Source organism: Oncorhynchus kisutch, linkage group LG17 (genome assembly GCF_002021735.2).
Source record: "Oncorhynchus kisutch isolate 150728-3 linkage group LG17, Okis_V2, whole genome shotgun sequence".
Classification (NCBI taxonomy): domain Eukaryota; kingdom Metazoa; phylum Chordata; class Actinopteri; order Salmoniformes; family Salmonidae; genus Oncorhynchus; species Oncorhynchus kisutch.
In genome coordinates, this window is record NC_034190.2 from 16047773 (window position 1) to 16108720 (window position 60948).

At 44.1% G+C, this 60948-nt stretch overlaps 4 protein-coding genes across 7 annotated transcripts in view; 3 read left to right on the forward strand and 1 right to left on the reverse strand.

The window, feature by feature from the left end:
• Positions 1-13325, forward strand: part of tinagl1 (tubulointerstitial nephritis antigen-like 1) — a 64050-nt gene extending 50725 nt beyond the window's left edge. Inside the window, exons 10-12 of one of the 2 annotated variants that reach the window (XM_031795203.1) lie at positions 2768-2891; positions 9972-10017; positions 10296-13325. In XM_031795203.1, coding sequence (XP_031651063.1) covers positions 2768-2891; positions 9972-10017; positions 10296-10463 — 338 coding nt within the window. In that variant the 3' untranslated portion in view covers positions 10464-13325. The remainder of the gene's footprint in view (positions 1-2767; positions 2892-9971; positions 10018-10295) is intronic. The other variant, XM_031795204.1, reaches the window with a different exon arrangement.
• A 12106-nt stretch (positions 13326-25431) lies between these two features.
• On the reverse strand, positions 25432-37251 carry LOC109907413 (lens fiber membrane intrinsic protein-like). Of its 2 annotated transcripts, XM_031794941.1 has the most exons (6): positions 37109-37251; positions 27989-28040; positions 27247-27461; positions 26599-26748; positions 26275-26409; positions 25432-25973 (listed from the first exon to the last, which is right to left on the reverse strand). In XM_031794941.1, the coding sequence occupies exons 3-6, from the start codon at positions 27419-27421 to the stop codon at positions 25909-25911; spliced, it is 525 nt and encodes a 174-aa protein (XP_031650801.1). In that variant the 5' UTR covers positions 27422-27461; positions 27989-28040; positions 37109-37251; the 3' UTR covers positions 25432-25908. The 2 variants fall into 2 exon arrangements, with proteins under 2 accessions (XP_031650801.1, XP_020360946.1); XM_020505357.2 differs by lacking the exon at positions 27989-28040.
• A 1792-nt stretch (positions 37252-39043) lies between these two features.
• LOC109907238 (ubiquilin-4) lies at positions 39044-51070 on the forward strand. Its single transcript, XM_020505095.2, has 11 exons — positions 39044-39258; positions 40497-40648; positions 42419-42573; positions 42704-42966; positions 43315-43473; positions 43763-43979; positions 44208-44347; positions 45846-45929; positions 46088-46203; positions 48722-48935; positions 49450-51070. The coding sequence occupies exons 1-11, from the start codon at positions 39115-39117 to the stop codon at positions 49600-49602; spliced, it is 1797 nt and encodes a 598-aa protein (XP_020360684.1). The 5' UTR covers positions 39044-39114; the 3' UTR covers positions 49603-51070.
• A 682-nt stretch (positions 51071-51752) lies between these two features.
• Positions 51753-55406, forward strand: LOC109908472 (ras-related protein Rab-25-like). 2 transcript variants are annotated; one of them, XM_020507123.2, is made up of 6 exons: positions 51753-51868; positions 52019-52117; positions 52907-53102; positions 53354-53547; positions 54056-54136; positions 54296-55406. In XM_020507123.2, the coding sequence occupies exons 2-6, from the start codon at positions 52084-52086 to the stop codon at positions 54421-54423; spliced, it is 633 nt and encodes a 210-aa protein (XP_020362712.1). In that variant the 5' UTR covers positions 51753-51868; positions 52019-52083; the 3' UTR covers positions 54424-55406. The 2 variants fall into 2 exon arrangements, with proteins under 2 accessions (XP_020362712.1, XP_020362711.1); XM_020507122.2 differs by having other exon boundaries at positions 51816-52117.
• Positions 55407-60948: the final 5542 nt, after the last annotated feature.

Genomic DNA, 60948 nt, shown 5'->3' on the forward strand with positions numbered 1-60948 from the left:
TGTACGTGTGGTTGTACAGAGGTAGCCTGAGCCTGTTCCAGCCTTGATGTATTGTTGCAAACAGCAGGACTGAAACATTGGCCTGCTGACAACTTGTCCTTTCTTTTTTCCTTCAATTTCTGTTGTTGCCTTTGCCATAGAGGAGTGTGTGTTTGTTGTATTGGCAGTAAGAGAACAAGAGAACGGTAACCTAGTAAGAACAGGTAGTCCTCCAAATGTGGGAATTACTCAGCGAGAGTTCCAGATTGTTTTTCCCAGTGGGGTTTCTAGTGAGAAAGTCACAGGGAGTTCAGCTCTAATGGGTTTCCAGTGCACCAGATCAGAGAGTCCCGACACTACAATTGTACTCTGATGTTTGGGTGTGTTCTACTCAGGGGGAAATTGCAAATTGTCCTCAGAAGAAGTAAGGATATTATTTCCCCAGGTTCGCGTCCTTGCCCCACCATTCGCTACAATATGGCTGAACATTCAGCATAGAAAGATTTTTCCTGATGTTTAAGGCCTGGTTTCCCGATCGCGATGGAACGCCGGCTTACGACACATCGTCCCTTCAACGTCTGGAGATTTATATCACACGTTTCCCAAGACACCACGCAGAGAGAAAGTTCCCTAAGTGCGTTGTTGAATTTAAGCAAAATTACAGACAGTAGCCTACAATTTACAAAAGAGAACTCAATTGAACATTACATTTATTTCAACATATTTAATGATATACAGTGCATTCGGGAAGGCATGTGTCAATGCTGATAAGAGCTAAAGAAAGGCAGCGCTGCTCTCAGATCAGCTTTCTCCTTTCAAATCTTAACTTAACATTAGAATTATTCCGCAATACCGATGACAGATCAGCTCCTAGAGCAGGGTTCTCCAACCCTGTTCCTGGAGATCTACCCTCCTGTAGGTTATCACTCCAACCCCAGTCGCAACTAACCTGATTCAGCGTATCAAACAGTGTGATAGAATAGGGTTGGGGTGAAAACTGACAGGACAGTAGCTCTCCAGGAACAGGTTTGGAGAGCTACTGTCCTAGAGAGATATTATCACCTACGGCTTCAAATATTGCGGTGGCTTATTCCAATGCTTACCCTATGATAATGCACGAAGTTCATGAAATATTCCAGATTTACTGACCTTCATGTCTTAAAGTAATGAAGGAGTTTCATTTCTCTTTGCTTATTTTCAGCTGTTCTTGCCATACTATTGGCTTGGTATTTTACCAAATAGGGCTATCTTCTGTGTACAACCCCTACTTTGTCACAACACAACTGATTGGCTCAAACACATTTAGAAGGAAAGAAATTCCACACATTTACTTTTAACAAGGCACACCTGTTAATTGAAATGCATTCCAGGAGACTACCTTATGAAGTTGGTTGAGAGAATGCCAAGAGTGTGCAAAGCTGTCATTAAGGCAAAGGCTGGCTACGTTGAAGAATCTCAAATATCAAATATATTTTGATTTATTTAACACTTTTCTGGTTACTACATGATTCCATATGTGTTATTTCATAGTTTTGATGTCTTCACTATTATTCTACAATGTAGAATTGAATGAATAGGTGTTCCCAAACTTTTGACTGGTACTGTATATATATATTTTCAATCCATTTTAGAATAAGTGTCACGCCCTGACCTTAGAGATCCTTATTATTCTCTATGTTTGGTTAGGTCTGGGTGTGACTCGGGTGGGAAATTCTATGTTTTCTGTGTCTTTGTTTTTGGGCGAATGTGGTTCCTAATCAGAGTCTATCGTTGTCTCTGATTGGGGATCATACTTAGGCAGCCCTTTTCCCACCATTAGGTTGTGGGATAGCCTGTTAGTGTCTTAGCCTGTACGCTTCCGTTTTCGCTTTTGTTATTTTGTTTGAGTGTTTCTTTAATAAAATAATCATGAACACTTTCCACACTGTGCTTTGGTCTACTCTTCCTACCACCACCGAGAGCTGCTACAATAAGGCTGTAATTGGCAACTTTATATTTGAAGTAGAGCTGTGCCATATGGGAAAAAAATGCTTGTTGCAATAAATTGCCTAAAACAATGCAATAATCATAAATATAAGGATAAGTTCATAACATTAATGTGCACAACTGTTCTTTAAATGATCCTTTCAACTACTACTACTAGACTGATGGTTGTAGCCAATCACCAATATTAGCAAACTTCTTTCATTTCAAACTTCACATTTCTCTAGAATAGGCTACTTATCGTAATAAACGATATCAGCAAAATGCCTGCGATAAGTGATCGGCATGGTCGGTGTCAATCATTTTCGATTCATCGTCCCAGCTCTAATTTGTAGTCAACTTCATTGTAAAGTTATTGGCGGTCACAGAGAGACAGATAAACATCTTGATTCTATGTTTAGCAGAGATCTTCTGTGTATAATGTGGCGTAGAGAAAAACCACATCTAACGAAGTAATTAGCTGTTTGATGAGTGGTCTGAGGCAGTCCATAAATAACAAGCATTTAAAGCACAACTTTAGTAACGATGGTTTTGGGGAAAAGCTTTGAACGATTATCTTAGATGGTTTTGGGAAACCAGGCCTTGGTTACCTCTGAACTACAGTGATGCTTTCTTTACCTAATGTGGGTTAATAGTCAAGTTGATTATAGCTATGTTTTCAAACAATATTGAAGAATGAACTAAGGGCCTTTGGTTGGTCCTTTTGTAACCATCTGAGAAGCTATAGATTTGTCTGCCTGTATAAAGTGTGTTTCTGTGTTTCCAGTTCATCTAGCTTGTGTTTTTCTTCCTGTGTATCCTGCAGCCATCCTGGAGGTCCATGAGGACTTCTTCGTCTATAAGAGTGGGATCTATAAACACACAGATGTCAGCTTCACCAAACCGCCACACTACCGCAAACACAACACACACTCCGTCAGGATCACAGGGTAAGGCTGTCAATCATCTGCCGTCTGTTATAGCTTTGTGTTGTCTTCTATCCGTTGCTCTGTGATTACATTTCATTTGGCAGTCAGTATGTGGGAGGCAGTATGGGAAGAAAAGGGTGGTATTACTGTGGATGTCTTGTGTTCAGTCTTCACCTTCCTCAAATGTTATTGTAGGCTAAATGCATTCAATATATCTTATCAAATGTTCCATAATTCATATCTAAGGCAGGGATTCAATACAAGGTACAACTATACAGGTGACATTGCAGCTGACGTGTAAATTACCTTTACAGTCTGTTACAGTGCACTGTGCTATAATTCACCTTGCATTGAATTCCGGCCTAAGTCTACCAACAATAGCAAACCTCAGTGTACTTGTTTGCATTTTCCAAGTTATCAAATGATGAAAGCATCTTCATGTATACAGTCCCAGACCACATGCTACCACAGGTGTGTTATGTTCCCCAGTGTGCCAAAGAGAGTCTCCCTCCCGTTCTGTCTGTCGCTCCTTCTGTCGGAGACACACCTTGGCTCCAGTCCTCTATTTCCCAGACAAGCCCCTTAGTTACTACGGAGACCACAAAAATGCAGGCAGACACTACACACCTGGATCACCTCCCCACCCCTCTCGTCACGCCTCTGTCACCCCACCCCCACCCCTCTGTCTCCCTCTGGGAGTAGAATGAACTAGTCCCTAGACACGGATCTAAGGTCAATGTTGATGTTTGGAGGTTAATAGATTAGGTTAGGTTTTGGGGAGGATAAGCTGATCCTAGATCTGTGCCTAAGGGCAACTTCTATGAAGAGCTCACATTTCCTCCCAGACAGTATTCTCTTAATCTCCCCTCCCCCACATTTGACCCCCAACACCCCAACCCGACCAAATACTTCCATCATAGTTTAGTCTGAGTGACCAGGTATTTGTTTTCTACTGTTTGTCTGGGCTGTCTATTCTAGGCATACAACCCTTATGACTAGAATGAGGAAAGGCATGTGTTTGGAACACACTTTCCTCTTGTAAAGAGACATTTGATGTGTTTTTCTCCAGCTGGTTTTTAAATGTCAATGACATGCTATACTTTCCTATCGGAAATTATCACCATCTGAGTCTGTTAGCTACCGGTGGAATTTTTGGCGTGTGTGTGTGTGTGTGTGTGTGTGCGTGTGTGTGTGCGTGTGTGTGTGTGTGTGTGTGTGTGTGTGTGTGTGTGTGTGTGTGTGTGTGTGTGTGTGTGCGTGTGTGTGTGCGTGTGTGTGTGTGTGTGTGTGTGTGTGTGTGTGTGTGTGTGTGCGTGCGTGCGTGCGTGCGTGCGTGCGTGCGTGCGTGCGTGCGTGCGTGCGTGCGTGCGTGTGCGTGCGTGCGTGCGTGCGTGCGTGCGTGCGTGCGTGCGTGCGCGTGCGTGCGTGCGTGCGTGCGTGCGTGCGTGCGTGCGTGCGTGCGTGCGTGCGTGCGTGCGTGCGTGTGTGTGTGTACTCCAGCGTTGTGCAATGCTAAAGCCACATAATAAAAACTGGAGTTGGAGGGTTTGTTGTCTTTGGCTTGAACAATGCTGTCAGTTGAATAAAAAGGAGCTCTGAGCCGCTGAGAGCCGTCATGGAGGCAGTTTCTCTAACTCTTATCTGATCGGCCATTGATCAAGAAAAACAGAGGATGGGGATCCACTTCTTGCCCCGTCCTGCTGCCTTTGTTTGGGTCTCCATGTGATATTGTGTCATTTAACTTTTAGTAATGTGTGTATTTGTCCGTGTGTATTTCTACCTGCATTTTTGTGGTATAATTCATAGCCATGTCTGAAGACTTTATTTACCTAGTTTGTCTCTGACAACAAGTGAGTGCTCTGTTTGCTTGGTTGTTTGTGAGTATGTATTTCACATGGATGTTATAAATGCAGTAGATGATCTAGATTCGGGCAGCAGGCTGATTTTTTTCTTGAGCAGATGGTCGGGTGGGAGGAACATAATTACAAATCATTTATAGACTGCAAATTGACCACAAAAAAACCAAACATATATAATGTCTGACTAAAACAGCAGTTTCAAACCTTACTATCATTTGTATACAAATCAAAGTTTATTTGTCACGTGCACCGAATACAACAGGTTTAGATCTTCCAGTGAAATGCTTACTTACAGGCTCTAACCAATAGTGCAAAAAAGGTATTAGGTGAACAATAGGTAAGTAAAGAAATAAAACAACAGTAAAAAGACAGGCTATAGACAGTAGCGAAGCTATAAAAGTAGCGAGGCTACATACAGACACCGGTTGGTCAGGCTGATTGAGGTAGTATGTACATGTAGATATGGTTAAAATGACTATGCATATATGATGAACAGAGAGTAGCAGTAGTGTAAAAGAGGGGTTGGCGGGTGGTGGGTGGCGGGACACAATGCAGATAGCCCAGTTAGCCAATGTTCGGGAGCACTGGTTGGTCGGCCCAATTGAGGTACTATGTACATGAATGTATAGTTAAAATGACTATGCATATATGATATACAGAGAGTAGCAGCAGCGTAAAAAGAGGGGTTTGGGGGGGTTGTTGGGGGGACACACAATGCAAATAGTCCAGGTAGCCATTTGATTACCTGTTCAGGAGTCTTATGGCTTGCGGGTAAAAACTGTTGAGAAGCCTTTTTGTCCTAGACTTGGCACTCCGGTACCACTTGCCATGCGGTAGCAGAGAGAACATTCTATGACTGGGGTGGCTGGGGTCTTTGACAAATTTTAGGGCCTTCCTCTGGCACCGCCTGGTGTAGAGGTCCTGGATGGCAGGCAGCTTAGCCCCAGTGATGTACTGGGCTGTACGCAATACCCTCTGTAGTGCCTTGCGGTCAGAGGCCGAGCAGTTGCCGTACCAGGCAGTGATGCAACCAGGATGCTCTCGATGTTGCAGCTGTAGAACCTTTTGAGGATCTCAGGACCCATGCCAAATCTTTTAGTTTCCTGGGGGAATAGGCTTTGTCATAACCTCTTCACGACTGTCTTGCTGTGTTTGGACCATTCTAGTTTGTTGTTGATGTGGACACCAAGGAACTTGAAGCTCTCAACCTGCTCCACTACAGCCCTGTCGATGAGAATGGGGGCGTGCTCGGTCCTCCTTTTCCTGTAGTCCACAATCATCTCCTTAGTCTTGGTTACGTTGAGGGATAGGTTGTTATTCTGGCACCACCCGGCCAGGCCTCTGACCTCCTCCCTATAGGCTGTCTTGTTGTTGTCGGTGATCAGGCCTACCACTGTTGTCGTCTGCAAACTTAATGATGGTGTTGGAGTCGTGCCTGGCCATGCAGTCATGGATGAACAGGGAGTACAGGAGGGAACTGAGCACGCACCCCTGGGGAGCTCCAGTGTTGAGGATCAGCGTGGCAGATGTGTTGCAACCTACCCTCACCACCTGGGGGTGGCCCGTCAGGAAGTCTAGGATCCAGTTGCAGAGGGAGGTGTTTAGTCCCAGGATCCTTAGCTTAGTGATGAGCTTTGAGGGTACTATGGTGTTGAACGCTGAACCGTAGTCAATGAACAGCATTCTCACTTAAGTGTTCCTTTTTTCCAGGTGGGAAAGAGCATTGTGGAGTGCAATACAGATTGCATCATCTGTGGATCTGTTTGGGCGGTATGCAAATTGGAGTGGGTCTAGGGTGTCTGGGATAATGGTATTGATGAGAGCCATTACCAACCTTTCAAAGCACTTCATGGCTACGGATGTGAGTGCTACAGGTCTGTAGTCATTTAGGCAGGTTGCCTTTGTGTTCTTGGACACAGGGACTATGGTGGTCTGCTTGAAACATGTTGGTATTACAGACTCAATCAGGGACACCTGCCAGTTGGTCAGCACATGCCCGGAGCACACATCCTGGTAATCCGTCTGGACCCACGGCCTTGTGTATGTTGACCTGTTTAAAGGTCGTACTCATGTCGGCTACGGAGAGCGTGATCACACAGTCATCCGGAACAGCTGATGCTCTCATGCATGCCTCAGTGTTGCTCTCCTCGAAGTGAGCATAGAAATTATTTTGCTCGTCTGGTAGGCTCGTGCCACTGGGCAGCTCGCGGCTGTGCTTCCCTTTGTAGTCTGTAATAGTTTGCAAGCCCTGCCACATGAGATGAGCATCGGAGCCGGTGTAGTATGATTCAATCTTAGCCCTGTACTGACTCTTTGCCTGTTTGATGGTTCGTCGCAGGGCATAGCAGGATTTCTTGTAAAGCTTCCGAGTCCCGCACCTTGAAGCGGCAGCTCTACCCTTTAGCTTGATGCGGATGTTGCCTGTAATCCATGGCTTCTGGTTGGGGTATGTACGTACAGTCACTGTGGGGACGATGTCCTCGATGCACTTATTGATAAAGCCAGTGACTGATGTGGTGTGCTCCTCAATGCCATCGGAAGAATCCTGGAACATGTTCCAGTCTGTGACAGCAAAACCGTCCTGTAGTTTAGCATCTGCTTCATCTGACCACTTTTTTTATAGACCGAGTCACTGGTGCTTCCTACTTTAATTTTTGCTTGTAAGCAGGAATCAGGAGGATAGAGTTGTGGTCAGATTTGCCAAATGGAGGGCGAGGGAGAGCTTTGTCTCTGTGTGCGGAGTACAGGTGATCTAGAATTTCTTTCCCTCTGGTTGCACATTTAACATGTTGATAGAAGTTTCCCTGCAATCACGTGTCTTTCTATTATGCATGGGAATACATGGGAACAGAATCATTTGGAGCTGATTTCCAACAATAAAAATATATATATAAAAATAAGTAAGTTGGGGATCTCTGGTCTAGAGTCTCTGTCTATCAAGATCAATTGCTTAAATCTGATTCCCAAATGGTGCCCTATTCTCTTTATAGTGCACTACTTTCACCAAGGCCCATAGTGCTCAGCTCAAAATAAGTGCTCTGTATAGGGAACATGGTGCCATTTGGGGTGCACTCTAGCTCTGGTCTGTCCTGGAACACTGCTGGAGTATGGTCTGTGCTGTCTGGTCGGTCTGTCCTGTCTGGTCGGTCTGTCCTGTCTGGTCTGCCCTAAAACGCTGCTGTTGTCTAGTCTGAGCAGCATGCTCTACTGATGATGATGAGGATGATGGTTGAAGCTCAACTTCCCTTTGCATCCAACCTCCGCTGACACTGCGGTTCTTTCACTGGTTTGGGCTACGAATGCGAGGCTCGGTGGGTACCGAGGGTATGGATTTGGGGACGGGTTGGGGGGGAAGAAGGGGGGTCAGGACAGGGTGCGTAGAGCCTGACTGTCACAAGCTTTGATGTTTTTACAAGCAAAATCCCGCTGCAGTGCGTTCTATTAAGCCAAGGGCCTGGGAAAGTTTGTGTTTAGGGCATTGAGGTCCACTCTGGTGGAAAGGGAATTGTCTGGTGTGTTGATCCCAACTGTACTGGACAGAGAGGGGATCAGGCCCATAGAGGAGGTCAGGGGTAAGGTGGGGGAGGACTGGTATGTCCCTCATTGTCCAGGGGGAACAACGCTAACTGGGGGAGATAAGGGCTCCGTAGTGGTCCAATTCTGTCTGGCTCTCTGGCTCAGCCCGTATACACACAAGTACACACACACATACAAATGCACACATGTGCGCACACACACACGCATGCACAAATGCACACACACGCAAACGCACCCACACACACGCAGTTTGGCCTCCCAAAACCCACATCCTGCCTTGCCTGGCTATTCATCCACATCGCTCTGGCCAAACTCCACGCCCACTAACATTTCTTCTCCACCGTGAGTCTGAATTTGATCTCCTCCCCGACAACTTCTCCCATTCTAACTGTTCTGATTGGCCCTAGAAACCGATGGGTTGGGCCAGAGCCTGAACACAAGTGGTTAAAACGGCGTGGGGGACAACGTCCCTAACTTTGGTGTCAGCAGAAATGGCTTCTAGGATGGCAGTCTCAGACTGAATGTATGTAGCGATAGCGGAATTAAATCCAGTCTGAGTCGTCAGGCAACCTCCAGTCTCCATCTATTTCAGATGTGGTTGTGATGTTTGTACAGCTGTTTGTATTTGCTTTTTCAGAGCATGATGACCCTTGAACTCTTGTCCAAACCAGAGTCAAGTAATAAAACATTATTCGCCAATGTTTTGGTGGCAGGCTACCGAGTTGGCAACAACTGAAAACACCACCTCTCTTTCCCAGCATTCCTATTCCCTTATAAAATATGAGGCTCCTAGGGGCCCTAGGAACTGGTGTTCACAAACAGGATGGGAATAGAACTGGAGCAAGGGAGGGGGCAGGGAAAGTCGGTCTAAGACGCAGTGACGCTGGGTCAAGTCCGACTGGGGGCAACTGCCAGATAGGACCAGAAGCTAAGGATGATGGGAATTTATGGGCATTGGCCAGGAGAGAGAGAGAGACCTCTACAGGGGTAAGGTGTATTTATTAGAGCCTCACTCAACCTTCAGCAATGTTGTTGTTGTCTGTGAGATGACAGGCGGTGACCACTTCCTCACTGGCCATCCCTCTCCTTCCTGTTTCCTGAGCTGCGAGGGGGGAAGTGGCAGAGGGGGGAATTCTGCTGCTGAGGAATCTGAATGATGTGGGATGCAGGGTAGATTGCGTGTGTGTGTGTGTGTGTGTGTGTGTGTGTGTGTGTGTGTGTGTGTGTGTGTGTGTGTGTGTGTGTGTGTGTGTGTGTGTGTGTGTGTGTGTGTGTGTGTGTGTGTGTGTGTGTGTGTGTGTGTGTGTGTGTGTGTGTGTGTGTGTGTGTGTGTGTGTATGTGTGTGGGTAATATAATCGCTCTGGTCTTCCTTAGCCATGGTCATAAATAACATCTTGTTTTCAGGATGCTGTTAAGAGATGAAAGATGTTTTGTACTCCGCATCTCTACCTATACTTATAGCTCTTACTCAAATTGTGTCAGTTGTGTCAAAACACTCTCAGGTGTGCACATTCCTATGTGGGCGTGGGATATATTTAAAAAGCTACTTGTAAAAGGTTAAAAACAACCCAATTCACAACAGAATAATTATCAGATTATTTTTACTTCCAGTGAAAAATGAAGAAACCTCTGAAGTTCATAATAATGTATTCCCTTTAGTTTAAAACAATCATGTCAGTAATTCGTCTGTGTGTTCTGTTCCAGGTGGGGAGAAGAGAGGAACTATGATAGGACAACTAAGAAGTACTGGGTAAGTAATGTCTCCTATCACATTACTCATCACATCTTTTTCTCTTTGTTGTCTCTTATTTGTGTAAATATCTTATTATGTATCTACCACAGGAGGTTGGTGGCACCTTAATTAGGGAGGACAGGCTTGTCCTCATGTTTTTCAAGTGTTTGTTGCCATTCCATTTCCTCTGTTTCAGCCATTGTTATGAACAGTCCTCCCCTCATCAGCCTCCTGTGGTCTCTCTCTACTATATCCACATTCTAACCCATGCCACTCTTTCTAATGACTTTTCCCAGATTGCTGCCAACTCGTGGGGGAAGAACTGGGGGGAGAACGGCTACTTCCGTATCGCTCGTGGAGAGAATGAGTGTGAGATCGAGGCGTTCGTGATCGGCGTGTGGGGTAGGGTCACCATGGAAGACATGCAAAGCCACCATCACCACCAACATCGCCGACGCAAGTAGAGACAGGCACTCCAGGAACTCAGCATCCCCAGAGCCCCTTCCTTTCATCCCAAACCCTCTACCCCTTCCTACCCTGGGGGAGCAGCACAACCAGCCCCAGACCCCCTACCCTTCACCCCATACCCACTTCCCCTCAGCATCCCCAGAGCCCCTACCTTTCATCCCGAACCCTCTTCCCCGTCCTACCCTGGGGAATCAGCACAACCAGCCCCAGAGCCCCTACCCTTCACCCCAACCCACTTCCCCTTCCTACCCTCGGGGTGCAACTCAACCAGCCCCGTACTAAACTCTGGGGGAGCAACACAACCAGAACCCCGGAGTTCACACTCTGACCCTTGGAGGAACCAACTACCCCAAGAACCACTACTCTTACCCCTTACACCCATATCCCCTTACCCAACACTGTATGTATTGAAACTCCAGCCGCCCCCAACATAACTCAAGGTTTATGGCATCAAAACAAACTCACGGCCTGCAGGCTTAGAGGGGCTCCTCCATACAGCCTCCCCGGCTTCAGGACACAGCAATAATCACCTCAGGACTCACTATCCCAAAGACCACACTTCCCAGACTCCTTGGCTTTGGCCTGGGATCGACTGTTTACTTCCTGCTTCTGTTCAGAAGTCTCCATTTCCACTGCTATGATGATGAAAGGACTGGCTTGATCTGAACTCTCTCTCTCTTTTGCTCTCTCTCTCTGGAAGCCAACCCCTTACGGACAGATTGGGAAAGTGAGAACCAGAGAGATTTAATGTTAGATGACACAAGCACCAGAGAGAAACTAACAATCCACTTGTGTTACAGTTTAGTTAGTGTTATCACTGAGGACCTAACTCTTAATCATGCTAGCTATATCATTGATTAATGTATTCCTATTACTATCAGCAGATCTGCAGTTGCAGTAGCCACGCATCTCTCTACACATTCCCCAAAAAGTTTTCTAGCAGAATTTTACACTGGAAAGGGTGCTGGTCTAAGGCTTGGTGGTAGGTGGGATTGAGTTTAGTGAACTGTCCTTTTGACCAATAATTTATTTCCCCTCATTTACCAAAAAACACTGTTTTCTTTTTAGTACAATCCTGTACTATACTAAGTGTATAGTACAGGATGGATTCTCAGCAAGCTCTGGAAATGTTCAGTACCACATAACCTGTCTGGTTATGGAAGAGATGGTGTCAATCTTCCAATGATATCAAATCAACTTCAGTCTCATGACCATGACAGCTCTTGACTGATTCCAACTGCTTGAACATAATGTTTCTGTAAGAATAATTTTAGTGGGTCAACCATTTATAAATCTCCCTTAATAGACAGTATACACTCTTAGAAGTAACAGAGCCTGGAAGAACCTTTAGAACCAAAGAACCAATTATAAAAATTATTAGAGGAACCCCTGTGTAAAGGTTCACATCAGAACCTTTTTGTGATGAGTGAGGTTCAATTCTGAACCTTTTTAATAATATATTGTAGAGGTGGCAGCCTATCAGAAGATTGGAGGTGTATCTTATTGGAGGTATGGCTTTCAGATAGTTATTTTTGGCCACCCATTACAGTAAATGTCATTCCTGTTCATCATGTAAAGTTTCATCGTGCAAATTTCAATTTTCCTTGAATATTTATGCATATTACATATTCTAATATAATATTAATAATATTAACATTGCTGATGACATAAGGTCCAAAATTGGGATTTGCATAGGCTCTTGAGGAACTCGTACACCTCTGTAAGCCTCATTGAAGCTACAGAACTGTCATTGTTCAACCTTAACATGTGATGAAAATACAACAGAAAATCTGAAAGCCACACCCCTACCAAGCCACACCTCCAGTCCAGGGTTCCGACAGGAACCCTTTGCTACATTGAAACATGAAAGGTTCCTCCAAGAACCCCTCAACTAACCTAGAGTGCAAATATTGAGGAACTCCAGGGGTTCATTGAGTACCTCCAGTGTTCCTCGAGTCACCACTAATTCTAAGAGTGTACACATTCCGTTTATTAATCAGCTGGTTGACAAAAACATATCTTGGAAAAAACGAGGCATTGATTGAAATATCTGAGTTGTCATTTCTTTGAAGAAGGTAAAATGGCCACCACCATGTCATTTTCAGATGTTGCTTCAACATGGAAACGTCTTGGTTGATCAAATGCCTTAAATAAATAAGTGCTGTTTTTCGACCTCTGGTTGAAAATATCCCATGGTTTGTGTATTATAATCTTAATCTGTTTCCTTCCGTGTACACTGTGTTACTATAATGCTGAAAATATTGTTGTATTTTACTCCTATTTTCTTACTTGCTTTGAGAGATGTGGTTGTCTCACACACACTCTCCCCTCCCCTTACCAGCTGCTTTGAAGAGTGCTTGGGTGGTGCACTTACTCCTTCAGAAGGTGAACACACACACAATCAAAGTTCCTGTCTCTAGGGAGAGGAGGAGGTCGGACTCAGCTGCCAAAGTCTGTTAAATGCTGTTTCTTTACAGCCTAAATCTCACAGACGCAACATGCCACTAACACTTCAGTATTCAGCAATAGGCATGTGTAGGACTACAACAGACTCATTGTGACATTTCAAAGGTTGTGTATTTCCAAAGAAGTGTTAGGTAGGTAGTTCAATCCTCAACTGAAGCCAGTAATCACACAGGTTCTGATATACTGATATAACTTGATATAACTGCCTTATGTAATGTTGCTCTAGGTGCTCTTTTTATACTGTCTCCAATTCAGATCTATTATTTCTGTGTCTATCATGAGTTTTAATGTCTAAGTTTCCAGAGGTGCCAACTGTCCTTTTAGAGACCACATCATGTATCAGTTCACACTGTGCAGTCTCACTTCACAATAAACTGCTTGGCTTCCCAGAAGTTGTGTCTTTTTATTAACTGTGCCACCTTTCCAATATGTCTTCCAGTTTTCACATTGTTAATGTAAATCCTATACACAATTTCGTACATTTCGAGTAGGCCTCAGTTTTAAACCCCCATCACAACCGTCACCTCATGAGAAAACGATAGAGATGCAGAATAACCGACAGGTTCAGATGGACAAGCAATGTTCAATGTGGAGGAAGGGTACACTGTTAGAAATAAGGGTTCCAAAAGGATTCTTCAGCTGTCCCCATAGGAGAACCCTTTTTGTTCGAGGTAGAACCCTTTTTGGTAATCTGGAGGCGAAAGAAACGCACACCTGTTTAGGTGAGGTGCTGGCTAGCAGGGTAGAACACCTGTTTAGGTGAGGTGCTGGCTAGCAGAGTAGAACACCTGTTTAGGAGAGGTGCTGGCTAGTAGAGTAGAACACCTGTTTAGGTGAGGTGCTGGCTAGCAGAGTAGAACACCTGTTTAGGAGAGGTGCTGGCTAGCAGAGTAGAACACCTGTTTAGGAGAGGTGCTGGCTCGCGGAGTAGAACAACTGTTTAGGCAAGGTGCTGGCTAGCAGAGTAGAACACCTGTTTAGGAGAGGTGCTGGCTAGCAGAGTAGAACACCTGTTTAGGAGAGGTGCTGGCTAGCAGAGTAGAACACCTGTTTAGGTGAGGTGCTGGCTAGCAGAGTAGAACACCTGTTTAGGAGAGGTGCTGGCTAGCAGAGTAGAACACCTGTTTAGGAGAGATGCTGGCTAGCAGAGTAGAACACCTGTTTAGGAGAGGTGCTGGCTAGCAGAGGAGAACACCTGTTTAGGCAAGGTGCTGGCTAGCATAGTAGAACACCTGTTTAGGAGAGATGCTGGCTAGCAGAGTAGAACACCTGTTTAGGAGAGGTGCTGGCTAGCAGAGTAGAACACCTGTTTAGGAGAGGTGCTGGCTAGCAGAGTAGAACACCTGTTTAGGTGAGGTGCTGGCTAGCAGAGTAGAACACCTGTTTAGGAGAGGTGCTGGCTAGCGGAGTAGAACACCTGTTTAGGTGAGGTGCTGGCTAGCAGAGTAGAACACCTGTTTAGGAGAGATGCTGGCTAGCAGAGTAGAACACCTGTTTAGGAGAGGTGCTGGCTAGCAGAGTAGAACACCTGTTTAGGCGAGGTGCTGGCTAGCAGATTAGAACACCTGTTTAGGAGAGGTGCTGGCTAGCAGAGTAGAACACCTGTTTAGGTGAGGTGCTGGCTAGCAGAGTAGAACACCTGTTTAGGCAAGTTGCTGGCTAGCAGAGTAGAACACTAGGAGCTCAGATGCAATAATTGAATAACCTAATAACCAATGTTTCGACAGACAAGCTGTCTTCATCAGGGTATAATTAAGTAATAGGACCCGAGGTGTTGTGGTATATGGCCAATATACCATGGCTAAGGGCTGTTCTTAAGCACAATGCAACATGGAGTGCCTGGACAAAGCCCTTAGTGTATTGGCCATACTATATATCATTAACCCCCGAGGTCCCTTATTGCTATAAACTGGTTACCAATGTAATTATAGCAATAAAAATATTTTTCTTGTCATACACATGGTACAAGGTCTGATATACCATGGCTGTCAGCCAAAAAGCATTCAGGTCTCGAACCACCCACTTTATAATCACAAACACTGCGGGTCATTAGTTTATATAGTGGCAAAGGACACACACAGGTGTCTGTAATGATGGCCGGCTGTGGCTTGATTTCATTGGTTAATTTACAGATATAAATAGAACATATAGAAAGCATGAAGGGATAACATCTGATCATAAATGCAATTGGCTACACAATCTACACAGGCAAAATCACAATAATCACAAGAATGGCTTCAGATCAAAGTCTACGTTGAGACAGAGGGGTGGCTGGGTGGCCTAGTGGTTAGAGCGTGTGTGTGTGTGGTGTGGTGTGGTGTGTGTGTGTGTGGTGTTTGTGGTGTGTGTGTGTGTGTGTGTGTGTGTGTGTGTGTGTGTGTGTGTGTGTGTGTGTGTGTGTGTGTGTGTGTGTGTGTGTGTGTGTGTGTGTGTGTGTGTGTGTGTGTGTGTGTGTGTGTGTTCCATCCAGTAGATGCGCAATCAGAGTTTACCAATTAGTCTCTGAGAATTCTGCCCGGCGAGAATACGACCATCGGAGGGTCCAAAAACCCATTAACGATACTGTCATCGGATCTTAGAATGTGCCAATTTTTGTGAATGATTCCCTTAATTTTTCAGAGCACTTCAAAAAGTGGGTAGTAAGAACCCAATAAGGCTTCTTTTTGCGAGACTGTTCTTGAAAGAGAACATGTCTGAATTTGTTTTGGATTTTCTCAATGGCAGTAATAATCTGACCGTTTTTGTACCCACTCTCCTTGAATCTTCTTTGCGTCTCAGCCATTTGTCTGTCGAAATCTGACAGTTTTTTGCCAACTCGATCATCAAGTTTGCAGATGACACAACGGTAGTAGACTTGATCACCAACAACAACAAGACAGGCTATAGGGAGGAGGTGAGGGCAGTTGGAGTTTGGTATCAGGAAAACAACCTCTAACTCAATGTCAACAAAACAAAGGAAATGATCATGAACTTCAGGAAACAGCAGAGGGAGCACCCCCCTATTCACATCAACGGGACAGCAGTGGAGAAGGTGGAAAGTTCCTTGGCGTACACATCACGGACAAACTGAAATGGTCCACCCACACAGACAGTGTGGTGAAGAAGGCAAAACAGCGCCTCTTCAACCTCGGGAGGCTGAAGAAATTTGGCTTGTCACCTAAAACCCTCACAAACTTTTACAGATGCACAATTGAGAGCATTCTGTCGGGCTGTATCACCGCCAGATACGGCAACTGCATCGCTCACAACCACACGGCTCTCGGTTTGCACAACGCATCACCGGGGGCAAAATACCTGCCCTCCAGGATGCCTAAAGCACCCGATGTCACAGAAAGGCCAAAAAGATCATCAAGGACAACAACCACCCGAGCCACTGCCTGTTCACCCCGCTACCATCCAGAAGGCGAGGTCAGTACAGGTGCATCAAAGCTGGGACCGAGAGACTGAAAAATAGCTTCTATCTCAAGGCCATCAGACTGTTAAACAGCCATCATTAACACAGAGAGGCTGCTTTCTACATACAGACTTGAAATCATTGGCCACTAACAAATGGATCACTAGCCATTTTATTACTGCCACCTTAATAATGATGTTTACATTTCTTACATTACTCATCCCATCTCTTCTAAATCATTGTTCTCTTGTTCCTCCTGTACATCTGTACTGTATTTTATACCATCTTGCCTATGCCGCTCGGTCATTGCTCATCCATATATTTATATGTACATATTCTTATTCTATCCCTTTACTTAGATTTGTGTGTATTAGGTAGTTGTTGTGGAATTGTTAGATTACTTGTTAGATATTGCTGCACTGTCGGAAAGAGAAGCACAAGCATTTCACTACATTCGCAATAACATCTGCTTGGTCACATGTGTATGTGACCAATTTGATTTGATTTGATTGGGTCTACCTTGTACCAAAAGGGTTCTACCTGGAACAAAAAGGGTTCTTACTGGAACCAAAAGGGTTCTTTAAGGTTCAAGATAACACGTTTTTTTCTACGAGTGTAGGCTATAGGAGGCAGAGCAGACATAGCTGTGTGTTGTGTGAGCCATGCGGTCTACAGAATAACATAGCTGTGTGTTGTGTGAGCCATGCGGTCTACAGAATCACATAGCTGTGTGTTGTGTGAGCCATGCGGTCTACAGAATCACATAGCTGTGTGTTGTATGAGCGATGCTGTCTACAGAATCACATAGCTGTGTGTTGTGTGAGCCATGCAGTCTACAGAATCACATAGCTGTGTGTTGTGTGAGCCATGCGGTCTACAGAATCACATAGCTGTGTGTTGTGTGAGCCATGCGGTCTACAGAATCACATAGCTGTGTGTTGTGTGAGCCATGCGGTCTACAGAATCACATAGCTGTGTGTTGTATGAGCTATGCAGTCTACAGAATCACATAGCTGTGTGTTGTGTGAGCCATGCAGTCTACAGAATCACATAGCCATGTGTTGTGTGAGCTATGCGGTCTACAGAATCTTTACTTTAATTGCAAACGGTGCGAAAGAGGATTAGTATGACTCTGCTGGTCATCTACTGTGGGAACTTTTGAACATCTTGAAGAACGATCTGGCCTTAATGGCCATGTACTCTTATAATCTCCACCTGGCACAGCCAGAAGTACTGGTCACCCTTCAGAGTCTGGTTCCTCTCTTGGTTTCTTCCTAGGTTCCTGCCTTTCTAGGGAGTTTTTCATTGATTTTCATAGGTACGCGGAGTCAGGCACAGGACACAGGTATGGGTAATAATCTGAATTTACAAAAAATGTAAGCAATGTTCCAACAAGGAAAAATACAGAAGATCCCACCACAAACGGACCAAGCAGCGTGGTCAGGAGGACTGGACATGGGAGGACATCCTGGACGGCAAAGGATCCTTGACATGGGAAGAGATCCTGGCCGGAAGGGATCGCCTCCCATGGGAACAGGTGGAAGCAGCAAGGGAGTCACGGCAACGAAGCAAGCATGAGAGACAGCCCCCCCAAAAATTGGGGGCGGGCACATGGGGAGATTGGCGGAGTCAGGTTGTAGACCTGAGCCAACTCCCCATGCTTACCGTGGGGAGAGAATGACTGGTCAAGCACCGTGTTATCTGGTTCTGCGCACCATGCCTTCGGTGAGCAGCCACAGCCCGGTGCGCTCTCTGCAAGCTCCCCGCAGTTGCCGTGCTAGAGTGGGCATTCAGCCACTCATTCAGCCACCTCCGGTGCATCTCTTCAGCCCAGGTTATCCTGCACCAGCTCTACGCACGGTATCCCCAGTTCGCCAGGACAACCCAGTGCGGCCTGTTCGAGCTCCCCGCACTTGCCGGGCTACGGGGGGTACCCAGCCAGGACGAGTTGTGCTAGCTCTGCGCTCCAGACCTCCGGTGCGCCTCCATGGTCCAGTATAGTCCTGCGCTGGCTATACGCACTATGCCTCCAGTGCGCCGTCATAGCCCACTGCGTCCGGTGCCAGCTCTCCACACTCACCGGGCTAGAGTGGGTATCCAGCCAAGACGTGTTGTGGCAGCTCCACTCACTAGGCTGCCAGTACGTCTCCTCAGTCCGGTGAGACCTGTTCCAGAGACGATCCCCAGTCCGGAGCCTCCAGCGACGGTCCTCAGTCCCGAACCTCCAGCGACGGTCCCCAGTCCGGAGCCTCCGGCGATGCGCGGTGGTCTGGTTCCTCCGACGATGGTCTGCGACCTTCCTCCAGTGAAGGTCCATGCACCAGGGCCACCACCAAAGCGGAGGGATCTGAGGGCGGAGGGGGGTCTACGTCCCGCACCGGAGCCGCTGCCGTGAAGTGATGCCCACCCGGACCCTCCCCTTTAGAGTCAGGTTTTGCGGCCGGAGTCCGCACCCTTGGGATACTGTCACACCCTGGCCATAGAGGCTTTTATTCTCTATTTTGGTTAGGCCAGGGTGTGACTAGGGTGGGCATTCTAGTTTCTTTATCTCTATGTTTTCTATTTCTTTGTTTTTTGCCGAGTGTGGTTCCCAATCAGAGGCGGCTGTTTATCGTTGCTTCTGATTGGGGATCACATATAAGTTGTCACATATAAGTTGTCATTCTCCTTTTGGTGTTTGTGGGATCTTGTTTTTTGTTAGCTCTGTGAAGCCTGCAGAACGTGGTGTTCGTTATTCTTTTGTTGTTTTGTGTTCTGAGTAAATAAAGAATCATGAACACTTACCACGCTGCGCTTTGGTCTCCTTCCAATGACGGACGTTATATAGCCACTGTGCTTCTACAGTACATCTGCATTGCTTGCTGTTTGGGGTTTAGGCTGGGTTTCGGTGTAAGCACTTTGTGAAAACTGCTGATGTAAAAATGGCTTTATAAATACATTTGATTTAATTAAGGGAGGATGATGCGGCCAGGGTTGGGGTGAGGTGCATCATGGGTTCACGAGGCATGACAGTGGGGAAAGAATGGATGACAGAAGGGAGGTGGAAGTGGAGGTGGAGGTTGGGACTGGGGAGAGTCAATGACAGTGGGGAAAGAATGGATGACAGAAGGGAGGTGGAAGTGGAGGTGGTGGTTGGGACTGGGGGGAGTCAATGACAGGTTGTTGTGCATTCATTTCTTCTTTCCACTTGACTAAATATTGATGAGTTGAGTTGGGAGGTGTTCCACATTATGCATTTATTCTAGATTTTACAATACCGTTATAAGCTACCATAACTGTTCATAGATATAACCTATCAGTTTTTTATATATTTTTTAATTTAACCTTCATTTAACTAGGCAAGTCAGTTAAGCACAAATTCTTATTTACAATGATGGCCTACACCGGCAAACCCGGAACACGCTGGGCCAATTGTACGCCACCCTATGGGACTTCCAATCACGGCCGGTTGTGATACAGCCTGGAATTGAACCAGGGTGTCTGTAGTGATGCCTCTAGCACTGAGATACAGTGCCTTAGACTGCTGTGCCACTCGGGAGCAAGTCAAATCAGTTTATCCTTTAAAATAATGTTATAGTACTCTCCCGTTAGTCTATAAGATACAGCCCCTAACCACTGAAAACACTAGGGCTGTGTCCCAAATGGCACCATATTCCCTATAGTGCACTACCTTGACCATTAGGCCTACTGTATGAGGTTATTGTCAAACTGTTGGCTAACCAGATGGATCCATTTTCCCATGCAGTCATCCAGACAGCTGTGTCCTTATAGGGATAAACCAGTGATAGACAGATAAGCCTGTCTGGATCAATGGGATGAGAGGAGCAGGCGATTGGATCCAAGTCATGCGGAGAAAGGGGGTGGAATTTGTCCAAAGCTGGATCCAAGTCAAGACTGTTCTTTTTCAGTTTGAGTGACTCCTGAGTGCGATTCACTGGGTTCCATGTTTAGTCTGCCCAAGGTGTCAAGATCCGTCGACAGAAGATCCTTGTGGGATACTAAAATGAAAAGATGTATGTGAATAAGGGGTACAACACACTCTCCATGGACAAATAATGAGTTATGACATCTTGGTCATCAACAAGACCTTCGTCTGTCAGCCATTTTGGATGGTATTCAGCTAGTACAATTACTCTGACATTGAAGACCACTCACTCACTCACTCACTCACTCAACCAACCAAACATCTTATACTACCAGACTGTCCTTCAAAAACACCCTCAAAACATGTACAGATCCCCTGTCAGAAGTTGTGTATTCAAAGTCAATGAATCACTTCATATTCAGTGATACATATACTTTATTTATGATGCGGCAAGATGTGTAAATTATATATTTTCTGTGCAATGTTTATTATTATCTCTCTGTCTCGTGTATTGTGTGGACTAAGTTCACACCACCATAGTTTTCACTTGTGAGGCACAATAAAGTATCTTAAAACAACCATCCACGTATGACTCATTGTCTAATAGTGGAACACAATACCCAACATAATACAAATGTAACCAGCAGCAGAGTCAAAATGTAGAAAAAAAGGATATGAAATTGTTTGTTAATGTCAACTGTTGATTTCCGTTCGGAAAAAGAGTTGAAGCATTGTCTTGGCAAACGTTTTCACATTTAAAGAAATGCAAAAGAAAAAGTAACTAGTAGTGTCTGGAAATATAATTCATAAACAAGTGTAGTCAGAGAGAGAAAATGGTCAGAGGACAGCAGGCATTTAGTTTTGGGAGCTGTTGGCACTCCTCTGTTGGGACGAAGGGGGCCACACTGGGGGAGAGTGGGGTAGAGGGTGGGGGTATGGGTGGGGGCACAGAGAGGCCCATGGGACGAGTGAGGGACAAGGGTGGGATGGGGATAATTTGTATAGGACCGTGCTGTGTCAGCTCACTCCACCACCAGACAGACACAATCCAGGGACAAAAATACAGGAGGGTTATGGAACTCTTATACTTTGCGTGAGAGTCAGTTACGTTGTTTGTTTGTGTGTGTGTGTGTGTGTGTGTGTGTGTGTGTGTGTGTGTGTGTGTGTGTGTGTGTGTGTGTGTGTGTGTGTGTGTGTGTGTGTGTGTGTGTGTGTGTGTGTGTGTGTGTGTGTGTGTGTGTGTGTGTGTGTGTGTGTGTGTGTGTGTGTGTGTGTGTGTGTGTGTGTGTGTGTGTGTGTGTGTGTGTGTGTGTGTGTGTGTGTGTGTGTGTGTATTTGCATGCCTGTGTGTGTACCTGCTTGTACATGTCTCTCACAGTCTCAGGTCAGAATTGGACATTCATCCATGTTTCACAAATATCACATTTTGAAGTGTTTAAGGTTAAGTTTAGGCATTAACTCTGAATTTGTAAGGTTAGGGTTGACTTTAGGCCTTAACACCGAAGTCTTAGGCATTAACTCTGAATCGTTAAAACCTCTACGGGATAGGTGACCTCCCCCCACTGGACAGTTGAGCTAACGTGCGCTAATGTGATTAGCATGAGGTTGTAAGTAACAAGACAATTTCCCAGGACATAGCTATATCTGATATGAGCAGAAAGCTTAAATTCTTGTTAATCTAACTGCACTGTCCAATTTACAGTAGATATTACAGTGAAATAATACCATGCTATTGTTTGAGGAGAGTGCACAATTGAAAATGTATCAATAAACCAGGCAGACTTGATACAACATTTTGAACAGAAATGCAATGGTTCATTGTCTAAAACTTTGCACATACACTGCTGCCATCTAGTGGCCAAAATCTAAAATGTGCCTAAACTTGAATAATACATTGTGGTCTTTCTCTTGCATTTCAAAGATAGTGGAACAAAATAAAAACAAAAAAAATGCATGTTTTTTTCTTTGTATTGTCTTTTACCAGATCTAATGTGTTATAGTCTCCTACAGTAATTTCACATTTCCACAAACTTCAAAGTGTTTCCTTTCAAATGGAATCAAGAATATGCATATCCTACAGGCAGTTAGATTTGGGTATGTCATTTTAGGTGGAAAAAAAGAACGTTTTTTAAGGTAAGGGTTTGGGATAGGCTTAAAACAAAAATAACTTTCTATCACTGGATTCAAACTTGCAACCTTTGGAATCAGAGGCAGATGCTTACACCCATCCACAACACCCTAGCAAAACCAAAACCTATTTTTTTTTTTTTTTTTTTTACCTTTATTTTACTAGGCAAGTCAGTTAAGAACAAATTCTTATTTTCAATGACGGCCTAGGAACAGTGGGTTAACTGCCTGTTCAAGGGCAGAACGACAGATTTTGTACCTTGTCAGCTCGGGGATTTGAACTTGCAACCTTTCGGTTACTAGTCCAATGCTCTAACCACTAGGCTACACTGCCGCCCCAGGTAACAGCGCTCACTGTTGCCCGTGGTGACCGGTTTCCACATTATCTCTAGACGTCCTCAAACATGGATGGACGTCGAATACGGACTTATATTGCGGGTGACCTGGCTGCATCCATATGTGACCATGTGTATACACGCTGTCTGAACATCTGTCTATGAAGCTATAGCTTACCCTCATTTGGAGAAAGAGGATCTCTTCTTTTGAACTGAGAATAATAATTAAATAATAATAATAATTGAGAATAATAATTGCAGGTCTACACAATCAGGATTATGGACTGCTTTGACTTTCTACACAACCAGGTGTCATCGGCCCAGTCTGACTAGCCATACCTCAGACAGAGACCGACCGAGAGGCTGGTCTCTGACGGCATGTGATGCCTTTACTGCTAAAAGTTTCCTGGAGTTATGTCCAAGGTTTTTGACCTTGCAAACAATTCTTCCACTACAGACTGAGAATGTATTGATTGATCATGTATAACCTAGTGTGAAACCCAAATAAAAAACTTTTTGGTGTGCCCACAGTGGTTATATGATGATTTTCATTTACTTATTTGTAAGTACTTTAACTGAGTTGTGATGCTGCTGTATGAGGAAAGCTCATCACCATAGCCTTTCCAACATCCTCATGGTTCTCTGTGCATGCCATGCGTGTTTGGTGGGTGCGTGATTGTGTGCGTGCGTTTCATCGTTCAAGCTTGCGTGCGTGCGTGCGTGTGTGAGTGAGTGAGTGAGTTCAGCCAACAAAAAGAACAGGAATTTGATCAGTAGGTTGGCAAACAACCTTCAGACCATAATTTTTATTGATTTATTTTATTTCACTTTTATTTAACCAGGTGGCTAGTTGAGAACAAGTTCTCATTTACAACTGCGACCTGGCCAAGCTAAAGCAAAGCAGTTCGACACATACAACAACACAGAGTTACACATGGAATAAACAAACATACAGTCAATGATACAGTAGAAAAAAGTATATATACAGTGTGTGCAAATGAGGTGAGATAAGGGAGGTAAGGCGAATAATTAGGCAATGGTGGGGAATTTATTACAATATACCAATTAAATACTGGAGTGAATAGATGTGCAGAAGATGAATGTGCAAGTAGAGAATCCCAGACAAACATTCAGTCACACAAACAAATCTATGTGTAATACCGTCAAAGAGTACAGATAGCATCCACTTGTGACTCTCTAGAACAACTTGATGGTGGAGAACTATCCCCAAATGTACCCTCTGTTTGCAGACAACCTGTTTTGCTGTCACTGTTATTGGTTTTATGAAGACCTTAACACTGAGAAGGATGTTAAGCCGAAACGACAGACGATATGGTATCCATGATGCAGTAAAAAATCATTAAATAAAAGTAAGCTTTAAGCAAAATATTTTTCAGTGCGGCACCCATTACATATTTGCTTGTCCAGATTCACTGTTACTGGCATTGAATACATCTGTCCAGAACAGTACACTGTGTGGACCAAGGGGGCCAAGTAAGGATGCCAAAGGCACCAAGTAAGGAAATTTGGACAGAGGTATGCATTTGGCGACTATGTATTTACATTTCTGTCATGGTTTGTGGTTCAGGAATAGCCCAATCACCCATTACCTCAACGCTTACTGTTACATTCCCTTCCAGATGATGACAATTGCCAAATATCTCCGTCGAGGAGGAAGCTGTGATTATGGACTCAGCATTGGAAAGAACATGTTGCCACCCCACCCCGGTGGTCCAGGAATTATCCGTCACATTCTGTTCTTCCGCACATTCTAGCCCATTCTTATCTCAGTCTGTGCCCCCCCCCCCCCCCCCCCCCCCCCCCCCCCCCCGTGTTCCTTCAGTAGATCTGCTAAACAAAAAATATTCTTGAAGACGTCAACAGCCGTAAAGGACAATAGGAGTTTCCACAGGACGAGGGCTGGGGTTCGGGGGAAGCCCTTTATCACAAACAACTAAGCTGTGAAATAAAGGTGACTGGCTTCACTCAGCGTGTGGGATTCTTATCTCCTGTCAGACTGTTGACATCATGCCAGTTCATGTAGCCCTAGTGAACCCCCTGAGAAACCTTCTGGACTTTACCTTGATGTATTGTTTTCCACTTGGTTGTGCAATACTTTCATTATTACAGATTATACAACAGGTGGCTGACGTGGGTCTAATCCTGAATGCTGATTGGTTAAAACCCCATTCCAGCTGGTGCCTATTCCAGTATTACCACAGGGTAAATCTATGATGTTAAAATGTCAATTTACTATTTTCCGTCTGACTGCGCAATCCACTGTCTCATCAGCCCAGCCAAGCAATTTATAAACTTAATCTCAACTATAAAAAGCATCTTGATATGTCCTGGAGGTTTCAGGTTTTAGCTTGTGTCTGGGGCCACCTTGGGCCCACTCTTTAACTCTGCGCCTCTGGGAGAGTAAAAACATGATTCATTGTGGTAGATATAGACAAGGAAAATAATATCCACAATGTATGACAAATCTTTACCTGTTGCAAGGTGTGGTCCTCTTTCACCATCATCCGGTAGCTTTGGCTATGGGATTTCCCAGGCAACAGAAGCAACTCATCTAGCACTATGTGCAAAGCCCTGCTCATGTAAACTGGTTTAGTGCCGCCATCTTGTGGTATAACTTTGTGTGCATCACGTATAAGACGGCTATCCACACTAAAACAACCCCTAACTAAAACCTCTTCTCAGAAAGGGATGTAAAATAAGGAAAATTAGCCATTGAAAGGTGGACCTTGCATTAAGGATCAACTTAGAGGCAACAAAACATTTAGAGAGGAACTTTATTGAAAATATGAGAAATTGTAAAGTCAGCATTGCTGCCCATATTCCTTATCAAAACTACAACACATTTGCATATACAAAAAGCCTGTTGTCATCTTGCTTTTGAAAAAGGCACTACGGAGATATCATAACCCTTGCCATGTCAGCCATTTTGAAACATATTCTCCTGTTAACTGCACATAGTTAATGAAATGAGTCATATTGACTTTATAAATAAATGCATTATCATTCTCGTAAATGTTCCTTTCATGTGAATGGCAGAAAGCTGTTGAATTTTTTTTTGTAAATCAAACCTTTATTTATCCAGGAAATCCATTGGAAACATCAGGGAATGGAGGCCCATGCAGTCGCAAAGGCTTTCTGTCATATGTTGGCCTCTGGATAAACATGGTCATTCATTCAGTGTAAAATGGTCCTCTTTTTAAAAACAGTTTGTGTATCTTGCTGTGTCTTTCTCTCTAGCGTGTAGGGCCGCCCCCTCTCCTACATTCATGCATTCTGTAGGCACACATGTAAAATATCCCTGGAACACACAGAGCACGTACAGGTTAATGGACAATGGACATTGCATCAGAATCCAGCTGTAGACATACCCTCCCTTCAGCCACTACCCCTCAATCAGGTTTCATGGATCCAGATAGGCGTCAGTAATATGATGCAGCCAGGCTCCCCTAACCCATTGGAAGGCTATGGAAAAACCATCACCATATTGCTTTTAACAATCTGGTCTCTTCAGATCTGCTAACACTGGGAGACTTGAGGGTTGATTGTTTTTGGACTGGGTTGGTTGAGTACTGTGATTGATCCTGTGTGTCAGTTATTACCTGCAAAGAAGGTCATGAGCAGTGCCACCCAGCCCAATATGTAAGACCAAGAGAAACGCCAGTCACCGAAGCGCTTGCCCAGGAAGTTCACTGTCACACCCGTGTAGATGGCCATCGCCAGCAGAACAAATAAAGCTGGGAGAAGGAAGAGGGATATAAGAGGTGAAAATACTGCACAAAACTAGTGTGTGTGTGTGTGTGTGTGTGTGTGTGTGTGTGTGTGTGTGTGTGTGTGTGTGTGTGTGTGTGTGTGTGTGTGTGTGTGTGTGTGTGTGTGTGTGTGTGCGTGTGCGTGTGTGTGTGTGTGTGTGATATGAGACTCACTGGAGATGAAAAACATGATCCCTGCAGCGAAGGAGCGGTTGAACCTCTCGAAGGCGGAGAAGTGGGCAAAGGAGAGGATGCCCGCAATGATGCCCGCGAAGCACGACATCCCGGACAGGATCATTAAGGCCCGGGTGGCATTCCAGTACGCTAGAGGGCAATAGTGAAAGAGGTGTGCAGGGTGACATAACAGAGGCCTTTGTCAAATGAATCCCTTCTTCCAGCCAAGAGTGAAAATGAATGGTATTGTAGTGTCATGCCCAGACACTAGGTGGTACCCTTTTGTAACATTTCTCCTCATGTTCAAGTCAACATTTGAACATTTAGCACACTCTCTTATCCAGAGCAACTAGGTTTAAGTGCCTTGCTCACAGGCACAACAACATATTTTTCACCTAGTGGCTCAGGGATTTTAACCAGCAACCTTTTGATTACTGGCCCGACATTCTCAGCAACAGGTCTCTATCATGAAGTAAAGCAACCATTTATTACGTTTCTGCCAGTGAATGGATGCACTTAGACCTTCCCTTCCATCAGACCAAGTCAGACTGTTAACATATCTCATTTAAATCAGGTGGTCATTGCTATCCCTCTGTATATAATCTATATCCTTCCATCCCCTGACCCCTCGATGGTGTGTGGTCTCACCGATGCTGTCCGTCTGCATGTAACATTTGCCCGACATGCAGTACCTCCACAGGCCCTGGTGGGCGAAGCTGCCTGACAGGCGGTACTGCATCCAGTAGTCTGTTGCCATTGAGACCACCAGCAGGATGTTCCCCACCATGGCACAGAATAGGCCCCCGCCCATGAAGCTATGCATCCTGAGAGATGCTGCTGTGGCTGCTGTGTGGTACCTGATACTGCACGGGAAGAGGAGGGATAAACACACCTGGATTATATGACAGATGGACACTCAGTTTGCAATGGTCACCTCATAGCTCCTGATATTGGGGAGGAGATGAGGGAGTTAGACACACCTGTACTGATACTGGGGAGGAGATGAGGGAGTTAGACACACCTGTACTGATACTGGGGAGGAGATGAGGGAGATAGACACACCTGTACTGATACTGGGGAGGAGATGAGGGAGTTAGACACACCTGTACTGATACTGGGGAGGAGATGAGGGAGTTAGACACACCTGTACTGATACTGGGGAGGAGATGAGGGAGTTATACACACCTGTACTGATACTGGGGAGGAGATGAGGGAGTTAGACACACCTGTACTGATACTGGGGAGGAGATGAGGGAGTTATACACACCTGTACTGATACTGGGGAGGAGATGAGGGAGTTAGACACACCTGTACTGATACTGGGGAGGAGATGAGGGAGTTAGACACACCTGTACTGATACTGGGGAGGAGATGAGGGAGTTAGACACACCTGTACTGATACTGGGGAGGAGATGAGGGAGTTAGACACAGCTGTACTGATACTGGGGAGGAGATGAGGGAGTTAGAAACCTGTAAATCTGTATGATATGATCTTTATAGCACACACTCATTATTCCATGCTGTTGTCATGACGTTGGCCTGGGGGGTAGGTTTTTGACAGTCATAAATATCTCTTCCCCCCTTTTTCCTCTCTCCAACCTACTGAGGTTACATTTGCAAAACCCTTGAATAACATAGAGATTCTGGTGGAAAGTCTACACATCAGAGTTATCAGATTCACATGGAATTGTTGTTCAATTTAAATGTTTGAATATGAAATTATTCATGATGGGATGAAATGTGATTTTAGCTTCTAAAATGTGAGATTTGGGTTTTCATAAGATAGGGCTCTGCTCAATCAGTGGCCCACCCCTGTGAAGGGACATGGGCTATAAAACGTTTCAAGCACGCCCTCCTCTCCCTTCCTATATAAGCCCTTGACGACAATATAGCCTCCTGTTCCGAGGACGTGAGGACGACGGTCCTATGTCAGAATGGTTCAGATAATAACTACAGAACGAAGCTAACATCAGCGTGAGCTTTGGTTGCGAATGGTATGACCTTTGAACTCTTATTCACTACAGAAGTGATACCTCCTAGCCGTTGAGTTAGCAACAGCAGATGCAAACGTGGGCTAGGAAGGAACAGACAGAGTATCCCGTCTATCACCCAACGACGTTACTACAATGTATCCAATTGACAACCAGAGACTATCTTCAAAGGACTCGGTTGGGCAACACGGCCTCCCATCTACCACCAACCTACCGAAGCGCAGCTCAGAGTAAATATTTATTGCATTTTCCTTTTCCAAATGGGTGGTAATTTAGAATACATAAGATACTGTATTTACGATAGCACAGCTTCTTCCCATTGTTCCTCAGTCTTCCCGCTCTTTCACTCAAACCCAGACCCTTTTCTTTTGTGTAACAAGCTGTCATATCTGTTCCACCCGCTAAGGACGTTTTCCTTTATGACGTCATTTGTAATCAAGTTATGATTTAATTATGTGTATGTGTAATTCTGTGTGATCAGTTAGGTATTTAGTAAATAAATTATTAAACCCAATGTTGCATAGCTGATTCAACTTGTGAGCCAGGGTTCGTGCAGATAACAAAGAATTTACCACTTTCAGATGAGACTGAATTAAGATGACGATTAATATTGACTGCTATTGATGTAAAATATTACTAGGTCTTTAAGAGTTTATTCAGAAGATAATAGCTCTATAAATATTATTTTGTGGTGCCCGACTCTCTAGTTAATTAAATGTACATGATTAGCTCAATCAGGTAATATTAATTACGGATAAATTATTTTATAGAATAGCATGTCATATCACTTAATCCGGCATAGCCAAAGACAAAACACTGTGATGCAGACTTCAATAGAAACATGAATAAGTTTAGTACTTGTCCTGACACTGGGGAAAAGTGTGACATGGTGACAGTGGACAACAAAATCGAAAAGACAAAGTACAAATCGCCGAGTATCAATGATCTCAAATCATATACAGTACCAGTCAAAAGTTTGGGCACAACTACTCATTGCAAGGTTTTTCTTCATTTGTACTATTTTCTACATTGTAGAAAAATTGTGAATACATCAAAACTATGAAATAACACATGTGGAATCATGTAGTAACCAAAAAAGTGTTATACAAATCAAAATATATTTTAAATAGTTACCCTTGTCTTGATGACAGCTTTGCACACGCTTGGCATTCTCTCAAACAAATTCAAATGGAATGCTTATCCAACAGTCTTGAAGGAGTTCCCAAATATGCTGAGTACTTGTTGGCTGCTTTTCATTCACTCTGCAGTCCAACTCATCCCAAACCATCTCAATTGGATTGAGGTTGGGTTATTGTGGAGGCCAGGTAATCTGATGCAGCACTCCATCACTCTCCTTCTTGGTCAAATAGCCCTTACACAGCCTGGAGGTGTGTTTTGTCATTGTTCTGTTGAAAACAAATGATATTCCAACTAAGCGCAAACCAGATTGGATGGCGTATCGCTGCAGAATGCTGTGGTAGCCATGCTGGTTAAGTGTGCCTTGAATTCTAAATAAATCACAGACAGCGTCACCAGCAAAGTACCCCCACACCATCACACCTCCTCCTCCATGCTTCACGGTGGGAACCACACATCCTCCGTTCACCTACTCTTCGTCTCATAAAGTAACAGGGCGGTTGGAACCAAAGATTTCAGATTTGAACTCATCAGACCAAAAGGACAGATTTCCACTGGTCTAATGTCCATTGCTCATATTTCTTGGCCCAAGCAAGTCTCTTCTTCTTATTGGTGTCCTTTAGGAATGGTTTCTTTGCAGAAATTTGACCATGAAGGCCTGTTCTCCTCTGAACAGTTGATGTTGAGATGTGTCTGTTACTTGAACTCTGTGAAGCCTTTATTTAGGCTGCAATTTCTAAGGTTGGTAACTCTAATTAACTTATCCTCTGCAGCAGAGGTAACTCTGGGTCTTCCTTTCCTGTGTCGGTCCTCATGAGAGCCAGTTTCATCATAGGTATTGATGGTTGTTGCGACTGCACTTGAATAAACTTGAAAAGTTATTGAATTTAATGATGCACTGTCATTTTTTCTTTGCTGATTTGAGCTGTTCTTGCCAAATAGGGCTATCTTCTCTGTACCACCCCTACCTTGTCACAACACAACTGATAAGAAGGAAATAAATTCCACAAATGAACTTTTAACAAAGCAACCTGTAAATTGAAATGCATTCCAGGTGACTACCTCATGACGCAAGTTGAAAGAAAGCCAAAGCTGTCATCAAGACAAAGGGTGGCTACTTTGAAGAATCTCAAATATAACATTTATTTTTATTTGTTTCACACTTTTTTGGTTACTACATGATTCCATGTGTTATTTCATAGTTTTGATGTCTTCACTATTATTCTACAATGTAGAAAATAGTAAAAAACTAAGAAAAGCCCTTGAATGAATAGGTGTGTCCAAACTTTTGACTGGTACTGTAAATTACAGAGCTGATATTGAGGATCAGTTGTGCTCACTCATTATAACTACTTTATATGATGCTATGGCAAACACAATAAATGAGAAACAACCAAAGCTTGACAGCTAGAATCAAAGCTTGACGACTAGAATCAAAGCTTGACGACTAGAATCAAAGCTTGACGACGAGAATCAAAGCTTGACGACTAAAGACATGCTAAGTGAATATTACCTAATTTGAGCAATTTTCATTTTGTATGTACAGTTGAAGTCGGAAGTTTACATACACCTTAGCCAAATACATTTAAACTCAGTTTTTCACAATTCCTGACATTTAATCCTAGTAAATATTCCATGTCTTAGGTCAGTTAGGATCACCACTTTATTTTAAGAATGTGAAATGTCAGAATAGTAGTAGAGAGAATGATTTATTTCAGCTTTTATTTCTTTCATCACATTCCCAGTGGGTCAGAAGTGTACATACACTCAATTTGTATTTGGTAGCATTGCCTTAAAATTGTTTAACTTGGCTCAAACGTTTCGGGTAGCCTTCAACAAGCTTCCCACAATAAGTTGGGTGAATTTTGGCCCATTCCTCCTGACAGAGCTGATGTAACTGAGTCAGGTTTGTAGGCCTCCTTGCTCGCACACAGTTTTTCAGTTCTGCCCACACATTTTCTATAGGATTGAGGTCAGGGTTTTGTGATTGCCACTCCAATACCATGACTTTGTTGTTCTTAAGCCATTTTGCCACAACTTTGGAAGTATGCTTGTAGTCACTGTCCATTTGGAAGAGCCATTTGCGACCAAGCTTGAACTCCTTTAACTTTTGTGAAGTGCATCAGTCTCTCCTGCAGCAAAGCACCCCACACACAACATGATGCTGCCACCCCCGTGCTTCAAGTTGGGATGGTGTTCTTTGGCTTGCAATCCTCCCCCTTTTTCCTCCTAACATAACGATGGCCATTATGGCCAAACAGTTCAATTTCTGTTTCATCAGACCAGAGGACATTTCTTCCAAAAAGTACGATCTTTGTCCCAATGTGCAGTAGCAAGCCGTAGTCTGTTTTTTTTATGGTGGTTTTGGAGCAGTGGCTCCCTCCTTGCTGAGCGGCCTTTCAGGTTATGTCGATATTAGCCTCGTTTTACTGTGGATATAGATACTGTTGTACCTGTTTCCTCCAGCATCTTCACAAGGTACTCCATTCGTTTTTCTTTTTTTTAATTATTGTTATTATTTTTATCTGTCGGCCCCAGCCGCGAACTCAGGCTCTGTGTGTAGTTAACTGACCCTCTCTGCCCAGTCATCGCCATTTTACTTGTTGTTGTTTTAGCTGATTAGCTGTTGTTGTTGTTTCACCCGTTGTTGTCTTAGTTAGCTCTCCAAATCAACACCTGTGATTACTTTATGCCTCGCTGTATGTCTCTCTCATATGGCAATATGCCTTGTGTACTGTTGTTTAGGTTAGTTATCATTTTAGTTTACAATGGAGCCCCTAGTTCCACTCATTATACCTCTGATACCTGCTTTTCCCACCTCCCACACATGTGGTGACCTCACCCATTATAACCAGCTTATCCAGAGATGATTATCATCACTCAGTGCCTGGGCTTACCCCCGCTGTACCCGCACCCCACCATACCCCTGTCTGCACATTATGCCCTGAATCTATTCTACCACGCCCAGAAATCTGCTCCTTTTATTTTCTGTCCCCAATGCTCTAGGCGACCAGTTTTGCTAGCCTTTAGCCGTACCCTCATCCTAATCCTCCTCTGTTCCTCGGGTGATGTGGAGGTAAACCCAGGCCCTGCGTGTCCCCAGGCACCCTCATTTGTTGACTTCTGTGATTGAAAAAACCTTGTGTAGCTCCCTCCAGTAACCACGAGCACAACCGTTCCTTGAATTTAACTGGCGGCTTTATTCTGTAGTTTTAGTCAGAATGATCACCTTCCGTGAGAACTATAAAGTAAATGAAAATACAGTTAAGCACACTCTTACAACCTTATCATATGAGTGACTTATTAGCTTGGTATAACTCTGAAGTGCTTACATACATAAACAGTTTAGCCGGAGCTATAACAGTATCAGATTAAACATATGAATAAAGGAAAAATACCTCATTGGCTGCTTATTACAGAAGGGAGGAAATCAAACTTCACACGTATTATTCCTGGCATGAATTCACACTTCACATCCATTCATGTCACATCCGTAATTATTATAACGTTACCATCATAACGTACACGCTTAAACTTTTACGAACTACACCTGATGACATGAAAACTTAGCTAACACAGCGCGGGATTGCCTTCCCTCCAAAGGTGTGTTGCTACAATACTGTCCCCGTTACAACAGTTGTTAGCTACGTAGTTCTGCTTATCTTATTCCCCCCGCATAGCGAACACGTAAACAATTCAAACAAAAAACAACATAGACTTACAGGTTACTTGTCAGTTACACCTTGGTTTCATGCATGTCAACATCAGAAGCCTCCTCCCTAAGTTTGTTTTACTCTGCTTTAGCACACGCTGCCAACCCTGATGTCCTTGCCATGTCTGAATCCTGGCTTAGGAAGGCCACCAACAATTCTGAGATTTCCATACCCAGCTACAACATTTTCCGTCAAGATAGAACTGCCAAAGGAGAAGGAGTTGCAATCTACTGCAGAGATAGCATGCAAAGTTCTGTCAAACTTTCCAGGTCTATACACAAACAGTTTGAACTTCTAATTTGAACCTCTCCAGAAATAAGTCTCACACTGTTGCCACCTGCTATCGACCCCCCTCCGCTCCCAGCTGTGCCCTGGACACCATTTGTGAATTGATTGCCCCCCATCTAGCTTCAGAGTTCGTTCTGTTAGGTGACCTAAACTGGGATATGCTTAACACCCCGGCAGTCGAACAATCTAGATGCCCTCAACCTCACACAAATCATCAAGGAACCCACCGGGTATATCCCTAAATTCGTAAACATGGGCACCCTCATAGACATTATCCTGACCAACTTCCTTCCAAATACACCTCCGCTGTTTTCAATCAGGATCTCAGCGATCACTGCCTCATTGCCTGTATCCGCTATGGGTCCGCGGTCAAACGACCACCCCTCATCTCTGTCAAACGCTCCCTAAAACACTTCTGTGAGCAGGCCTTTCTAATCGACCTGGCCCGGGTATCCTGGAAGGATATTGACCTCATCCCGTCAGTAGAGGATGCCTGGTCATTCTTTAAAAGTAATTTCCTCACCATCTTAGATAAGCATGCCCCGTTCAAAAAATGCAGAACTAAGAACAGATATAGCCCTTGGTTCACTCCAGACCTGGCTGCCCTTGACCAGCACAAAAACATCCTGTGGTGGACTGCAATAGCATCGAATAGTCCCCACGATATGCAACTGTTCAGGGAAGTCAGGAACCAATAAACGCAGTCAGTCAAGAAAGCAAAGGCTAGCTTTTCAAGCAGAAATTCGCATCTTGTAGCTCTAACTCCAAAAACTTTTGGGACACTGTAAAGTCCATGGAGAACAAGAGCACCTCCTCCCAGCTGCCCACTGCACTGAGGATAGGCGACACGGTCACCACTGATTAATCCATGATAATCGAAAATGTCAATAAGCATTTCTCAACGGCTGGCCATGCCTTCCTCCTGGCTACACCAACCCCGGCCAACAGCTCCGCCTCCCCTGCAGCTACTCGCCCAAGCCTCCCCAGCTTCTCCTTCACCCAAATCCAGACAGCAGATGTTCTGCTAGAGCTGCAAAACCTGGACCCGTACAAATCAGCTGGGCTAGACATTCTGGACCCTCTCTTTCTAAAACTATCCGCCGCCATTGTTGCAACCCCTATTACCAGCCTGTTCAACCTCTTTTTTGTATCGTCCAAGATCCCTAAAGATTGGAAAGCTGCCGCAGTCATCACCCTTTTCAAAGGGGGTGACACCCTAGACCCAAACTGTTACAGACCTATATCCATCCTGCCCTGCATATCTAAAGTCTTCGAAAGCCAAGTTAATAAACAGATCACTGACCATTTCAAATCCCACCGTACCTTCTCCGCTGTGCAATCCGGCTTCCGAGCCGGTCAAGGATGCACCTCAGCCACGCTCAAGGTAATAAACGATATCATAACCGCCATCGATAAAAGACAGTACTGTGCAGCCGTCTTCATCGACCTGGCCAAGGCTTTCGACTCTGTCAATCACTGTATTCTTATCGGCAGACTCAATAGCCTTGGTTTTTCTAATGACTGCCTCGCCTGGTTCTTTGCAGACAGAGTTCAGTGTGACAAATCGGAGGGCATGTAGTCCGGACCTCTGGCCATCTCTATGGGGGTACCACAGGGTTCAATTCTCGGGCCAACTCTTTTCTCTGTATATATCAATGATGTCGCTCTTACGCAGACGACACCATTCTCTATACTTCTGGCCCTTTTTTGGACACTGTACTAACTAACCTCCAAACGAGCTTAAATACCATACAACACTGCTTCCGTGGCCTCCAACTGCTCTTAAACGCTAGTAAAACCAAATGCATGCTTTTCAACCGTTTGCTGCCCACACCCGCCTGCCCGACTAGCATCACCACCCTGGACGGTTCCGACCTAGAATATGTGGAAAACTATAAATACCTAGGTGTCTGGCTAGACTGTAAACTCTCCTTCCAGACTCATATTAAACATCTCCAATCCAAAATCAAATCTAGAATCGGCTTTCTATTTCGCAACAAAGCCTCCTTCACTCACGCCGCCAAACTTACCCTCGTAAAACTGACTATCCGACCGATCCTCGACTTCGGCGATGTCATCTACAAAATAGCTTCCAACACTCTACTCAGCAAACTGGATGCAGTCTATCATAATGCCATCCTTTTTGTTACCAAATCACCTTATACCACCCACCACTGCGACCTGTATGCTCTAGTCGGCTGGCCCTCGCTACATATTCGTATCCAGACCCACTGGCTCCAGGTCATCTATAAGTCTATGCTAGGTAAAGCTCCGCCTTATCTTAGTTCACTGGTCACGATAACAACACCCACCCATAGCACACGTTCCAGCAGGTATATCTCACTGGTCATCCCCAAAGCCAACACCTAATTTGGCCGTCTTTCCTTCCAGTTCTCTGCTGCCAGTGACTGGAACGAATTGCAAAAACTAGACTACCTGGTTAAATAAAGGTTAAATAAAAAAAATAGGTCCTTTGCTCTTTTCGCACCAAAGTACGTTCATCTCTAGGAGACAGAATGCGTCTCCTTCCTGAGCAGTATGACGGCTGCGTGGTCCCATGGTGTTTATACTTGCATGCCATTGTTTGTCCAGATGAACATGGTACCTTCAGGTGTTTGGAAATTGCTCCCAAGAATGAACCAGACTTGTGGAGGTCTACAATTTTTTTCTGAGGTCTTGGCTGATTTCTTTTGATTTTCCCACAATGTCAAGCAAAGAGGCACTGAGTTTGAAGGTAGGCTTTGAAATACATCCACAGGTACACCTCCAATTGACTCAAATGATGTCAATTAGCCTATCAGAAGCTTCTAAAGCCATTACATCATTTTCTGCAATTTTCCAAGCTGTTTAAAGGCTCAGTCTACTTAGTGTATGTAAACTTCTGACACACTGGAATTGTGATACAGTGAAATATAACTGAAATAATCCGTCTGTAAACAATAGTTGGAAAAATTACTTGTGTCATGCACGAAGTATATGTCCTAACCGACTTGCCAAAACTATAGTTTGTTAACAAAAAATTTGTGGAGTGGTTGAAAAACAAGTTTTAATGACTCCCAATCTAAGTGTATGTAAACTTCCGACTTCAACTGTAGCTGAGTCTTAAAATGAGACCTGTTAACATATATGAACATGTGCTCCAAATATAATAAACAAACATTGTCATGGAATAGACGTTTACAACTAGCAGCGTTAAACATTAACTCTTTTGCCAAGCACTTAATAAATTGCGTTTGATCAAGGCTTAGTCAACCACTAGTTCACCATTGTCTTTACCTTTAAGACTTCAGTTCACCATTAAGTTGAGTAACTTATTCTTTGGCACAACTATACATTTCTATCAAGGTAACATTATATAGATATATTTAGGATGTCCCTTACCTTGTTTCTTCAGTAAAAGTACGCTCTTAACCGTCTACCTTTCTGGGTAGAAAGGGAGAGAGGGTAGAGGGAAAGAGAGAGAGAGAGAGAGAGAGATACGTTGTAAGCCGAGGAGGGGAGATAGGAGAATGAAAGAGAACTCCATTGGGCTGAATTCCAAAAAGTTATCCCCTCTGTTTTTTTCTGTTGATGGAAGCAGAATCCTTAAACAATCGGTCCCTATGTAACGGATGTACTATCGCGTGGGGCACGGGATCACGTGACCCCCTCAGTCCTTTCAGTGTGGGCAGCTGGGATGGGGTCAGGGGGTTAAGGTAGGGGCTTTGGCTGGGGGGCTACATATCCTTTATGTTTTGTATTTGGTATGTTCTAGAATTGTGGGTGTACATAGGTATGAAGTACTGCTGGAATCAATGTAACATGCTGATGCCAACATTTTTCTTTCAATGGATCTGGGGCTGTGGTGGCATGGATAGACATTTAGGCACACATATAGGGAGAGATGGCCCCTCTGTCTCACTGGTTGTCATCTCTCTAATATACAGAATACATATGTAATCTGTAGATCACCTGCATCCTCATAATACTGTCTTTAAAATACACCGTTAGTTGAGCAATGTGATCGTAGTTTTCCATGACACAGTATTTATATAGTGTATACACACACTTCAATACACTCACTTAAACCATACACATGAACACACACACACACACACACACACACACACACACACACACACACACACACACACACACACACACACACACACACTCTGCCATTCTTAAGACAGCTACAAACGGTTCTGTGAGGCCTGAGCAATGGATAGGTCATCTTCGAATGACAGAAATGTCATACCGTTCATCAAAAGCCACCACCACCGTGGCATTTAACAGAATCAATTGATCAAAACATAGCAATTAGAACTGCCATTTCATTTCACACAATCTTCCAATCAGTGTTAGCATATATTCACGGGACAGATGGCCAGAGGATGCAGACACCACAGATGCAGATAAGGACGTGTTTCTGTCTGCTTCATTATGCAAGGCGGTGGGTGGGTAGTGATAACCTTATAGAGATAAAAGTGATGGTTGACAATTTCATGACCTGTGAAACTGAGGCTGTGTATATATTTCATTAGTCTTTCTTGGGTTTTTGTGCAAACCCGTTAACATGAATTCTGTCCGTGTACTTTTCCCTCCATGTAGTTGCATATTTAATAATGAAAATACCTACCAAAAGGAGAACATTGATGTGGTTAATTTCTGTGCATGTTAAAAAAAAAAAGTTAAATAAGTAGCATATCTGGACGTTATTTACAGTAGATAAATCCGTCAACACAGATGTATAATCCTGCAATATGATTCTGGCCCGCGATTGCAAGAAAAGAATATACTCTAATGTGGCCCTCCATGGAAAATAATTTCCCAAGCCTGTACTCATCAGAACTAGGAAACTTTGAAATGTCCGAATTGCTTATTCTTTGAACCCGGCTTTTGTATAACTACAACCAGTTAGCAAGTCAGAAATGTCAGTTTCCTAGTGCCGACTAGCACGTGAACGCGGCACTAGAGCGCTATTTATAACTGGTTAAAAATGTCAAAATCAACTAGCACGTCAGCTAACGTTTTTTTTGTTTTGCCCATAGGTTTTGTAATGTTCGAGTCACTCAAATAGCACGTCAGCTAACGTTTTTTTTTTGCCCATAGGTTTTGTAATGTTCGAGTCACTCAAATAGCACGACTACACATTAGACATGGCAACATTTATAGAAAATTAGCTTTACAAATGTGTAGAATTGTAGGAAATAAGCTTTAAACCTGCTAATTGTTATCTCAGGGTGTGAACAGTGTGTAATGAACAGTGCTTGTGCACAAAGAAATAGACGTGACGCGGGCCTTCAATAGATCATTGATATGAGTAAACTTTTCTGGATAGGAAGTAATTACCCATATTGATCCGGAAGTGGACACCAAATCTGAACGATTCCATCGGAGGAGTAAAGATGGCGGACAACGGCGGCGCAGATCCTGTTAATAACAACAATGATACAACTGTTGGTTTGGAGGGAACTATTATCAAGGTCACAGTCAAAACCCCAAAAGACAAGGAGGAAATCGCCATCTCGGAAGATGCCTCTGTCACTCAGGTTCGTTGATTTTGTGAACCAGCAATAGCTGGCTAGCGAGCGGCAACTTGCTGCTATGCTACATCATCATGCCCCTGCCCACTTGCCTTGCTTGATTAGCTTGTGTGTGTAAGCATGTTGCGAGCTAGCTAGCGAACTAACATTTCAGAATCGGCAAGTTTAGCGATATTTAAAGCTAGCTATTGACTTGACACGCCATTCACACGCGTTGTTCTATAGCTAGCTAGTTAATACGGCTCACAACTATTCCTCGCTCCGTATTGAAAACAGTTGAACAGTGTATGTTCCCTAATTAGCGAATTTAGCTAACCGGCTTGCTAGTAAGGAATTCCCTGATTACACAGTCAGTAAAATGTGTCGCGTGACTTCTGTATGTTAGTCATGGCAACAAAAACATATAATCAGCTTCTAGGTAAGTAGCTAACATTAGGTAAATTGCTAACGTTTGGCTAATTTGGTTGACTACGTGCTAACCAGTATGCTAGCCAGCTAGTTTCTTAATCTTAGCTGTTTCTCCAGGACATTTGCGCTAACTAAGTAGGTCGTATAGAAACAGTATTCTTCTTCAGAATGTAACCGCACCTCATTGTTCTGAATGTCAGTTACTGGACTGTAGGTTGTTGTTCATGTGAATCTCCTCTCCCAATGAATGATACACTGGTCCCATGTTGCACTTTAAGTTGTTTTGTTATGAATCTGTCAGCAAATGCCACTTCTTCCTGTCCCTCCAGTCCTGGTTGGTACCCTGAAAAGCTAAATAGCCTACAGCTTATCCTGTTTAATGTGCCTCTCATATGTGTAGTATTTTTGTAGTTAGTTGTAGACTGGGGCCAGGTGTTGAATCACAGTGTAGTCTTGTATTCAGAGGAATGTGTATGCTTGCTGTTTCACAGTTGGATTCAGTTCTTTTAATATTAAGCTTCTTCCATTGTGAAAAGCACAACACCAAGAATGAGGTGGTATTTGTGATCAGGTAGTAGGATTCCTATAATAGTTTAAGCAATGAGGATTTACTCAAACAAGGCTTTAGAATTCAAATCTGCTTAGTAGAGCTAATTGTTTCTTTACTCGATTTCTCCCTTTTCTTCTGCCTCTTTCTCTTGCTGTCCATCCATATCTATCTGTCTCTCTCATTTTAAGGGACTTGATTGACATGGGAAACATATGTTTACATGACCAAAGCAAGTGAAATAGATAATAAATAAAAGTGAAATAAACAAACAATGACCTCCTTCCAGTTTAAAGAGGAGATCTCACGGAGATTCAAAGCCAAGCAGGATCAGTTGGTTCTGATCTTTGCAGGGAAGATACTGAAAGACGGGGACTCTCTCAACCAGCACGGCATCAAGGATGGCCTGACAGTCCATCTGGTCATAAAGACCGCACACAAGTAAGATGGTGCAACTTCTCAAAGCAGCATGAACATTGTGTGTTTCAGTAGGATATGTCAGTGGCATTTTGAGGAAGTGAATAAGCTATACAGTATCAGTCAAAAGTTTGGACACCTACTCATTCAAGGGTTTTTCTTTATTTTTTATATTTTCTACATTGTATAATACTAGTTAAGACATCAAAGATATGAAATAACACACATGGAATCATGTAGTAACCAAAGAAGTGTTAAACAAATTAAAGTATATTTTATATTGGAGTTTCTTCAAATAGCCACCCTTTGCCTTGATGACCGCTTTGTACGCTCTTGGCATTCACTCAACCAGCTTCACCTGGAATGCTTTTCCAACAGTCTTGAAGGAATTCCCACATATGCTGAGCACTTGTTGGCTGCTTTTCCTTCACTCTGCGGTCCAGCTCATCCCAAAACATTGCAAATGGGTTGAGGTCGTGTGATTGTGGAGGCCAGGTAATCTGATGCAGCACTCCATCACTCTCCTTCTTGGTCAAATAGCCCTTACATAGCCTGGAGGTGTGTCATTGTTCTGTTGAAAACAAATGATAGTCCCGCTAAGCGCAAATCAGATGGAATGGTGTATCGCTGCAGAATGCTGTGGTAGCCATGCTGGTTAAGTGTGCCTTGAATTCTAAATAAGTCCGACAGTGTCACCAGCAAAGCACCCCCACACAATCACACCTCTATGCTTCACGGTGGGAACCACGCCGACTCTGCGTCTCAAAAAGAAATGGCGGTTGGAACCAAAGATCTCAAATTTGGACTCATCAGACCAAAGGACAGATTTCCGCCAGTCTAATGTCTATTGCTCGTGTTTCTTGGCCCATGCAAGTCTCTTCTTCTTATTGGTGTCCTTTAGTAGTGGTTTCTTTGCAGCGATTTGACCATGAAGGCCTGATTCACACAGTCTCCTCTGAACAGTTGATGTTGAGATGTGTCTGTTACTTGAATGCTGTGAAACATTTATTTGGGCTGCAATTTCTGAGACTGGTAACTCTAATGAACTTATCCTCTGCAGCAGAGGTAACTCTGGGTCTTCCTTTCCTGTGGTGGTCCTCGTGGAAGTCAGATTCATCATAGTGCTTGATGGTTTTTGCGACTGCACTTGAAGAAACTTTCACAGTTCTTGAAATGTTCTGTGTTGACTGACCTTCATGTCTTAAAGTAAATATGGACTGTCGCACAGCTGTTATTTGAAATACATTCCAGGTGACCACCTCATGAAGCTGGTTGAGAGAATACCAAGAGTGTGCAAAGCTGTCATCAAGGCAAAGTGTGGCTGCTTTTTTGGTTACTACATGATTCCATATATGTTATTTCATAGTGTTGATGGCTTCACTATTATTGTACATTGTAGAAAATAGTTTTAAAAAATTCAGAAAAACCCTTGAGTAGTCGTGTCAACTTTTGACTGGTACTGTATGTAGTGGAGTTTAGATTGACTCAGGCCATATGCTTATTACTCCACAGCTTGAAGTGTCTCCACTTGCGCAATTGGTTAGTACGTATTGAAGCGGGCGGTCATGTGGGTTTCCAAACAAGAGTATCACTTGTTGGAGCCGTGGTACAAACAGGGATAGCGAGGGAAGTTATACGGTTATAAGCACAGTGAAGCCATTTACATATACAATATATGGGCTGAATCCATGTGTGTGTGAGCTGGCCTGCATGTATTTCAATGGAAGATTTGTAGGCAGATACCAAGTGGATGTGAATATTTAAACATAACTGATCAATGCATTGTCCCTCCAGGGCAGGAGATGGCGCTAGTTCCTCTTCCTCTGTCACCACCCAGGTGGGCAGCAGTAGTGGCAACTCCTCTGGCCCCAGTTCTGCAGCCCACCCTTCTACTGTAGGGTCCACTGGAGGCCCTGCCTCGGCACCCCCACAGACTCCCAACATACTGAGTGAGTTTACTAGGCTAAATACACACACTTACCTATCCACCCCCTCACACACCCAACAGTTTATACAGAAAGACAACCATCATCATTATCATCACCGCTTCCTGATCATACCCCTCTCCCTCCCTCCTAGCCGGGTTCGGTGGCTTGTCCAGCCTGAGCAGCATGGGCATGGGCTCCGCTAACTTCATGGAGCTGCAGCAGCAGATGCAGAGCCAGCTGATGTCTAACCCGGAGATGCTGTCCCAGATCATGGAGAACCCCCTGGTGCAGAACATGATGTCCAACCCAGACCTGATGAGGCAGATGATCGTGGCCAACCCCCAGATGCAGCAGCTGATGGAGCGCAACCCCGAGATCTCCCACATGCTCAACAACCCAGAGCTTATGAGACAGGTAAGGGGGTTTGGCCAGAGTTTACTGTGTCACAGACAGCTTGGGATTGGCTGGGGTGTACACAGAAGTTGGCCTTGGTTAGTAAGGTGTAGGGGCATGTGGCAGGTGCTGTTTTTGCTATCATTATTTTTGAACTGGGGGAAGTCGACTGCTTTGAGTGGCTGATCTTTGTTTAGCTGCATTCTAAGTTGTATAAAGAAATAGTCTTAGGGGTGGTTTCTCGAACACAGATGAAACACCCTAGCTTTCTTCAGTCCCTATACCCCAGAATCTAGTCTAGCTATCAATATTGTCCTCTTTCATAACATCACAAATCCTTAAAACCCCTTCCTGTTCCCTTCTCCTCAGACCATGGAGCTGGCCAGGAACCCTGCCATGATGCAGGAAATGATGCGTAACCAGGACCGGGCGCTTAGCAACCTGGAGAGCATCCCCGGAGGCTACAATGCCCTGCGCAGGATGTACACAGACATCCAGGAGCCCATGTTCAGCGCCGCACGAGACCAGGTACCCATTATGGCACTAACTGAAGTTATTCCTCTTGGTCTCGCTAGTTCCAATCACTTTTTTAGTTCGATGGAGAGTATCCGGGGAATCCTAACTTCCACTTAAGGGAAATGTTCATCAATTGACATCATTGCTGAAGAAGTACAAATTCGGCTTAAGTGGAAGTAAGGATTCACTCATGGAGCTATTTTGGTCTCATAAACTAACTCTCAGCTATCCCATGGAGAGTGCTGAACAGAAACCGGTATTAAACAGGTTGTTAATGACTTATCTCTCTCCTCTCTCCCAGTTTGGAAACAACCCTTTCTCAGCCCTGGGGGGCAACTCTGACGGGGGGGTGCAGCCATCGAGGACAGAGAACCGGGAGCCCCTGCCCAACCCCTGGGGTTCAACTAACCCCTCTGAGGTTGGAGGGAGCACGGGCACCACAGGCTCATCTGCCACTGGCAGCACCACCCCCAATGTGTCCAACCCTCTAGGCGTCAACTCTGCCAGTCTGGGTAACGGTACGAGAATACATAGACTTCCTGCTTAAGAGAATACCATTCAGGAGAGCTTCTGCAATATCACGTGGATGTGAATTCCTAAATACATACATACATATAAATTTGTGATACCCATACATATATCAAGCGGGGCATTGTAAAAGTATGCATACGCACACACCTACACCCACGCACCATCAACCTCCCTCTGTGTGTGTGTGTGTGTGTGTGTGTGTGTGTGTGTCCCAGGCATGTTCAGCAGTCCGGGCATGCAGAGTCTGATGCAGCAGATCTCGGAGAACCCCCAGCTGATGCAGAACATGCTGTCTGCTCCCTACATGCGCAGTATCATGCAGTCTCTGGCCCAGAACCCAGACATGGCCTCCCAGGTCTGTAGCAGCAGAGTAGTGGGCCCTGGGGATTAGCATGGATCTGGAAGTCATTGATGTGTCTCAAATGGCACCCTATTTCCTTTATGGTGCTCTACAGGGCGCTTGTCAAAAGTAGTGCATTATAAAGTGAATAGGGTGCCATTTGGGACGAGACCAATATGAACGCAGGGGGATCTATAGGAATCAGTGGGAATGGGTTGTTTGTAATGAGAACAATAAAGCAGATCTGGGCCTTTATTCACAAAGCATGGGAGTGATGATCTAGGATCAGTTTAGCCTTTTAGACCAGGGATGAGCAACGGGCTTCCCCCCCCGAACTCTGTCGGTGTCAACTTATTGTTGAGCATTAGAATGGTAGAATATACAAGGTGCAATATTGAAATTTGGTTGTGCATCAGCAGTTGTTCTCTTGTTATCTCAGTCACCGACAGTCACTCAAATACCAATGTCAGCTAAAACATTTTAGATTTGTAAATTAGTCTAGCCAGCTATCTAAACTTGTAATCATGGTCAAATTACCGGCCGGGGGGCCCCCCCATTGAATTTGTTAGTCTCATGCTGATATCATATTCAAAACTACAAACATTTCTCTCCACCCTAATGCTAAATTAGTAGAATTGCAGTAAATTAGCTGTAAAACTGCATTGTTCTTTGCCCCATGGCAAAATGAGTGGAATTACAGAAAATGTGTCATAAAATTGCTAAATCTTCTCTCCGCCCCTGTGGCAAAATGTGTAGAATTGCAGGAAATGAAATCTAAAACTTTTTTTTTCTCCTGTCGAGGGGGCAACGAAATGTAACTTAGGGCACTCAAAAGGCTAGGGCTGTATGTGTGGGTATGAATTTGGGCCACTGAGGCCCTTCATGTTGAGTTCAGATTTTGTGGCCCCCATTCACATCAAAGTTTCCAATCCCTGTTCTAGACCATAATGAATAAGATAACGGGGGGGTGATCCTAAATCAGCAGCCCTGCTCAGAGTAGTAGTCCTTGGGAAGCTGTACGGAACAGATCCACTGCACTGGTGGATTGTATTTATCATCATTAGTCATTTAGGTCAACATTGGATCATTCAGAGATCCTCACTGAACTTCTGGAGAGAGTTTGCTGCACTGAAAGTAAAGGGGCTGAATAATTTTGCACGCCCAATTTTTCAGTTTTTGATTTGTTAAAAACGTTTGAAATATCCAATAAATGTCGTTCCACTTCATGATTGTGTCCCACTTGTTGTTGATTCTTCACAAATAAATACCGTTTTATATCTTTATGTTTGAAGCCTGAAATGTGGCAAAAGGTCGCAAAGTTCAAGGGGGCCGAATACTTTCACAAGGCACTGTATCTCCATTTTGATAGACAGACAGATGTGAGGAAGAGGGTGAACACTGGGAAAGCAGCTGGTGAACGACAGGACCCTGACCTTCTTTTTCTCACTATCCTGTTTTTCTTTATCTTGCCCCCCCCCTGCTCTGTCTTTCTCACATTCTGTGTCTCCCCCAGGTGTTGATGAATAACCCTCTGTTGGCTGGAAACCCCCAGCTGCAGGAACAGTTCAGGAGCCAGCTGCCCGTCTTCCTGCAGCAGGTACACACACACACAGCCTTATTTGCCTCAAACTGAGAGAGGGTTGAACCTGTCCCAAGGACCTGATTGGATTGCTTGAGACTGGATGGACCCTAAACAGAAGATTTGGGGATTGTTTTAGAATGTTAGTTTGATTGACAGATGTTGTTGTTGTTTAGATGCAGAACCCAGAGGCTCTTTCTGTGATGACCAACCCCCGGGCCATGCAGGCTCTCCTCCAGATACAACAGGGCCTACAGACACTGCAGACAGAGGCACCGGGACTCATGCCAAGGTACACACTGACACACACACCAGTGTTCTCCACAAGTACATAGAGTAGCCAGCCAGTCGCCCCCCCAGCCCAGCCAGTCACCCCCAGCTCCTTTTTGCCCAAAGAGGTCTATTTGGTGTCTTGACTGCTTCTGAAATACACAGCTAAATGATTCAATACTTAAATACCGCCCAGATTGGAAACATAAGTTGTGGAATTGTGTAGAAAGACATGACTTTACAATTTAAATGAACAAATTCAGTGTATTGGTAGTTGTTTTGGATATTGTCAAAGAGAGAACATCAAGCCTTTTTAACTCTTGAGATTAAAGTCTTATTTACAGTTTTACTGCAAGATATGAATTACCACAATGATTGTTCTTCAAATGATGTATTAAACCAGAACTGAAGTAAGTAGCCCATGTTATCTGGGGAAATGATTTCACGGTTTAAATTTTTCCCCAGTTTTCACTATCAAAATCAAACTTTTTTTAAAATAGAGAAACAAGCCAAATTGGATGTTGTAAGTGCACAACAATGCTTAAACCACATCGGGAGACTACATTTGAGGTCTGGGGAAAAATCTGAGAAATTTAGATTTTTGGCTATAATTACCCTTTAATTCCAGTTTGCACCTAGCGTGAGGCTGTTTAGCTATGTCTTTGTAGCACACTTGATCGTAGAGTTTGCGTAAAAAATACCCACTACATTGATGAAAATAATCATGATAGCTTTCTGCCAGGTATGCACACGCTACATTGTAGTTAAGATGTACGTGAAAAGGTTTTTTGGGAAAGCCTTTCCATCTACCAGAAGACTGTGTTTATTAGCATCATCGCTAACGGCTACGCAGTGGTGAACCATGCACCGCACATACACAAACGGGGAGTTCTCGTTGCCTCTCCAGGAAAGTTGCAGGAAATATGAAACACTGATCCATTGTGTTCGTGTCTTGTGATAATCTTGGCCAAATTCATACATGTTCAATACATTTGTTTGATTCCCTACTGAAGGTCAACAACAAACAAAAAAATATTTTGTTGAATTCCGTTTTAATACCAGGATTCCCTTAGGGCCCAAAACCTAGGAAATCCTTTGGTTTACTTGTTCCGATGTGACACCATGGACATATAACCATCTGCCGCATTTATGAATGGCAAAGAGATATAGGAGATCGACTTTATTCAGTCAGTTCGACACCTTTCATAAACGAGTCAACACTTGCTGTTCAGTTGTCAATCAACTATGCACCACGACTCCACTTGGCTGGCTACATGAAATAAATGAATGTGTCAGAAAACAATAGTTAGGCTAAGTCAAATCAAATGTATTTATATAGCCCTTCGTACATCAGCTGATATCTCAAAGTGCTGTACAGAAACCCAGCCTAAAACCCCAAACAGCAAGCAATGCAGGTGTAGAAGCACGGTGGCTAGGAAAAACTCCCTAGAAAGGCCAAAACCTAGGAAGAAACCTAGAGAGGAACCGGGCTATGTGGGGTGGCCAGTCCTCTTCTGGCTGTGCCGGGTGGAGATTATAACAGAACATGGCCAAGATGTTCAAATGTTCATAAATGATCAGCATGTTCGAATAATAAGAAGGCAGAACAGTTGAAACTGGAGCAGCAGCACGGCCAGGTGAACTGGGGACAGCAAGGAGTCATCATGTCAGGTAATCCTGGGGCATGGTCCTAGGGCTCAGGTCCTCCGAGAGAGAGAATTAGAGAACGCACACTTAGATTCACACAGGACACCGAATAGGACAGGAGAAGTACTCCAGATATAACAAACTGACCCTAGCCCCCCGACACATAAACTACTGCAGCATAAATACTGGAGGCTGAGACAGGAGGGGTCAGGAGACACTGTGGACCCATCCGAGGACACCCCCGGACAGGGCCAAACAGGAAGGATATAACCCCAGTCGTGGCTTTCGACTCATCATTACCACGTACATTACATGCGACGTGCAAGTTCACAAGCACGATGCACTCTCTCTCCCTCCATGTATATAAATTAGACAGCAACCAGATATCTGCATATAATTACGAGATGCTCATGTCACAGGCCCTAACAATTGGAGTCGTTCCGTTGACAGACGACAAGCTTGGGTCCAAAATAAGCCCATAGAAAAGCATTGGGCTAATTTTTGACGAATTCTGGTGGGAGTGAAACCTCGCTTTGCCTCTTCCTCTATGCTGCGTTACCCTGGCATCACTCTCTTTGTGACTGAACTGACAGGCACCTATCCTCTCAACAGATCGCTAGAAGATGCACATTGTTCATTCCAGTGGGAGATGGCTCGACGAACTAGCAAATTGAAACTTTTAAATTAAAATATGAAGTGGAACATGTAGCCAGTTGAAAATGAGTCTAACTGGTTGTTTGGCCGACAGCCAGCGCTTATGGAAAACAATGACACACACACACACTCTCCAGCCACACAACCTGGAGAAAGTGTTTAAAATGGGAAATAAAGAGTTGTTTGAGTAGTAGATACTCTGTTACGCAATCTCCCCCTAACCCCTTGGTCTCTCCCAGTTTGGCACCAGGTGGACTGCCAGGAGGTCTCCCTGGAGGTCTACCAGGGGGACTAGTGGGCGGATTACCAGGTGGAATACCCACAACTCCCCTGTCCACGGGAGGGGGTGTGGCTCCAGAGAACCCTGCCTCTTCGCCGAGTGCTGGGGAAAACCCAGCCCAGCAACTGATGATGCAGCAGATGCTCCAAATGTTCGCAGGAGGGAATTCCTCGGTACGTACCACACACACACACACACACACCTACCTACACCTACCTGTCTTCCCTCGTTCTGTTTTACTGTGTACTGGTTGACTGCTGTTTTGGACTCTCTCTCTACCGCACCTGCTGTCTCTAACTCTGAATGATCGGCTATGAAAAGCCAACTGACATTTACTCCTGAGGTGCTGACCTGTTGTACCCTCTACAACCACTGTGATTATTATTATCTGACCCTGTTGGTCATCTATGAACATTTGAACATCTTGGCCATGTACTCTTATAATCTCTACCTGGGACAGCCAGAAGAGGACTGGCCACCCCTCAGAGCCTGGTTCCTCTCTAGGTTTCTTCCTAGGTTCCGGCCTTAATGGGGAGTTTTTCCTAGCCACTGTGCTTCTACATCTGCATTGCTTGCTGTTTGGGGGTTTAGGCTGGGTTTCTGTACAGCACTTGGTGACATCGGCTTATGTAAAAAGGGCTTTATAAATACATTTGATTGAGAGATTTTTGACTGGTCCCCCTACAGAGCCAGACCCCAGAGGTGCAGTTCCAGCAGCAGCTGGAGCAGCTGGGCGCTATGGGCTTCATCAACCGAGAGGCCAACCTGCAGGCCCTGATCGCTACCGGAGGAGATGTCAACGCTGCCATCGAGAGACTGCTGGGCTCACAGCCCTCATAAAGACACACTCACTCAGTCACATCGATACAGACACATGCATACATACTATCCACCTCTGCAGCAAGAGGAATGCACACGCATATACATTGTCTACAGAGAACCAAGAGAGAAGAAATAAACCATCCAAAAAAGACAGACGAAACCCGGTCAGGACATGTACCATTCTAAACATCCACCGCAGTCTCCTGTCAGATCATTCCCTAACCATGGCTCCCCTATCCCCTGATTTTAGCCTCGTCCATAGAGCTCTGCTCAGCAGGACCAGACTGACCAGACAGAATTTCTTTACTCTACCAGAATCACTAATCCCTCTTTAATAAAGCTGTGTTTATTCCAGGGGTAGACCACCCTGCTCCTGGAGGGCTGCAGGCACTTCATGTTTTTGATTTAACTGACCTGGATGACCAGGCGTGTTGAGGTTAGGCAATCACTGAACTGATCAATTAGCTCAGTTGGTCATGTGTGGTGCCTAGTTGGGATAAAATCCTGCAGTACCTGCGGCACTCCAGGAACAGGGTTGCCTACCCCTGGTTTATTCAATGGGGTGGAGGGTTCGTAGTGCGGCAGATAGAAATGCATTGGCATAGAGCCGTTTATGAAACTTCATAAAGCATTCCAGGGATTTGTTTCCTGTTTATATGTTGCATTTCTAGCTGCAATGTGTTTAACCTTCCACCCTTTTGACTAAGCCCCTGATTGCAGGGTAAGGTATATGAAGACCGGGGAAGAGAATCACAAAACATAACTTTGTCAATCTCACACGGATATCAGTTAAGCCTGCCCGAAACCCTTTCTATTTATTGCTAAAATAACCCCCACACTTCCCTAAAATAAAACAAAAAGTCATTCCAGATAGGATATCTCTATCTCCACTCAGCTGTGAGTTCTTCCCTGAAGGTAGGATTGCTGTGCTTTTTTTTTGTCTTCAACAAAACATTTAACACCAACCACGCTTATCAAATGGATCGATTTGCTCAGACCCTGGCTAGTCAAATCAAATGAGTCTACCATTGGTGGTCTAGATTGACTTCACACACCGGCGTGTCACAAGATTGAGAACTGTCATAATGGTTATTAAAAAGACAGGAGTTCTGGGGAAGAAGACACAAAGACAAGACAGACAGATTTCCTTTTCATTTTATTCTGATTCATTATGTATTTTAATTTGATGTGTAAGTAGTACATATAGAATCTGTTTTGTCTCATAAAAAAAAAATCTTCCTGGAAAATGTATGAATAAAATATAATGAAAAAAATGTTTTCCATTTTTGGTATGGTGTGGCAGTGAAGTTCTAGCTTTTTGCTTTTCTGAGAATCTCAGCGTTATGGTAACCTTGGCAATGGCTTCTATAGCTGTGCTTTGTCTGTTGGCCTCAGCTTAAATCTATCACCCAATTCAACATGTTGGAACTAACCTTTAACAGTACTGTACTACTAAATAAAACAAAGTTGGTCAATAAGAACCCTCTAAGTGTGTCCATCCTGACTTGTAGGAACAATATAATTATACTAGGGCTGGGGTCTATTCCATTTGAATTCCAGGCAATTCATGAAGTACACTGAAATTCCAATGCTTTTCCATTAGGAAAATGTGGAAATGGAATTTGCTTACTTTCTGAATTGAACCAAACCCTGAATTATTCAAGTTCCATTCAGTAGTCCGCTCAATATTTTGTCTGCATTACCCAAAAGTTTGGTATCTTAATGGCGTTGCTAAAATGAAATGTCTACAATATTTACTGTCATTTTTTTATCGCCTCAAATTATGGGAAAGGGAACTTTTTAAAATGTTATTCTAAAGTGGTTCCGTTGGAATGAATGGCCACCTTTTAGATGACTTATTCTGGAATTAGTGAAACATTTTTGTCACGTTCACAGTTTAATAATACATTTACCTGGTAGCCTGGAGGCTCCTTGATATAATACTGTCATTTATCTTCCACAAATGCTAACCTGAGGGGGAACCCACAAGTGATCTTAGATCAGTGTTGTCTAAGGGAAATGTAATCCTATTTGCCGTAGCACTGGCTCACTGCCATACACTGAAGACGCACCTGTCAGACGAGGTAGGCAGACTAGATGAAGAGGGTAGAGTCTATTCTCTTGTGATGACTGGCTGTTAATGCTAGTGGTTCTACCTGTTACACCTGCTCTTACCTCACCTTTCCTCCCTCCCCCTCTGCCTCTCCCATGTGTCAGCTGAGCCACAGAGGGATCGGCAGTAGCAGGGATCGTCTAACCACAAACGAACTGCCCCTATCTACAGGTAAAGGAAGAGGAGCGTTAGCCCTAACATTTTCTCTCATTCATTTTTGCTGTTTTTCCACCCTGGCTCCTTGGGAGAGAAGATAGTAGCTTGTCTGCTGTTCTCTCTTTTTCTCTTGTTCTGTCCTCCCTGTCCTGTGATCTAATGCAGTAACAGCCCTAGGATATTGACTGAAACAGGTGGAGGATCCTGCCAGGGCTCAACACAGGCACAGTATGGGTGACGAAAGCTACAACTTTGTCTTCAAAGGTGAGTGTTTTGTTAGTCAAAAAATCTGATTCTATAAGGAAAAAAATCCCCCATTCTCTGGTTTGTGCACAAAGCCCTTGGGCTTAGCTTAGGGGTGCAAAGGTTAGAGTGTGAGAGAGCAGTTTGATCTTTGGTGGTGTTTAATATTTTTAGGGAAGAGAGGTGACAAGGAAAGCAGGAAGTAGCTTCCTGGGCATGGCAGAGAACCAATGTGACCTTTGACCTAAAAGAGGGTTATATTGACTACTGTGGCTTATTTGTATTTGTAATAGATTTTTGTCACCTTACTAACAATATGCACTTGTGGAGAATAAGGTTTAACAGTGTCAAGAGTAATTACTGTATTTTCATAGAAGTTTCCACTCGGGGCTAGACATGCACCTCTTTGACACCAAGTCTGGTGATGTTAGGTAGGGTAGTGGGTACACGTGATGTGTCAGAATGATGCTTGAGCAGGGTGAAGTGGGGTTGAGAGAAGTAACAGTTCCTTATTCTGTTTTATGTAGCAGAGAGTCATGCTACCTCCATATGTTACAGGAGGTTGGTGGAACCTTAACTGGTAAAGGCTAAAGCGGCATAGGTGGAATGGTATCAAATATATCCAACACTATGTGTCTGATGCCATTCCATTTGCTCCATTCCAGCCATTGTTATGAGCCGTCCTCCCCTCAGCAGCCTCCTGTGCTACAGTTATACCTGAAACATCTAACATTTCATTTCAAGTCATGATTCTTTTCAGAAATGCAGTATTGATATATTACACTTGATAATATGTCTGTCATCTTTTAGTGGTTCTGATTGGTGAGTCTGGTGTTGGGAAGAGCAACCTGCTGTCACGCTTCACCAAGAATGAGTTTAACCATGACAGCCGCACGACCATCGGAGTAGAGTTCAGCACTCGCACTGTTCAGCTGGATACCTTCACCATCAAGGCTCAGATCTGGGACACGGCAGGGCTGGAGAGATACAGAGCCATCACCTCAGCGTGGGTACACACACACACACACACACGCACACACACACACACACACACATACACACACTCACTCCTTGTACACAATACACACACAGGAATACAGAGATCTACAGAGCCAATCACCTCAGTATGAATAGATACACACAGATATTTGCAAACACAAACACATGTATGCAAACACACCCACCCACCAAGTGAACATATTTCTCTGAGTCGACTCGTCTGATCCTCTCTCTCTGTGTGTGTGTGTGTGTTTCCAGGTACTACAGAGGGGCGGTGGGTGCTATGCTGGTGTATGACATCACCAAGCACCTAACCTATGAGAGTGTGGAACGTTGGCTGAAAGAGCTGTACGATCACGCTGACCCTCACATCCTGGTCATGCTGGTTGGCAACAAGAGTGACCTGGAGACCCTGAGGACCGTGCCCACCTTGGAGGCCAAGGAATTTGCAGGTGATAATTTACTTAGTTAGCAGTTACTTACTAGTTACAGTAGTTTCAGTTAATCTTGGTTAACCCAGAACAGAAATCTTGGGTAATTTGGTTAAGTGCAGAATCTGTCCACGAGAGATTAGTTACCAGTTATCTACTACTTACTTACCAGTTACCAGTCAGCAGTTAGTTAGCAGTTAGTTAGCAGTTAGTTAGCAGTTAGTTAGCAGTTAGTTACCAGTTAACTTAATAGTTACTTACTAATTGCCAGGTATTTATCAGTTACCAGTTACTTAGTTACCAGTTAGACAAGTGTGGAATATGCAGTCAATGACAGTTCTAAAGTGACAGAATATTGCAACATTTTTCATATTGTTTTTTCATAGTATAGCATATACATTTCTGACAGTAATGTGAAAAATGACCAGCTTTGCACCAATGACAAGTAATTCTATGGTTGGTTCTTCATGGCACGATTGAGTATGATGTATGTGAGAATATACTCAACAAGGTATTCGGTCTCATGCAGAAAAGAAGGGCCTCTTGTTTATGGAGACGTCAGCTCTGGATTCGACCAACGTTGAAGCTGCTTTCCAGGAAGTTCTCACAGGTTCTTATTATGTTGCTCTTTGCTTCATATCTTTGTATACAAAACGTTGGACAACAGCATGTCATGTGAATCTCTATTATTCTTCTGTGTGCACCTTTCTGCCGTGCACCTTTTATGTGATGTGTGTGTTCATGACGTGAACATTTCTGTTACCCCCAGCGATCCACAAGAAGGTGGCCAGTCGAGAGGTGACCCGCGGGTCAATCAGTGCCGTGACCCTGTCCAGTGCTACTGGAACGGCTAGCGAAGTCCAGGAGGAACGTAGGACCTGCTGCAAGAACCTCTGACAGGTTCTGACTAGCTCTGACTGGTTCTTTCCGGTATTAAACAGAATCTTCCTACTCTGCCCTCATTCAGGATTAAGGGAGTCTATGTTGATGACTACAGGAGGCATAGCTGTGGGAAATAGGGGTGCTCAGGGTGCTGCAGCACACACCTGAAAATGAAAGTGCACTGGGCCTTTACTAGTATTGTATTAGAAGACCCATATAAATTCTGCCCCCCCCCCCCCCCCCCCCCCGTCTGCAAAAATATCGCAGCACCCCAACCACCGAACATCTTCCCACATCTATGACAGGAGGGCTGTCTGAACCAAAGACCAGGCAGTCCACAAGACACAGGCCACATTTACACTTTGTCAATAAATACACTATTGGTGTCACCTATATTCTCCCTGTTTTGGCGAAAGGTTGCAGACCACTTGAAAATATTTGTGTGGAAAGTTATTTTTATTTTTTATGCTTGTTACCAAATACGTCTTGTTGGGGTTTATTTGAAAGGAGGAACTGCATTATTTTTTGATATTCATCATGTGCATGTATTGTTTGTAACCAAGATGTAAAAAAGGTTTTGTGTTGACTACATGGGAACACTTGTGAAGGTTTTAACTTAATGAATAGTATGTGTGGCTCGGAGACCAAGTAGAAAAGTGACTTGCTTCATGATTTTGAAATATTGACGTTCGATATCGCAACAACTATGCACCGTATCTAATCTTTTGTAGACATGTCTTTTATGACAAAAAATGCTTAGAGATTTCTGGTTTCATTCACTATTCATTTGCTATTCTCCTGTAGAGGGCAGTGCTGTTTTCAATACATCTATGGTGTCTCCAAAATACACAGTTGAAAGTGATGTCTCCAAATCAGATCTGCTATTGATATCTAACTTTACCTCACACATACATAAGCAGTAGTTTATGAAGAGCACACACACACAGGAGTTTCAATCTTATAATAAAACGGCCCGAAATGGATGGCGTCATCTATAATTGACTCAGTCTGGGTGTGGTGCTTCTGTGAGTGTTTATGTGGGTCATGGCCTGTATCATCCTCTCAACAACAAAACACTCCCACACGCCTATACCTGTCTTTTCCCATTCACACATAGACACACACAGTTAGAGTGGACAGCAGTGCAGCCTATGTGCTTCTATAGAGATGATTGACAGGTTAGTGCTGTCACATGACAGATGAGAACCCCTGAGGTGGCTACCTGTCTGCTCCTGGGGCACATCTACAGATGACATTACTACGAAACCATTCTAATGGAGTGAGGGATTCCATCTCACACCCATAGAAAAAAGCCTAAACAAACCTAGTTTTGGATCAAGCATTTTGAGTGTGGGCATGTGAACATGTCTGTATAAAAGTATCTGTACTAGTAAAGATACTCCTTGCTGTCCCTAGTCCACCTGGCCATGCTGCTGCTCCAGTTTCAACTTCCACCTGACTGTGCTGCTGCTCCAGTTTCAACTGTTCTGCCTTATTATTATTCGACCATACTGGTCATTTATGAACATTTGAACATCTTGGCCATGTTCTGTTATAATCTCCACCCGGCACAGCTAGAAGAGGACTGGCCACCCCACATAGCCTGGTTCCTCTCTAGGTTTCTTCCTAGGTTTTGGCCTTTCTAGGGAGTTTTTCCTAGCCACCGTGCTTCTACACCTGCATTGCTTGCTGTTTGGGGTTTTAGGCTGGGTTTCTGTACAGCACTTTGAGATATCAGCTGATGTACGAAGGGCTATATAAATAAATTTGATTTGATTTGATCTGTGGCCATAGAGAATGATCGAGTCCTCTAGTGGCCAAAAGGCCATAATAGCATGGGCTGCATCATTGAGGGCTTCCATCATTTTAATGTAGTCAACTGGATGAGACTTTCAACTTCATTGGCTGATTCCTCCTGGTGACCCTATTGAAGTCATGTCCAACCAGGTCATCAGGAAGGATCGTGAAGAAGAAAATGGACTAATTGAAACTAGAGATGGCCTCAATGGCGCTGCCCATGCTGCACAGTCGCTGTAATGGCACCGATACAAAGAGGAGTCCACTATCAATCTATGGTGTGTAGCTCATCTGTGGACCATGGTTTAAATTAATTTTTTTGTAGCTCAGCCAAGGGAGTATAAATCTCCACTATTGGTGGTTAGTGACATTCATGACAGATACTGCTCTGTCTCTGTTTCGCAGATGTCTACAGAGAACCTTTACCGTGTGTGTGTGTGTGTGTGTGTCTCAACTGGAAATGATCACATAGGTTTCCTTACAATTCTTTTATAAACGCAAAATACTGAGATTTCTGCACAGGGCAGTAAATGTTTAATAATTTCCTGTGAATTATGATATTGTTATAGACAGGGGGAAAACATATGGTTTGATAATCGGGGCAGGTTGAGCTGGATCTACAGGTTGAGGAGATTGATCTTGAAGTCCGTAAATCTCAGTTTGCTTCAAATAAGGTGAGGGAGATCATGAAAAAAAATATCAAGACCTATTGCACTGTGGAGTGGGATAGGAAAGCTTACAGGCAGCATGAGATGTGTTACTCTACTGTACTCCGTGCATTTGACCGAAATCCCCAAATGCTTCCCAGATTTTCTTGTCTGACTGCGGTTTGACCCCTAGCTATGGAAAGTAAGTTGGAGAGTGGTCTTAGTGAGCGTGGGTATATGGTCATTGTGCCTAGCCTGTAAAACCATGTGTAAACCTTGGGATTCATTCATGGCGAATGGTTGAGTACCACGGAGCCTTTAAAACACCAACACTGGTCCTATGTCTCCCTGTTTCAGTTTTCATGTGAGTAGTTGCTATCCGTCCACTCCGCTCTGTGCTCGATTGGCATCTGATTAACATGAGGATTTACGATTGTCGCACCCCACCTGCGTTTTATCGCGACCGCTACGACCTCTGCATTCACCCTGATCCTTGACCGCAGAGAGCATGGACATCTCCCCAACCCCAGCGGAGAATCTATCTAACGGAATCCACCGGTACCCTGTAAAGTGATGGATGATTAAAATTATGGATGTCAATCTCTCGCTCGATCTCTTTCTCTCAATCGCTCTTTCTCTTTCTCTCTGCACTATACTGCACTATGTTGCACCTAGATCTAGGTACAAGATGTAATCTGGTGGAGACCCTTCTGGTAACTACAGTATCCACAGACAGAATGCAGCCATCAGATATCTCTCCGGCCTATCCAGCAGTGTTTACTGTAAGGTTAACCATGAAGTGTTTAGCATATTAGCTGTGTTTATGGTTCATCTGGTGTTACAGATCAGCCTAGGGACAGATCAGCCTGGCTCCTGAGGTTGGACAGGGAGTTTGTTAAATTTGTCCACCTGTCTGAAATGTTCAAAGAGGCACTCTGTGACCGATCAGGTTTCAAACTGGGTCATTGGCACTGGCATAAGACTGTTACCCTGCTGAACTCTAACTCAATCCCCATTTCACAGGCAAGGTTACTTACTCATGGTTCAACTTCAGGCCAGGGAAGCTTCGTTCTATTCCGTCCTCCTACCATCCATACCCTCCTACATATGTATGGAGAGCTGACTGGTGGTGCTAGCTCTAATCAGACATGTGTTGATCAGACTGGCTGGGATGAGGGCGAAGCATTAGGTTTACAGTCAAGGAGGTCTAAATGTTCTCCAGGGCTGTAGAGTGTGTGTGACTTTTCCTAAAATGTTGGTTCTTGTTCTGCGTCATTTTGGCTGGTGTTGTCTGAGTGTCCATTTGTGGATACATTTGATACATTTTTCGTAAAGGAAAAGCAAGTGGAAATTACACATTTCAGAAGCATTTTTAAACCTCAAATACAAGTTTTAAAAGTTCCCCTAAAACAGGGTTTTCATATTAAGAAACAGTATCTGTAGAGATTACTATAGATCTTCCACAAAATACTGCATGACTACATTCTACTGACCTCTACATGTGTAAGGAACATCAAAGGCTATCACTGTGTTGGACTATGTCATTTACAGTATACATTATATAGCCTACTATGTGTGTGTGAGCTCCCCAGGGGTGTGTGCTCAGTCCCCTCCTGTACTCCCTGTTCACCCACAACTGCATGGCCAGGCACGATTCCAACACCATCATTAAGTTTGCAGACGACACAACAGTGGTAGGCCTGATCACCGACAATGACGAGACAGCCTATAGGGAGGAGGTCAGAGACCTGGCCAGGTGGTGCCAGAAAACAACCTATCCCTCAACGTAACCAAGGCTAAGGAGATGATTGTGGAATACAGGAAAAGGAGGATCGAGCACGCCCACATTCTCATCGACGGGGCTGTAGTGGAGCAAGTTGAGAGTTTCAAGTTCCTTGGTGTCCACATAAACAACAAACTAGAATGGTCCAAACATGTCAAGACAGTCGTGAAGAGGGCACGACAAAGCTTATTCCCCCTCAAGGAACAAAAAAGATTTGGCATGGGTCCTGAGATCCTCAAAAGGTTCTACAGGAGCAACATCGAGAGCACTGGTTGCATCACTTCCTGGTACGGCAATTGCTCGGCCTCTGACAGCAAGGCACTACAGAGGGTATTGCGTACGGCTCAGTACATCACTGGGGCTAAGCTGCCTGCCATCCAGGACCTCTACACCAGGCGGTGTGAGAGGAAGGCCCTAAAAATTGTCAAAGACCCCAGCCACCCCAGTCATAGACTGTTCTCTCTACTACCGCATGGCAAGTGGTACCAGAGTGCAAAGTCTAGGACAAAAAAGCTTCTGAACAGTTTTTACCCCCAAGCCATAAGACTCCTGAACAGGTAATCAAATGGCTACCCGGACTATCTGCATTATGTGCCCCCCCCCCAAGCCCCTCTTTTACGCTGATGCTACTCTCTGTTTATCATATATACATTGTCCCTTTAACTATACATTCATGTACATACTACCTCAATTGGGCCGACCAACCAGTGCTAACGCACATTTACAAACCGGGCTATTTGCATTGTGTCCCGCCACCCACCACCTGACTACCCCTCTTTTACACTACTGCTACTCTCTGTTCATCATATATGCATAGTCACTTTTACCATGTACACACTACCTCAATCAGCCTGACTAACCGGTGTCTGTATGTAGCCTTGCTACTTTTATAGCCTCTCTACTGTCTATAGCCTGTCTTTTTACCGTTGTTTTATTTCTTTACTTACCTATTGTTCACCTAATACCTTTTTTGCACTATTGGTTAGAGCCTGTATGTAAGCATTTCACTGTAAGGTCTACACCTGTTGTATTCGGCGCACGTGACAAATAAACTTTTATTTCATTTGATTTGATTTGTGGGTGTGTGTGTGTGTGTGTGTGTGTCAAATCAAATAATATTGTCATAAACATATATTTAGCAGATTGCGGGTGTAGCGAAATTCTTGTGTATCGTGTTTACCCACATGTAATGTATCTGTGATGTGGAATCTCATTCCAAGTTCCCCCGCTGAAGATTTATCATTGGAATGTCTCCAATGTCTGTATTTGTTGAAATACATATCCCACATTTCATTGACTAACGTCATCACATAAATACATGATCCAATGGCCTGCAGATCCCCATGGTGATGTTTTTGTGGTCACCAATCAGGTGTCCTGAATGATTGTTGACGTAGCATTTCAATCCTCTCGACCAGGAGATGTAGGGTGGATCTGGATTACTATAGGAAGTACATACAGTATATGGATGGAACCTAGAAGTGACCTCTTCGAGCAGAACAGAAATCCCCAAGAATGAAAAGAAAGAAATGAAGAACTATCAAAACGAGCAATGTCAGAGTCTGGACTATATATACTGAACAAAAATATAAACTTAACATGTAAATTGTTGGTCCCATGTCTCATGAGCTGAAGTAAAAGATCCCAGAAATGTTCCATACTCATAAAAAGCTTATTTCTCTCAAATTTTGTGCACAATTTTCTTTTCCTCCCTGTAGGTGAGCATTTCTCCTTTTGCCAAGATAATCCATCCACCTGAAAAGTGTGGCATATCAAGATTAAACAGCGTGATTATTACACAGGTGCACCCTGTGCTGGGGACAATAAAAGGTCAATAAAATGTGTGGTTCTGTCAGACAAGACAATACCATGCAATTGGTATGCTGACTGCAGGAATGTCTTCCAGAGCTGTTGCCAGAGAATGTAATGTTAATGTCTCTACCATAAGCCACCTCTAACGTTGTTTTAGAGAATTTATCAGTACGACCAATAGGCCACACAACCGCAGGACACGTGTAACCACGCCAGCCCAGGACCTCCATATCTGCTTCTTCACCTGCGGGATCATCTGAAATCAGCCACCCGGACAGCTGATGAAACTGAGGAGTATTTCTGTCTGTAATAAAAGCCCTTTTGTGGTGAAAAACTTATTCTGATTAGCTGGGCCTGGCTCCCCAGTGGGTGGGCCTATTCCCTCCCTGGCACACCCACAGGCCATTGTATTATTTGGAGTGTGGCAGATCCAATACACCATTCCATTTAAATGCCACTCTCTTCCTGATTAATCTGTCCCAGGTGCCACGGAATGTGAGA

What these genes read in the sequence shown, in the direction of transcription:
- LOC109907238 (XM_020505095.2), top strand. Translation starts at nt 39,115, where the DNA reads ATGGCGGACAACGGCGGCGCAGATCCTGTTAATAACAACAATGATACA. An exon ending in ACAGACTCCCAACATACTGA is followed by an intron (nt 42,574 to 42,703) that starts GTGAGTTTACTA and finishes CCTCCCTCCTAG; the next exon opens with CCGGGTTCGGTGGCTTGTCC. An exon ending in TGCCCGTCTTCCTGCAGCAG is followed by an intron (nt 45,930 to 46,087) that starts GTACACACACAC and finishes GTTGTTGTTTAG; the next exon opens with ATGCAGAACCCAGAGGCTCT.
- LOC109908472 (XM_020507123.2), top strand. Translation starts at nt 52,084, where the DNA reads ATGGGTGACGAAAGCTACAACTTTGTCTTCAAAG. An exon ending in TACAGAGCCATCACCTCAGC is followed by an intron (nt 53,103 to 53,353) that starts GTGGGTACACAC and finishes GTGTGTTTCCAG; the next exon opens with GTACTACAGAGGGGCGGTGG. An exon ending in GGAGGCCAAGGAATTTGCAG is followed by an intron (nt 53,548 to 54,055) that starts GTGATAATTTAC and finishes GGTCTCATGCAG; the next exon opens with AAAAGAAGGGCCTCTTGTTT.
- LOC109907413 (XM_020505357.2), bottom strand. Translation starts at nt 27,421, where the DNA reads ATGCATAGCTTCATGGGCGGGGGCCTATTCTGTGCCATGGTGGGGAAC. An exon ending in GATCATGTTTTTCATCTCCA is followed by an intron (nt 26,410 to 26,598) that starts GTGAGTCTCATA and finishes TCCTTCTCCCAG; the next exon opens with CTTTATTTGTTCTGCTGGCG. An exon ending in GCTCATGACCTTCTTTGCAG is followed by an intron (nt 25,974 to 26,274) that starts GTAATAACTGAC and finishes TGTGTGTTCCAG; the next exon opens with GGATATTTTACATGTGTGCC.